This window comes from Lontra canadensis, unplaced genomic scaffold (assembly GCF_010015895.1).
Source record: "Lontra canadensis isolate GAN:19392208 unplaced genomic scaffold, GSC_riverotter_1.0 scaffold59, whole genome shotgun sequence".
In the NCBI taxonomy this organism is placed as follows: Eukaryota; Metazoa; Chordata; class Mammalia; order Carnivora; family Mustelidae; genus Lontra; species Lontra canadensis.
The window spans coordinates 4,718,285-4,783,719 of record NW_022631053.1 but is presented as its reverse complement, the minus strand read 5'-3'; the positions used below and the strand labels follow the sequence as shown (position 1 = coordinate 4,783,719).

At 48.5% G+C, this 65,435-nt stretch overlaps 2 protein-coding genes across 8 annotated transcripts; both read right to left on the bottom strand.

Moving 5' to 3' along the window:
* Positions 1 to 5,183: 5,183 nt before the first annotated feature.
* Positions 5,184 to 35,997, bottom strand: NCKAP5L (NCK associated protein 5 like). Of its 7 annotated transcripts, XM_032876843.1 has the most exons (14): positions 35,874 to 35,979; positions 21,361 to 21,438; positions 18,267 to 18,335; positions 17,038 to 17,195; positions 16,230 to 16,298; positions 16,067 to 16,105; positions 15,213 to 15,332; positions 12,280 to 12,393; positions 8,628 to 11,248; positions 7,589 to 7,751; positions 7,303 to 7,384; positions 6,634 to 6,942; positions 6,413 to 6,555; positions 5,184 to 6,086 (listed from the first exon to the last, which is right to left on the bottom strand). In XM_032876843.1, the coding sequence occupies exons 2-14, from the start codon at positions 21,392 to 21,394 to the stop codon at positions 5,874 to 5,876; spliced, it is 4,134 nt and encodes a 1,377-aa protein (XP_032732734.1). In that variant the 5' UTR covers positions 21,395 to 21,438; positions 35,874 to 35,979; the 3' UTR covers positions 5,184 to 5,873. The 7 variants fall into 7 exon arrangements, with proteins under 7 accessions (XP_032732734.1, XP_032732736.1, XP_032732735.1 ...); XM_032876845.1 differs by lacking the exon at positions 21,361 to 21,438 and having other exon boundaries at positions 35,874 to 35,997; XM_032876844.1 differs by lacking the exon at positions 21,361 to 21,438 and having other exon boundaries at positions 17,038 to 17,166; positions 35,874 to 35,997.
* A 14,691-nt stretch (positions 35,998 to 50,688) lies between these two features.
* Positions 50,689 to 56,353, bottom strand: BCDIN3D (BCDIN3 domain containing RNA methyltransferase). The gene is made up of 2 exons (XM_032876840.1): positions 56,069 to 56,353; positions 50,689 to 51,996 (listed from the first exon to the last, which is right to left on the bottom strand). Exons 1-2 carry the CDS (start codon positions 56,300 to 56,302, stop codon positions 51,352 to 51,354), a joined length of 879 nt encoding a protein of 292 aa, XP_032732731.1. The 5' UTR covers positions 56,303 to 56,353; the 3' UTR covers positions 50,689 to 51,351.
* Between the last annotated feature and the right edge of the window lie 9,082 nt (positions 56,354 to 65,435).

Here is a 65,435-nt window from a genome sequence, read left to right as displayed (position 1 = left end):
GCCTGCTTCCCTTTCTCTCTCTGCCTGCCTGTGATCTCTGTCAAATAAATAAATAAAATCTTAAAAAAAATAGTTTGAAAAGTAAGACTAAAAAAATTGTAAATATTGCATTTCTTGACCTCACTCTCCTCTCCCCCTCTCTCTCCACTGCTTCTTAGAGGAGTCGTCTATACTCCCTCCAATCCATCCTTGCACGTTTTCTTCTTGAACCACTCCAGACAGCTCTCATTTCCACCGGGGCTCTCACTAAGGTCACCAGTGACTTCTGTATTACTAAATTGAAGGAACAATTTTCAATCCTCATCTTGACAGATGCATCAGCAAAACTTACCGATTCATCTTTCTTGAAATGTTTTCTTTTTTTATATCCCAGGACCCCATATTCTCTTGGTACTGTTTTTTCAGTCTCCTCTGTGATCTCTCTTCATTTCCTCTGACCTCTGAAGAAATGAAGGATCCCAGGATTTAGGACTCAGACCTTTCCTCCTCTTACTCCTTTGTTGATCTCATCCAGCCCCTGGCTTTAAATAACATCCATATGTTGATGACTTACTAATTTATACCTCTAGCCCCGGCTTCTTTTCTAAACTCTGGACTTCTATAACCAAATGCTTACTCCACATTTTCCACTGGATGGTGTCCAATAGACATCTCAAATTTAACGTGGCCAACACTTAACTCCTGATCTTCCCTCCCCCAAGTCTGCTCTATTTACTCTCCCCCTTAACGGTTAATGGCAACTTCTTCCTACCAAATGGTCTAAAACCCTTGGAGTTACCCTTGGCTCTTCTCCTTTCTTCACATCAATTACATTAGCGAATTTTAGTGTCTACAGTGTCCCCACCCTGGAATAGGTTGCCACCATCTGTCATCAGAGTTACCCAAGGGGCCCCCTTCCTGGTCTGCTGCCATACTTGCCCTCTCTAGTTCATTCTTTATCCCTCTCTAACAGCTTCCATTTCACTCTGAGTATAAGTCAAAGTCGTTAACATTAGGTCACAAGACTCTACATGATAACTTACTCTGACCACATTAGTTGAGAATAAAAAGTTTAATAATACTGAATGATGTAGAAGGTAGTCTCACTTATACATTGTTAGGGAAATGCGATTTGTTAATATCTGCAAAAAGTTTAAGTTAAGCATATGCTATGACCTAGCAATTCCTTTTTTTTTTTTTTTTTAAGATTTTGTGTATTTATTTGACAGAGAGAGAGAGAGCATGAGCAGGGGAGGGGCAGAGGGAGAAGCAGACACCCCACCAAGCAGGGAGCCTGATGTAGGGCTGATCCTGGGACTCTAGGATCATGACCAGACCCAAAGGCAGACGCTTAACCGACTGAGCCACCCAGCCCCCCTGACCTCGCAATTCCATTGGTAAAAAAAATCTTGTGAAAATACACGAGTGGCCAAAGACACACATGCAATATTTATTCACTGCAGCACTGCTTGCCATGGCAGCACAAATGAACATGGCATAGCCATACAACAGAAGACCATGTACGGTTATGGAGATTCATGGACTTTGGAAAAATCCCCAAGATACATTATTAAATGCTAAAAGAAGCAGATCAGTAACTATAGAATAATTTCATTGTTTAATAAAAGGTCAACATAAACATGTTCTGTGTGTGTGTGTGTATGTACACTCGTGCATTTAAACATGATTTGAGGGGCGTCTGGGTGGCTTAGTCGTTAAGTGTCTGCCTTTGGCTCAGGTCATGATCCCAGGGTCCTGGGATTGAGCCCCGCATCGGGTTCCTTGCTCAACGGAGAACCTGCTTATGTTCCTTCTCTCGCTATGTCTCTGTCAAATAAATAAATAAAATCTTTTTAAAAACTAATTAATTAATTAAAAAAATAAAACATGATTTGAAAAGGTTACCCATCAACTTGGGTTATATCTGGGGAGCGAGATTGGGATTTGCGGTATGAAAGAGATGCTTCTTCCTTCTATAACATTCTATTCAATTTTAATTACTTTTTTAAAAAAGAAACAAATGCACTTTTTAAAAAAAGTTTTTAAAGATACGTGCACTTTTATAATGTGTATGTCTTTAATAATTACCAAAAAGATCTTTAAAAGTTCATCCTCGGGCTGCCTGGATGGCTCAGCAGTTTGAGGCCTCTGCCTTCAGCTCAGGTCATGATCCCAGGGTCCTGGGATCGAGCCCCGCATCGGGCTCTCTGCTCAGCAGGGAGCCTGCTTCCTCCTCTCTCTGACTGTTTCTCTGCCTACTTGTAATCTCTGTCTGTCAAATAAATAAATAAAATCTTAAAAAAAAAAAAGTTCATCCTCATCCCAAGATCATAGAAATGCTCACCTATATTTACTTGACATTCACAAGTTTTAAAAAAAAAAACAAAAAACATGTTTGAATTAACTCACACAGGATTAAAGAATGGGTGTGTATATCTAGAGTTTGCTGCCGAGCATGACTGTTTCTTTTTTAAAACCTTTTTTGATAAAGAAAACAAACCATACTGTTTGTAGAAAATTTAGCAATAAAAGCTCTTGGCAACCCAGAGGAAACCTGTTAACATTTTAGGACATTTCCTGTAAAAGGCAGGGTGCTCAGTGATGTGAAACCTGAAACCTTTTCAGTCTTTTGCTGATGCCTTGATGCCATTTGAAGGGGGAGGAGGGGCGCCTGGCAGTTTTGGCTTCCTCTGTTGGGAAAATTCGGCAGAAGGGGTCACACACAACGGTAAGACAAACATCACACCCATTGTTTGTGGAGAAAACAGGGAGGTCACCTGAATCCTGCCAGCAGATGTTGCCAACCGAGATAGACAGTATCATGTCATAGTGAAGACCAAGGAGTCTTTTAGTCAAACCATCCCTCAAAGTATAAGGAGAAACTGGTTTCCCAGGAGTGTCTTTAACTCACTTGTGTGACCCCCTCCACAGGACTGCTTCAGATGGAGGGCACACACAGTTCCGTGAGCTGGACAGGGAGGGATTTAGGAATGAGAGCGGCCCACACTGGAACCGTCAGTGGGGCAGGGCTGACTTTGGTTGGCCCACATTGTCACCTTGCGTTTGCAACCCTGCGGAACAGAGCCTGAGAGCAGATGGGCCAGACCCTGGGGTCAGAAATATAGATGGGCCATTTGGTCTCAGCTTGCCGGAGGCAGGCGGAGTCCGGAGTCAAACCCACCATGCCAAACTCTTTCCCGGAAAGGACAGAGAGTAAATATCCGGCAGGCAAACAATTCTGGGCTGACAAGGAAATGAGGTAATACATCAGGTTCAAACAGAGAAAGGCGCTTGAAGAACCCAGAAGTAAGAAGTTAGAAGGATGTAGCCTTTGTGTAGCCCTTGTGGTAAGAGGCAGATCAGCCTCTTGGCAATATCGGATGCAGGCCCAGGAAAGTGGAAGGGACATTGGGATAGGAGCTGCAGGTAGAGGACAGAAGTGAGAAAATGGGATTGGGACAGTTAGAGAAAAACGAAGACATCCAACCTGACTCTTCTCTAAGTCTTGTTAATTTTTTCCAGGACATCAACTGAGGGAAATGGGGGGGAGAGAGGCCAGCTTAAAGGAGGCATAGGAGGAACTACAGAGCTACAGACAAAGATGGTCTGGCCCAACCTCCTAATCTTCCTTCTATCGATGAGGAAAACCAAGGCCCAGAGAAAGGATTCCACTTTCCCCCACAAAACCAGACTTAATGGCTAAGACTCTTGTGTTCCCTGTCAGGTGCTGTCAAGCCCTGTCCATCAGGAGTGATCCACAGGCCAAAAAGGGAGGAGAAAATTAAAGTCCTGCTGGGAAAAAGGCAACCTACACACTCAGAAAGAAATCCCCCTCATTAGGCTCCATCACTTCTCAGCCTTAGAAAACCACTGGATGCTTCCGAGCCTTGATGCCTTCGTCTCTGAAATAATGCTCTGGTGGGTATTGGGGATCAGGAGGCTGGTAGCATGGCTGGTGTTTATTTTAATGGGAGTTTCTTCTACCACTCTCTGTAGCATTCTGTGGCTGGAGACGCTACTAGGAGTTAGTAGAAAGGGAGGCCCTGACACCCTCCCCATCCCAACCTGCCTTAGGCTGGCCAGGGCACAGAGCGGCAGTCAGTGGTATCACCAACGTGTGAATGGGCCCAGGCCTACTGGCCGCCAGGCACCCCGACCTCAGCTCTGTAAGCCTGTGCTGCCATCACAGACCATGTGGTCACCAGAGGGCCCCCACCCCTATGATGAACTGTCCAGAATCCCCACAAGGCCAGGGGTACCAAATGCATGCCACCCATGGGGCCTTCAGATCATGTCACAGGGAGAGGCTGAGTGTAGGCGTGGTCTAGTGGGCACTCCACAAGTCACCCCACACCCACACCCAGCAACCTGGGCAGGAAGGAGGCCCTGCTAAGCCCAACTTGGCTGGCCGATGCGTGACAGTTGGTTCACCTTCAGATAGTGCCTAGCTCCATGCCCAACAGGAAATCCAAGGACTAGGGAGCCACCCCCACCCCGTGGCCTTTTCATGCCATGTGGAGAGTATGAAATTACTCCTAGAAGCCTAGACCCTTCCACAAAGCCTCATTCTTGGCCTCCCCTTCCTGAAGTAAGAATTTCAGAGCCAGGGGAACTCCTGGTTGAAATCTGAGGTAGAGGGGTGCCTGGGCGGCTCAGATTAAGCGTTTGCCTTTGGCTCAGGTCATGATCCTGGTGTCCTCGGATGGAGCCCCACTGTCTCGGGGCTCTCTGCTCAGCAGGGAGTCTGCTTCTCCCTCTGCCTCTGTCGCTCCCCGGCTCATGCTGTCTCTCAAATAAATAAAAGAAAAAAAAAGGAGGTGGCAAGTTTGAGACCCAGCTGTGCTTTGCTTTCTGGCAACAGGAGGCTACAGACACTTAAGTCTGTCTACACAGCAGCTCCCAAAGCTCACTTTGCACATCCCATCCCCCCAGCACATACAGGAGTTGGTGTGCATGCCCACGGCCACCTTCCCCACAGACAGCCCAGCCTTCCGCCCTACCCCAGGAAGAACGAATCCCCCTGGCCCCAGGAACCAGCCCAGGCCTAAGCAGGCCCCACTTCCCCAATGCTTAGTGACCTTCTAAGGTGACAAGGGCACCTGAGGCAAAGTCTAGGTCCCTGGGGTCCCGCAGCCTGGTGCCCACGCAGCCTCCACCTCTCTGTCCGACCCGGAGTCCTCCCAGAGAAAAAGCGGAGTCCAGGGCAGGGAGGGACCTCCACATTTTATTAGGAAGAGGGCAGAAGCAGAGGCTGGAAGCAGAGCAGCCGAGTTCTTAACGACAGATAAATTAACCGCAGCGCAGGGATGGGGGCTGGGGACTGGGCCAGGCGCTTCAATATAAAAAAAACAACAAAAAGACAGACAAATGGACCCCAGAGACATGGGGCAGGGAGGGCAGCACCATCCAGACAGCAGGGAGGACCAGGGCAGACAGAGAGAGAAGGCAACTTGACCCTTTGCCCCTAGACTCCACCGGCCCGGGGCCTCTGGGCTAGTCCCACGTGGCTCCAGGGCAGGGAGCGGCCGGGTTGGGCAGAGATGGCACAGCTGGCGGGCGGGAAGCCCAGCACCACAGGATGGCTCAGCCTGAAAGGGGGAGCGGGGGCCAGGACACAGCGACCTTGAACCCCCAGTCCCTCGGAGGAAGAGCCTTACTCCAGGTGAGAGAAGGGACCAAGGGTGGGGTCTCTCCCTGAGCTGAGAGCGGTCATCTCCTCCACAGCAGCGGTGGACAGTGGGGTGTGTCAGGGACCCCCTTCACCTTCTGATCCATCTGCCTCCTTGGTCCCTGCAGGGAGGGGCCCCACCTGCCCCGAGGGATGGGGCACGAGGAGAGCTGGTCCAGTCAGTGGTTTCCAACTCCAGAGAGGGGCCGTCGTGCGGCGTGGCCCCTCAGCCCTGACTCCCACAGGAGGAGAGCGAATCGTAGAGGGAGTCGCTGAGAGACTCTGAGGTCTCCAAACCTGGGGGACCCCCACTGGCCACTCTCCCTTCCTCGCCCATGTCCGACGTGCTCGGCGTGCGGCTACCTCCGAATGCCGGGCCCTGGGGTGGAGGGGCTGGGCGGCTGGGCTCCAGGCTCCGCTTCCGGTCCACGGGCAGGGCCTGGGAAAGGAAGGGAAGCTCAGGAGGAGGCACTTTTCACCTCCCAGGCGGGCCTGAAAGGTGCTGGGCTCCTCCCACCTGATAGGGTGCTGCCCATGGGGCCCACCAAGGCGACCAGAGACACAACTGAGTGTGGTCCTGCCAACGTTCTGTGGGAAGAGAAACCCCTTCTCCAAGAGCAGTATGAGAAGGGGCAGGTGGTTGGCTGTCCAGAGGGGCATCCAAGGAAGCTCACCCTTCAGCCTCTTCTAAGACAGGAACTGGGCTCCCCATGTCATCCCCCCCGCCCTCTGGGCCTGTCCCCTTTCCCCTCTGGTCATGCTCACCATGGGGGTCCTGGGCAGCCCCTCCAATTGTCGGGATGGGCAAAGAAAAGGGTCAGTGGAGCTGTTGGTTGCCCTTGCGTTGGGGAAAGTCCAGTTCTTAGCCAGCTGGACGGGAGGGGGAGGACCTGGGTCTTCACAGGGATCTGCAAGGGGACAAGGGGAAGGTGGATGGTGGTGGGCAGAGCTCCAGGGATGATACACCCTTCCGCACAGACACTTACCGTCAGGACAAGGCTGATGGCCCCGGTGGCCTGGAGTGGCGGTGAGCAGCGCGGGGAAGGCCGGCATGCTAGGGTGCCGCCCGCTCACCAGCAGCTCCTCTATGCCCGGCACCTCACGCTCCAGCGTGTGGGCACGGCGGGGTACTTTGGTAAGGGGTGGGGGCCGAGCCGGGGGCACTCCGGGTGGGGGGTCCAGCCGTGGTGGCTTTGTCTTGGGAAGATTCTTGCTGGGGGTCCCATTGCTGCCATGGTCTGGGGGTGGAAAGGTCCCAATGCCACTGTCCAGGGTTCGAGTCAAGGAGCCACAGGCTGGGGAGGGGAGGGGAAGTTGGGGATGTGAGGCCGTGGTCTCAGCCCCTCCACCGCCTTCTTCTGGCTTCCTGCCTCAGCCTAGGCTCCCCACCTGGTCATGGCCCCTCCCGGCCCAACCAGCTATCAGCCCTGCCAGTCCTCCCCCTCCATGCCCCTAGACTTGCAGGGATATGTGTGGGGGGCTGGCCGGGGACCCGAGGGCAGGGAAGGATTTAATTCTGTGTAGCCCCAATGCCCACCTGGTGCTTGGCCCCAAGATGCTGCTCAGGGCCTTGCACCTGCTGCAGTGACAGGAAAGGAACAAATGGGGCAGGGGGTGAGGGACGGGTCCCATTCTTGGCCCCTGACCCTGCTGACCTGTGAAGTGTGAGGTGGCCACTGGCTCAGCCAGGTTGTCCTCTGAGGGCATCTCTTCCCGCCTTCCTGACTCGCTGTTCGGCTGTGTGGGGGTAAGGGAGACCTCAGGACCCCTTCCTTCCGCCCCCTCCTAGGCCCCTACCCAAGCTCCGTCATTAGGACCCCTGGAGCCCACCAGCCCCCAGAGACCAAGAGCACACCCACCAGCTTCCACGCCCCAGGGAAGTGGACCCTCCAAGGGGTGGGACATCGAGCCAGGCCCAATACCTAGCCGTCAAGAGCCTACCTTTCCAGGAGGTTTTCCACAGCCCTGAAGAGGCCCCACCAGGCCATTTCGAGGCCCACAGGCTGGCCAGGGGTTCTTGGGGTCAGAGGACACTGGCTGGAAATCGCCATACTCGGGTTTGGGCTCCCGCCAGTTCTTGGGCGGCAGCTCCTTGCCATCCACCCTACGGGCAGCAGTGTAGACGAAGGTGAAGGGAGGCCTGGGTGCATCCACTCCAACCTCACTCCCATTGGTGGGGGTGGGTCTTGTGAAATCCCCACTGCCCTCTGCCCCCGGGATAGGGGATGTAGCCCTGCTGGCTGCTGCCAGCAATCCCTCCTGATGCTGGGGACAGGCAGAGACTCTAGGGAAAGTCTCAGAGAAACAGCAGGGGCAGGGGAGATGGGACAAGTTCCCCAAAGCCATACAAGGTCAGGCCCAAAGATCTTGCGATACCATTTGCTAGTAGATGGCAGCCTGGTCACCTCCTGTCCATGCATGACACACCCCACCTGGTGCCCAACCCCCACGGACATTCTGCCTCATCTGGCCCGGATGAAGCAACCCCGAGACCAGACAGATGGGCCCTTCTCTGCGACCCTGCTCCCGCCACCGAATCTGAGTGGGCAAGATGGGAAGGGGAGCCCCCTTGTGCAATAGGGCAGAAAATCCCAGAGTGAGCTATCAGACCCCGGTTGGGAACCAGCAGTCCCCTAACTTCTTATGCAGGCAGCACTTCCGGTGCCTCGGCTGACGCCAGAGACGATTTAGGAAACCATGGACGATCAGCTCCCCTTAAATGAGAAGCCGGGTCTCAGCACGTGCAACCTCACACAGCCAGAGAGGAACGGAGCTGGGGCACAAACCCCAGGCTTTGGATCCAAGACCCAGTCTCTCCTCTAGGCCAGGCTGTTAACCCCCAGCTGCTCTGGTGGCATTGTACTTGACCCCCTACCCTTTCTGCTCTCAGGAAAAGCAGTCCCACCCCCAGGCAGGCACAGGGAGGGAAGAGCGGCCCCCAGCCACTCCCACCCGCAGCCTGGTCCCCGGCCACCCTCACCTGTTGAGGAGCTGCTGCATGAAGGTGTCTGCGCCCTGGTACATGCCAGCCAGCTGGCCCTGCACCTGCCCCAGCCCGGTACTCGGTCCCGGGGCTGGGCCTCCAGGCCGTGGCCGGGCCCTGCTGCTCAGGTAGGCCTTCTCCTCCTCCAGAGCCCGGCGCAGGTCTTCCGCCTTAGCCATCAGCTTGGAGATGTTGAGGCTCTCAGCTTCCAGCTTCCGGGCTTCCATCTTGCCCTCCTTCCGGAGCGGGGAGCCCCCGCCGGCCCCTTCCTTGCTCTTGGCAGTCTCGGTGCGGCGGTTCAGTGCCGGTAGCTTGCTCTTCTTCAGGCCGAACCAGCTGGCGATGCTGCTGGCGTTGCGGTGCTTGGCCTCGGTGCCTGGCGCCCGCTCCTGGCCCTGCAGCCGCAGTACGTTCTCCTCGATGCCCTTCATCACCTTCTCCTCGATGGCCGAGTGTGGGGCCCGGCCCTCTGAGACTTGGCTGGGGTCCGCGGGGCCGGGGGTGGGGGCCGTAGACTGGGCCGGAGCACCGCCACAGTCAGCCCAAGGCGGGCCCTTCCCCTTGTCAGGTTTCGGGGGCTCCTTGGTTGTCGGTGGGGCCACAGGGCGCGGTACCACCTTGGTGGGTGACTTGGAAGGCAGCTTCGTCGGGCTGCCATGGGGGCTCTTACTGGGCTTGCCAAGGCTGGGGGCTGAGGTTGGTGCTTTGGCAGGGGTGCGGGGTCCCTGGGGGCACAGGGCCCCTGCCAGCCGGCTCTTGGCCAGCTCCACTTTGGTGAGGCAGCTCCGCGGTGAGACGGGCTCCAGGTCCACCCGGGCCCCCATGGAGTGGGAGGAGTAGATGCGGGCCCCGGGGTCTCCCAGGAGCCCAGGTTCTTGCTGCTTCAGGCTGCTCGTGCCCAAGGCCACTGCCCCCCGCAGGGCCCCCTTGGCTTCTGGCCCCTCAGGAGGCCTGGGGGTGGGAGGCGCCACGTCTCCAGGGCTCTCCCCTGACCTCCCTGCTCCCCGGGCCTTCTCGGTGCCAGGCTTGGCTGGCACCCCGTTTTTCTCCAGCCCTTCGGGGCCAGTCTTCAGTTTCCCCAGGGCCGCCAGTCTGTCCCGCAGAGGGGTGTAGCCAGGATCCCCAGGTCGCCGCCCGGCCCCCTGGTTGGGTTTCTTGGATGAGCTGCTGGGGGTCCGGCGGCCAGGATGGGGAGACTCCGAGCCAGTTTTGTCCAGACTCTTCTCCTGGGCACTCCCATAGGAGCAGGGTTCTGGGAGGCAAGGGCTGGAGGGAGCTCCAGGACTTCTGAGGACCTCAGGGGCCCGTGGCACCTCCAGAGTTAATTGTGGGTAGGTGGGTACCTGCAGTGGGGATGGAGATGGCTCTGGGGAAGGCCCCCTAAAGGTGCTCCGGGAAAGGTCCAGAATGTTCTCATAGCAGGGAGAAACCACGGGTCCCGGGGACAGTGTGGTAGACAAGGCTGGCGGGGGTGGTCTGAGCTGTGCAGAGTCCAGAGCTGCGGAGCAGGGGGAAGGGCTGGTGGGCAGGCCCTGTGCTCCCTCCGGGGATAGCTCTCCTCCACCCAGACCCCTGCGGGCCAGTAGTGGGGAGGGGCTGCCGTCAGAGCCACTGTTTCGACAGGGAATTCGGGAGTTCCGGGGAAGCTGGGGGCTGAGCTGGGGGCCTCCTGGGCTGGGGACCTTCTCCGAAGCTGGAGGCAGCTTTAGAAACTTGAGACCTCTGGCTGGAGAGGGCAGAAGTGGCCCCTGGGCTTCCCCAGGAGAAGAGGGGCCAATTTGGAGCTTGCTTTTCACCTGAGATGAGGAGTAGGGGTGGCCAGGCCGTGAGCCCAGGGGGGCATCACCCGCACCCATGAACATGCTGAGGAAGGGGAGGGGCCCCTGGCCCTCTGAGGTAGCACCAAAGCCTGGCCTCTGGGCCTCTGGAGTAACCCCACCCCAAGCTGACTTGGGGAGGCCTTTGGACTTGGACAGCTGTGGGGGCCCCTGGTCTGGAGAAGATGGCTGCCCGGGACCTGGCGGGTCCCCACTGAGTGGGCCCGCAGCCCCAGCCAAGAAGGCCTGCAGGTAAGACTCTGTGTCCTCAAAGAGCTGGCCCAGGTTCAACTGTTTGCGGGCCAGGGCCCCAAGTAGGGTGTCCGGGCTGGGTGCCTCATTGGGGTCACCCGCCTCATCAGAGGAGGAGGAGGAGCTGCTGCCTGGGGCACAGGGGGGCCCAGAGCCAGTGCCTGGAGCCTGGGAGGGGCCCCTGCCAGGGCCCCAGATCCGCCCAGCACCCTCGTCCTCCCCTGGGCCCCCCAAGAGGCGCTCCCAGTGTAGCAGGCCTCCCAAGCTACCAGGGCCTAGGAGCAGGTAGGGGGCCCAGGAGGAGGGTTCGGGTTGGGGTGGGCCACACAGCTCGCCATTGATGGGCTCTGGGGAGCCAGGACCCTCGCTGGGAGGTCGCCACGGGGTGGTAGGCGAGCAAAGCAGCAAGGGGTCGGTCTCTTCCAGGGCTCTCAGCACCTCCAGGATCTGCGCTTTCTTTCGAAGGAACGGGGACAGGGCATCCAGGGCCAGCGGTGGGGCGGCCGGGGGTCCTGGGCCTCCTGGCCGTAGCTGCTGCTCCCAACATACCTTTGGGGAGAAAGGACGTGAGCAGGAGCCCATGTGCAGACCCAGGACCTGAGCTGGACCAGACTGACTGTGTCAGGAACATAGCGGGCCTGGTTTGGTCCTCACAAGGAAAGAACAGCTTCTCTGATAGGACAGCTCAGCTTCCTCAAGTCATTGGGCCCTGGTTACCCCACCTCTTCCTCCTGGTGTACCTGGGGCGGGGTGCAGACTTCCCCCACTGCTATTTGGGTTAGCAGGGCTGACACCACCTACAACCTGGATATCTATGTTTGCCCCAGGGGAGGGAGGCCTGTCTGTTTTCCAGGCTCCAGAAATAACACAGAGACTCAAGAAGGGGAGGCAATGGGGCCAAGCACTAAGTCAGTCCCTGCTGGAAAGCCCAGGCCTTCTCAGGTCAGACAGCTGTGCTGCAGACCTGCTCCCCCAGGAGGCAGGAACTGGGGAAACTCCATGGCAAGCCTCTCCCTGTTTCTGCCCAGCTCCTTCTTGGGCCCAGCTCATCTGGCAAAGTGGTTAACTACCTGCGCCCTTGAGCCTGACTATGCAGGTTCAAGTCCCAGGTCTACTGCTCAACTAGTTGTATAGACTCAGCAAGTTTTTTAACTTGAGCTTCATGGCATCGCCTATAAAATGGGGTGGTGATTATGCTTAACCTCATAAAATAAAGCAAATCAGAGAAGCAAAAGAATAAATGAATAATAGTTCTAGACTTGAATAGAGGCAATTGTAAATATAGACCAAAAATTACTAAAAAATATGTGAGACCCAGGTGTGCAGCACCGAGTGAGAGCTCAGGAAAGGTGATCCACACAAGTCTACCACTAATTAATTTGCTTGCAAGGCTAGCGATTGCCAGTGGGGTCCTGTTTCTCTCAGTCTAAGGCTGACCGCTGAGGGCTCACACCTAGACAGGCATCTGGGCTCCAGGAAGCGGGCGTTTCTCCTGGGACTCCTTAGGAAAAAGCAACGCAGTAGCGACTGAGAAGTCCGTTGCCAGCGAAACCACAGACCACTGTGCCCAGCTCTCCTACCTCTCTCTGCCCCGCACAGTGCCCCAGAGGCAGCGAGGTGGTCGGTCCCTCGGCAGAGCTCAGGGAGGGGGAGGCCGGGGGCTCTGATGGCGGCTGGAGTGGCGTTAGCGGGATCTGCAGGTAAGAGGCAGAGTCAGCCCAGGGGTGCTCTGTCCAGAGACCCTGCCCCCTCCTGAAGTTCAGCCTTCCCCTTGTGTTCTTCCAAGTCTGCTCCTTCAGGGGATGGATGTCTCTTGGCCTCCAGTGTGGCTTCTGCCACTGTCCCCACCACTTGGACAGAGGAGCCCTGGGAGACCGTGCACAGGTGGAATGAAGACATGTGGCCCCAGGTGACAGGGAGATGGGGTTGGTTTGGGGCTCTGGAGAAAGAACAACATCCCTGGGGCAGAGGGCAGTGGCCAGCCTAATTTGGTGCCCCCGGAGACTCCAAGGGCACTCTGCTTCTCTGCGGAGTCCCTTCCTGTTCTGACTGCCTGTGACCCGAGCCTCCCAGGGATGGCTGAGACTAAGGGAAAGGCATTTGTTACTGGGTTGGAGAACAGAGGTGGCAGGAATTATCATTTCTGTCCTCCCCCAACTGGTCCCTGAGGATGACGAAGTTACCACTAATCATCGGTCACTTCTCTCTCCGTCCCTGAGAATGTCGTTTTCATCTCCAAGGCATCTTGACTAGACAGGAGTTAGCTTTAAACTCCTGCCTCCGTGGCCTTTCTCCCTCTTCTGAGGGGGTTGGGGGTGGGGGCCGGCTACAGCTCAGATCCTCACTCTTCTGGTCTGGAAGCTGCTTGGCTATTTGTCTCCCTGACCTGGTTTGGTGGCTTTACCAACCCCTTATCCACAAAGCAGAAGTAATTTTTCCTTTTTCATCTAAAGCATCTTTGTGCTCCAAGTCTCCTACCCCTGTCCACTGCCTAAAGGAGATGGTCTGGACCCCTCAACCAGCTTTCTGGGCCCAGCCTGCTGGTCCTTCCCTCCACTTCTGGTTCTCACTCACTGCCCCTTCGCACAGCCTTCATTCCAGCCCAGCCGAACAGCTTGCTTCTGCCTCAGTTTCCCCGAGGTTCCTCCCACAGGGCCTCCCTTCTCCCCACCCCCAACTCTACTTTTCACATCACCTGTGCAGCAAGGCCCAGATCCAGTGTCACCTCCTTAAGGCCACTCTGCTGGCCTCTCACCCCTTTGGGCCCCCAGATGTTACAGCCCCATACGATGGCTATCTGTGGACCTGCTTTAACTTGGAGCAGTACAGCCCCGAGGGTTTCTGTGCTTGGCACAGACACAGCCCCGTCCAATTCCATGTCCGATTCCATATATGTGTTGGCAAAGGCACTGCTCACTGTAAGAGCTTTATTAGCATTTGCTCAATGGAGCTTTCATCATAACAAAGCACAGCCTGAGAGTAACATTAATAATGATAAGCAGCTGCTAGTTATTGACCACGACTAAGGGCCAAACACCATATAGTATTTCATTTCATCCTCACGACAACAGGCAACATAAGTATCTTAATCTTCACTTATGAGAAAAAAAACTGGGGTTCATAAGGTTAAATAATTTGCCCAGGGTCACACAGCTAAGAATTAGCTCAGTTAGGGACCCCATCCAAACATATCTGAGGCCAAGGTTCATGCTCTTTTTATTATGTCATGTTACTGCTGGGGAAGATAGAGCTATTATTGCCCCAAACCCTCAAAGGCCCCAGATTTCATTTTAGTGATTTAAGGATGCTCCACACCTCTGTTATCACTCGTCACCAAGGAAAGGCATGGACGGGGTAGGCTTGGCTAGTGGGCTTAGGCCTCTGGGGAGTCCAGGTGACCTTGGTAGCAGGGACAGATCCAGGACAGGAAGAGCTACATGGTCACTGTCACCAACTCAGACCCAGCTCCGCACAGGCTTGGGAACAGAGCCTCCAAAAAGGCCAGAGTGATGAGAAGCCTCAGCCAGGGGCTGGGGCTTCCCAGCGAGCTGTGGAACATCCTGCCTAAGGTCTGGGGGCCAAGAGTTGCCTGGCTTGCATTAGACAGGCATGCACATTCAGACAGATACGAAGGTGCTTCTCTTGTTGTCAAGGTTGGGGGTGGGGCCGGGATATGCTGACCTCAGAACCCGAGGTTCACCTCCACACCCTGGGGCTGGGCCCGGTCCTCCCACCCCCGATCTCACCCAGCCTTGGGGCTCCTGATAGAGAGACCGCAAGTGACATCTTTTTCTATTGTTGTTTTAAGTCCAGTATAGAGCATGAACTCACGACCTTGAGATCAAGACCTGAGCTGAGATCAAGAGTCAGCCGCTTAACCGACTGAGCCACCCAGGCTCCCCCAAGTGACATCTTGACTGAGTTCAGGATTCATTACTAGTAGCTTCTGCTTTTCCTGGGTAAGGCAGGTCTACGATCAGGGCTAGCGTTTGAGGACATGCCTGCGTGTCCCTGGGCGAGCGTAGGCAACTATGCGCACACACAGAGTGACCCAGGGGGAAGTGCCTTTCCTGACCTCTCTGTGACACCCAGCACTGGGCGCCTTACGCCCAGCCCCACCCCTGCCCCTGGCCAAGAAGAATCAACTCGGTGGCCAAAGGAGCCCCTTGGGAGCTTGAAATCATTGCATCTTCAGCCTCCGCCCATCGCCCCACACAGAGCCAGAGCCAAGCAAGAACCTTCTCTGTCAACAACAAGGGATGCCCTCCAGCGGGGCAAGGAGCACCTGGGAGGTGGGGGAGGGCCAAGCTCGAGGGGACTCAGGGAATCTTCCTCTGCCCATCTAAGGCTCACATCTATCAGGCTTCCCCATAGGGCCACAGCTCCCAGAACGGATGGGATGGCTGGTGGCCTGCTTCTTCAGGTGTCAGGAGAGAAGGAGGTGATGAAGCTGATGGGGCTGGGAGTGGCAGGAAGCTGAGGTAGGAGAAGGGAAGGTGAAGCTTGTGCCCACCTGAGGGAGGGAGCCTGTCGTCAGCTGGAGTTTCTGCTGAAACAGGGCGCTCAACATCTGGTTCTGCCGTTCCAGGTCAAACACCCTCTTCTTCAGCTTGATGCACTCCTCCCGCAGGTCCTGAGCCCGGGGAGGTGGAGGGAGACAAGGAGGGGATGGCAGGGAGGGGGTGAGGGGTAGGAGCCCAGTATCCTTCACCAGAGTGACGGGCACTCCCACTGTGCATGCCCTTCTCCTGCAGCCTCCTAGTCTAGGGGGAGCTAAGCCTGCCTGTGTTGATAGCTGTCACATTTTCTGGGGTGATAAATTCTCTAAAGTCTACCACCCCCAGTGGGAGGTAAATCCCACTCCCTTCAGCATCTTTCTCATCCCTTGAGCCAACTCCGGCCTCTTAGAAACCACACATCAAAGAAGGGCCCATATAAGGCAGAGGAAGACCTGGGGGTCAGAGTGGCTCAGAAGTCAAGAAGTTCCCACAGTACTTGAGTAAATATTTAGATGCCACCTTATGCTCACAATATTAACACTGCGATCAGGGCCATCACGATCTGGAGAAGCCTGCTGGGGCCAGGACTGGGGAAGTGTTCAAGCCCAAATCAAAGTTACTCAGAGACTTGGCCTTACCTAGCCCACCTGTGCCTCCCGGCAGAACAGTATGGACCTGTCCGAGGTGGGGAGAGGGAGCCTTGTTGGAGGGTCAATAGACCATTTCCACCAAGCTCCCTCCTCTAGCCCCTGCGTGAATAGGCTCAGGGGTCCTCAGGAAGGACTCCCCCTGCTATATTCAGGGTCTCTCCCCAGGGTGTCTGGGCTCAGGGGTGAGAAGGTCTCCCCATCTCCCCATGGCCGCTTACCTTCTGGTTTAGCAGTGCCTGCACCACATGGTTGGCAACCTGGGGACAGAGGGCCCAAGGCAGAGCTTCAGCCCACCGGCCTCTGCCTGGAGCACGGACAGCCTGTGCCCCTCCCCGCTTCCCCAGCTTCCCCTGCATCGGTCCCCCTGGAGACCTCACAGACCTCATCTAGACAGCGCTCATAGGTCTCCCGCTGGTTTTCATTGGCCTGGGCAAGTGCCGAGTTCTCTGCCTGCAGGAGGGAGAAAGAGGGCCAACAAGGAGGCTCTGGGATCATTCCTACACCAGAGCAAACTCCTTAGTGAGGAAAGGGAAGCATGGGGTCTACCAGCTACACCAGCTCTGGCTGGATTCCCCACAGCAAGGCCTACAGAGACGGATGGAAGGCATCAGAAAGGCAGAGCTGAGATAGCTGGTTTTCTATAAACCCCAACCTCAGTCAGGGAGGTTAGAGGGACTGCAGAGACATGGTGGCCAAGAGGACCTAAGCTGGGAGGTGCCAGAAATAATCATTGTTTCCCTGGAGGGAGGGCAGAGGAGGCTGAAGGGAAGAGGGCAGTGTCTTAAGAATATGGCGAAAAGCTTGGTGGAGGGATCCTTGTCACTCAACCCCTAAGTCCTGGGTCATCTAAACCCTTCTTCCTGGGGCCTCTGTGACCACACCTTTCCTAAACCGGCGAGGGCATGAAAATTGGGGGAGACAAAGGGTAAAAGGATAAAGAAGGGAGCCATCTGGGGGCTAGGACAGCCCTGCTCCTGTGCATGCTCTTGCCGCAAGCCGCACCCCCCCACCCCCCGTCCAGGTTGGAGAGCTCAGAGCAAAGAAAGGGCTTCTCAGAGGAGCTTTGCTAAAGAATGTTCGGCTCTGCTCCAGCCCAGCAAAACCGGTTGAGAGGAAGGTCCACCCACATGCATAAAGCCTACCCAAGCTCCTGAGGGCCCTGCCACCCCCACCCTGCCTGGTGCCCCACCTCTAGCTCCCGAAATCGGTGCAGCAGCTCCTGGCAGGTGCCCGGCTCCGTGCCGCTGTCACCACCCTCTCCTGGCCTCGGCTTTCCAGGACTCCCAGCGGGCTGGTCCATGGCCTCTGACATCGGGCCCTGGGAACACGTGAGAGACACCCGGCAGGCTACTCCAGGGCACAGGGCGGAGGAGAGTGGAGGAGGACGACGACAAAACCTCGTCAGCATTCTGGAAGTTTAGTGTGACTGATGGGCCACTGACACTGTAACAACTCAGGCTCTTCTGATCCCAGGACAGACATACTCTTCCCATTTTAAGAACGGAGACCATTGTTTTACAAACCTCAGTCCCTGCGCTCACCCTACCACAGGTCACACAGATGCTGGCCAATGGCCAAGAAAGCTGAATTCTCTGCTGCAATCTGCCTCAAACCGGCACACTCCATCTTCCAGGCACAGTGGGAGTGAGCCCACTGCCTCACCAGCTCCCTGCTCCCGGCCAGGCCCCAGTGGCCCAGTCTCGGGGTGCATGCCATTCCCTCTGCAGGGGTCCTCTGATACTTCCCGCTTTCCGTTCAGCAAGTCCTTCCTATGTATTCTTCAGGGTTCCTGCTCCAAGTCCAGGTCAGGCACCGCTCCCTCGCGGTTCTGGAACCACCTTCCCGGGAGGGTCGACCCGTGAAGGCAGGGACTCTGCATTCATTTCCCTGCCCAGACTCCCACTCCTTGGTAGGCTACCTGGCATGTCTGGGACAGACTGATGACAAAAGTGACTCGCTTGTCACTGCCTGCGAACGGCACAGCCAGGCTTCTGTCCTGTGTCGTGACATATAGGTCACTGGACTATGGCCGTAGTTCCTGGCTGTACCTGACAAGCCTTCAGCTGCTATTTGAGTTGCAATTTCTCTCCTAGAGGAAAGTCCTCATGACCTTCTTTTGCACAAAGAGTGCAGAAATTTCTAGGAGATGGGAAAACCCATCCTAATGTAAAAGGGGGGAGGCCCCCAGTCCACCACAGATTATGTGCCTCTCTGACCCACTGTAGCCCCCACAAAAGGAGCTTAGCACTTTCAGACCAAGGAAGAGAGGAGCCCTCTAGCAGCTCAGTGGGCAGGCATCTGAACCACCCCTCCTCTGTCCCTCGCAGTGGGGCACAGGGAATGCCTTCCCCACCCCCCACCCTTCTCCTCCAGTCCCCCTCTGTCCCCCACAGCAGGCACAGGCTCAAAGCCCCTCACCTGTCTCTGCCTCCTCACCCAGGCTGGCAGCCAGAATGGTCACACTAGCAGCCAGAATGGTCACCTCACCTATGGAGAAAGAGGGAGATGACATCAGTCATGCATTCCACAAGCATTTACTGGGCTTCTGTTGTGTTCCAGGCACCGGGTCTTGGGGATCAACAAGCCAGAGAAAGCCCTGCCTCTATGAAGCTTCCATTCTACTAGGGGCGGGGGCAGATAATGCACAGAGAAGCCAATGGACATACGTCAGGTCCCAATAAGGCACCGAGAGGTGACACCAAAACAGAGAGCTCGGGGACATCCAGATGAAATCCTGGAGCAGGAAGAGCACTGCAGGCTGAGAAAAGAGCCAGTGCAAAGGGCCAGCTGTCAGCCGGACATCATTCAGATACCAAAGAGGGATGAGCAGCAACACATGAGGCTTTATGGCCCTTTGGCAACACACACTGGCTTCTTTAATCCTCACAACCACAAAGGGGACACCATGCTCTCCGCAACACCTATATCAGAACTAAGGAAACCAAAGAGCAGGAAATTACGCTCCCAATGGAGTGTATCCTGTGTGCCAAGCAGCATGTTGGCACTTTCTCAGACACCACTGCCCCCAATCCTAACTTTATGAGGGGAGGCACCGGCCGGGGTGAGGGGGTGGTGCCTGCAGGTGAAGGAGGCTACCTGAGACACATGGCTGTTTCACGAAGCACCCCCAGCCCGCCTCCCTTTCCCCCTCCATAGCCGGCCTCTCTGTACACATGTAAGTTGCACTGTAAGCTCCTGATCTTTGATAAGCTCCTTGGAGTCTCCGGGCTCCTGGAGCTAAGCCAATGGGACAGATCTGGATGAGAATCCTGACTCTCCAAAATCTGTTTCTTCACCTAGAATAGGGGCCTAAGAATACTTAGCCCAAATGGATGTTGGAGAATGAACTGAGATCGTCTGCATAGAGGGTCTTTTTTTTTTTTTTTAAAGATTTTATTTATTTATTTATTTGACAGATAGAGACCAGAAGTGGGCAGAGAGGCAGGGAGGGAGAGAGAGGGGGAAGCAGGCTCCTGAGAGCAGAAAGCCTGATGCGGGGCTCGATCCCAAGACCCTGAGATCATGACCTGAGCCGAAGGCAGAGGCTTTAACCCACTGAGCCACCCAGGCGCCCCAAGTGTAGATGGTCTTATATGAACTCTATAAATGGGGACTTTTCACGAGCCTATCCTGACAGGGGTATGATGCGAAGTCCTGCCTCGTTCCCTGCCCCTGCTGGATGTTCATCTGTAAGGAACCCCGAGGCCCAGGCTCCTCCCTGTGAGGTCTGGGCAGTGGGGCCACCCTGCAGACCTGACTGTGATACCCATTAACCCCGCACTCAAGGGCTCCCTCCTCCTCAACCTGCTCCCCCAACCAGCTGCTCACCAAGCCTTCACCCCAGAGGGAGAAAGGGGTGATTGCAAAAGGACAGAACCTTCTTTCCCAGTGAGAGAGACCGTGTGCCCCTGTATGGAAGACAGCGGGCAGTGGCCTTCTGAAAACTGTAGGAAAAAACTTAGAATACTTATTTTTAAAACACTCTACAACAATCTCAAGTCCTTTGTTATTTTAACATCATGAAAAATGTATTGAGTATAACTTCATTTGCTCATGACATTATCGTGTTTGGTATTTTTAGAAATGGATGGGCTTGGAAAAAAATGAAAAAAATTCAGGAAATATCCTCCTTCCCACATACATAAATAGGGGTTAAAACCAAAAAAGGCCTCAGGTTACCTCCACCACTAGAGTTAAACCCCACCCCAGCACCCCAGCACACCCTTCTCCTCCTCTCGTTAGAGGCTCCCAGTGCCCCCAGTGTGCCCTATCTTTCCCCTCAATCCCCTCACCCTTTCTCCCTTGTGGACAGCTCCACGGGGTAGCGGGGGATGGGAGAGACAGATCCAGGAGGGTGAAGGATAGCAGCAGGGTGAACACGCAGTGTCCAGGGCCAGAAAGGGAGGAAGATAAAACTGGGGAAAAGCCCAGGTCTTTGAGTTCCCAACAGTGATAGCAAAAACCAAACCAAGGGCGAAGATGCTTTGGGAGAGTATCTTTTCCTTAAGAAACAAAAATAAAAACGCCTCCAGGAGGCCCAGATCGTGCGGATTCGCTGTGGATGATGTCTGTGGTTGAGGACGGTGGGAACCCGATATGCAACCCCTGGCCCCACCCCGGGCCCCAGAGCTGACTGCCACCTCTCTTTCTATCTAGTTTCTGTGGATCCCAGGGTGGGGAGGTGATAAGCCACCCCAAAGCAGAAGCTCTGTCACATGGAATGGTCTCTGCCTCCCCAGCTGGACTTCAGAGAGGCTCCGGAAATGAAGACAGGCTGTGACTCAACCTCACTTTAGGGAGAAGCTTTCTGCCCTCAGTTGAGGTGGTCTGGCCAACCCGGGACAGAGAGGCCTTCTCTCCGTCTGCAGGGTCACAAGCAGAGGGCTAGGAAGCCGGCAGCCCAGACTGCTTGAGTCACAGGGAAGAGGCCTGCATTTAAACTTGGTGCCCATGGGGCGCCTGGGTGGCTCAGTGGGTTAAAGCCTCTGCCTTCGGCTCAGGTCATGATCCCAGAGTCCTGGGATGGAGCTCCGCATTGGGCTCTCTGCTTGGCAGATGGCCTGCTTCCCCCTCTCTCTCTCTGCCTACTTGTGATCTCTGTCTGTCAAATAAATAAATAAATAAAATCTTAAAGAAATTTAAAAAATAATAAATAAATAAATAAACTTGGTGCCCAGAGCAGGGCAGGCTATGAGCAGGATCACAGTCAGAGTTCAAGATTTCTATGGCGGAAGGAACACTTCCTACAGCTTTTCTCTCTTCTAGGATATCTAAAAAGCTACTACCACCTCAGCTCCCAGTCTGAGGTCAGTCAAGAATCTGGTCCATCTCCATCTGGGTTTTTGGCCTAAATCTCATGGGGGAAAAAACCAACCCACCCAGCGGCTATCCCTGCGGGGCGTCAGTGAGGTCCCTCTCCCGGGGGCTGCACACCCCCCTCTCCCTCAGGCCCCACAGCTCCTACTCACAGCTTCTGGGCTCAGCCCCACCCCGGGCCTGGAAAACCCCCAACCTGGGTTCTTCAGGATGGCCCTGGCTTCACACATTCCTCCCGTGGTCCCACGACGCCCCTGGATGTTGGATGTTGGGTCTGGAACACATGATGTGGGCCACGTTGGGTAGAGATGGAGCTGCAGCTTGAACTGGAGGCTTCTCCCGCCAGAACTGCCAACGGGCAGCCCCGCCCCCCACAAAGGCCTGATTCAGAGGGAGGTGACCTCAGTGCCGAGGGGAGGGAGGGAGAGGAAGGGAGGAAGACCAGAGCCTCCTGGGCCCTCCTTCAGTGGGGGTGGGGGGCTGTTGGCAGCAACCAGGGACAGGGAAGGGGGAGCAGCTGCTCAGAGGGCTCTGGGTAACCTGGGGACAGGGCTGGCTCAGCCTGATCGCTGAATGAATCTGGTGACTGGGTTTCTTCAGCCCAGGCAGTCACAGGACCCCAAAGACAGCTGACTGTCCCGGCCTTTCCATCGGTCAGGGCAAAGGAGTAAGGTTTGCAGCGCCTACCCTCTGCCGAGCCAGGGAGCAGCCAAGACCCCTCACTGAACTCTGGGCCCAGGCCTAGGAGGAAGGGACTAGAGAGGTGGCAGCAAGCCTGTCTTCCTCGCTCCCTTGCTCCCTCACCCCAGCCCTTAGCCAAGGGCTCTGGGCCTTGATGAGCCCCTCACTCACCAGCTGTTCCCCCCAGAGTCCTCTAGGGACAGAAGCCAGGGACCAGGAGGTGGGGGAGGGTGGGCAGCTGTGGGAAGGCAGAGATGGAGAAGCTCGCTTTAATAGCAGAATCATCCGTAACAACAACCGTTTCCCCCCTGCTCCCCCCATCCCCCAGCTGCTTTCTGGAATCCCCGTCACACCCAAGAGTCCACTTGTAAACAGCGACTTCTGAACCCAGAGCAAACACTCTTTTCCAGACATATCAGCCCGGGGCTGCCGTGGGTGTGGGGAGGGAACAGAGGGACTGGTGCCCCAGGGTATTCCTGGCCCGAAAGTAGCCACCTTAATCCCGGCCCAGAGCATCCTTGAGCCCGAAGAATTCCAACTGGTCTCCCCCCCCACCCCCGCAGGGAAAGAGGACAGACAAGAATTTCCTTCCCTCCTCCTGACAACTGGCCCCAGGACACAATAGCCCCACTGAGAAGCATGTGTCCATGGGGAAGGGGCCCCTGCGGCCCCGTCCAGCTTCCTCTTCACAAGCACTGCAAGAACCTTCATCCCTTAGTGTAGGTTCTTTCTGACCCACAGTAGGATCAGTCCCCCAGCCCGCCCAGGCAGGCAAGAGGAAGGGCCCCGGTCCTGTTGAGCCCCAACACCCCTTACCTCCCCTCTCCCAGCCCACAGCATAACCCAACAACAAAAAAAAGCAGCTGCTGGATGTGGGGAGAGGGAAGGGGCTCAGAACACAGACACTGCGTGTTCTGAGCCAAGTCCCCACTGACCAAAGCCTAGCTGGACCCATTCTAGCCAGCAGGCAGCCGGCGAGTCTGGTCCCAACACTGCAATTTACTTCCTGTGTTGCTTTAGGCAAATCACTCAGTCTCTCAGGGACAAGTTCCTTTGGGCCAAATGGAAGCTGTTCTAGAACACTGGTTCTCAAAATATGGTCCAGGGACCCTGACGTTCTTCCAAGGAATTCACAGAGTTGAAACTATTTTCATACTACTACTAAGACATTATTTGCTTTTTTAACTCTGATTCTCTCATGAGTATACAGTGGCATTTTCCAGAGACTACATGATATGTGATATCACAACAGACTGAATATAGAAGCAGATGTGAGAATCCAGCTGCCTTTTATTAAGTCAGACATGACATATATGCAAGAACATATATGCCATTCTTTTCAGGGTTTTTTTTTTTGTGTTTTTTTTTTTTTTTTGGTCCTGGAAAATATATAGTTACTTTTCATAAAATATGTTAACATATAATGGGTTTATTACCTTAGTTAATTAAATGTTTAAAACTCTCAGTTCTAATTTATATGACAGTACATGTCAAAAGGTATAATGTATATAAACCAAAGCTCTTTGGGGTTCCTGTTTTTAAGAGGTTGGAGGGGTCCTCAGGCCAAAATAGTTTGAGAATCACTTTTCTAGAAGTGTTGTCCAGTAGAACTTTCTGTGATGATGCAACATTTATTCTGTGCCATCCAATACGGTAGCCACTAGCTACATGTGGCTGTTGAGCCCTTGAAATGAAGCTAGTTCAGGGCGCCTATGTGACTCAGTGGGTTCAAGTCTGCCTTCATCTCAGGTCATGATCCCAGGAACCTGGGATTGAGTTCCTGCTCAGCAGAGAGCCCACTTCTCCCTCCCCCTCTTTCCCACTCTCACACTCATGCTCCCACATGTTTTCTCTCTCAAATAAATAAATAAAATCTAAAAAAAAAAAAAAAAAAGAAGAAGAAGAAGAAGAAGAAGAAAAGAAATGTAGCTAGTTCAACTGAGGAAATGAATTTTAAGTTTAAACAACCACATGCAGTTTGTGGTTACTGTCCTGGATGGTACAATTCTAGAAGATCCCTGGGGTTCCCTGACTTGAGCCTTCTAGATCAATGCTTTTTTCCCCCACAGAGTCTAGAGGTTGAGGATAGGACAGGACGGGGCTTGACACCACTTCTGTCTTCAGGCTTTTGCTCACTGTTTCTTATTCTGTCCTCACCGAAGGAAAGCCACCCCAACCAGCTCATCAGCACGGCTGGCACTCCCACCGAGGTTAACTGTTAGAGTTGCACTCTTATCCTCTAAGGGCTGCTTCACACCCACTCCACTCTCCTCCATTGCCTGCCCTCCTTTCCCCAGGGGATTAAAGCCAGCAGAGGGAAAACCCCTAAAATCTGCCACTGTCCTCCCAGCCCCATCAGAACCCTTGTACCTCCCCTCTCCCCATTTCCTCCTGGTACAGCAGACCAGCTGCCGCCTTCCCAGGCAAGGCCAGTCTTTCCTGCCCTGGCCCATCCCCACTTAGGTCTTCAGTATTTACCTCCTCAAGGGACCTTTCCCATCCGCTGTTAAAGCTTCTCAAGTGTCTTTCATCTACAAAATAATTTCCCCCTGACATTTCCCCAGACAGTGCCCTCTTCTGCCCTTCCAATTCAAACTTCTAGAACCAAACAAAACAAAACACCCAGCCTCACTTCTCACTCCTTCCTCGACTCAGTCCAACGTCAGCAGTTAACTGCCTCAATGCTCAACCCAAACAAGATTTTTTCACCCCCTTCACCTTCTCAGGCACAAGTGCCCCTGGTGGCCACTTCCTCCTGGACTTTTTTTTAAAGCTTCTAGACATAGTTCACATCCCCTATGACTCACCCATTTAAAGTGTGCAATCCAGTGGCTCATGGTGCAGTCACAGATCTAGGCCATCGTGACAACTGTAGAATATTTTCATTACCCTTTAATTAGCACCCCCTTGCCCCTGAACTAATCTGTTTTCTGTCTATAGATTTCCCTCTTCTGGACACCTCAGATGAATGGACTCAAACAGGCGGTCTTCGTGACTGGCTTCTGTCACTTGCCTCATGTCTGCAAGGCTCAGCCATGCTGATGCGCAGATCAGCACTACGTTCTTTTTGTTGGCCCAATAATATTCTGACGAATAATTGATGTGCCATCAGGTGTTTATCTCTTCATCTATTGATGGACGTGTTTTCACGTTTTGGCTCTCAGGAGTAGCGCTGCTGTGAGCGTTCATGTGCAAGTTTTTGTGTGGATGCAATTTTCACTTCTCTTGGGTGTGTATACTCAGGAGGGGACTTGCTGGATCACGTGGTAAGTTTAGGTTTACCTTTTGGAGGAACTGCCACATTGTTTTTCAAAGGGAAGGCACCATGTATGAGGTTTCCATTTCTCCAACAGTGTATGAGGGTTTCCATTTCACCATGTCCTCAGCACTGGCTACTGTCTGATTCTCGAATTCTAGTCACCTGAGTGTGAAGTGATCCCTCATGAAGGAAATGGTTTATATTTCTCTAATTAAGGATGTTGAGCAGCTTTTCATGTGCTTAATGGCCATTTGTATATCTTCCCTGGAGGAATGTCTATTTAGATCTTTTGCCCATTTTTTATTTGTTTATTGTTTTTTTTAAAATCAACTTAAAAGGATTTTTTATATATTTTGAATACAAGTCTCTTATAATTATATGACTTGCAAATATTTTCCCCTATTCCATAGCTTGTCTTTTCACTTTCTTGATGGTGACCACCTTCTCCTAGATGACTTTTGCCTGGTCTATGATGCTCCCCGCACCCCCCCGCCCCAGCCATCTTGCATCTCTACTTCTATGTTTCTATGTATATGTGTGTGTATTTTAAAACTTTGGTTTTGTATGGTTGTGTATACACATACACAACTTTAAAAAACACAGACACAGCAATGTTCTCACTGTTCTACAACTTTCTTCAGAAGAACAACTAAAAAAAAAGACAAAAAAAAACCCCGGAACCACAGACTTTATTTGGATCTTCCCAGTTTTTCCACTGATGTCCTTTCCACTGATGTTCTATTACAACATCTAATCCAGGATCCCACATTGTACTTAATCACCAAATCTCCTTATTCTCCTATGATTCATGATAGTTCCTCATTAGTCTTTCATGACCTTGACATTTTGGAAGGGAACTGATCAGGTCAGTATTTTGGACAGTGTTCCCTTACTGGGATTTGTTTGTTGTTTTCTCCAGTGAGACTGAAGTTATTAATTTTTGAGAAAGAATACCACAGAGGTGATATGCCCTTCTCAGTGCATTGTATCAGGGGGTATAAAGTTGAGATGTCTTAGGACTGATGAGATTAACCTTGAGCAGCTAGTTAGGTGGTATCTAGTGGGTTTATCTGTTGTAAAGTTACTATTTTTCCTTTTGTAATTAGTAACCAGTTTGGGGGGCAATACTTGGTGACCATGCAAATACCCTGTTTCTGCTTCAATTTTCACCCACTAATTTTAGGATTCACTAGTAGATCTTGCTTACAGCAATTACTGCAGTGTTCTAATGATAATTTTTGATTTCCCTTATTCCTTATACATTTATTAACTAGAAATTTTCTGTAAGGAAAAGCTGTCCCTAGGGTGGCTGGGTAGCTCAGTTGGCTGGGCACCTGCCTTCAGCTTGGGTCATGATGGATAGAGCCCCATGTCAGGCTCCTGCTCAGCCAGAAGCCTGCTTCTCTAAATCTCCCTACTTGTGTGCTCTCTCTCTGTCAAATAAATAAATAAAATCTTAAAAAAAAAAAAAAAAAGAAAAAGAAAAGGAAGTCCCTTCTCTGCCACTGATTTACTTTATTACACATTTATATTAGATGAACTCATAGATATTTTATTCATTGGATTAGAATCCAATATTATCATCACTTATTTCATTGCTTAAATTCCAGCTTTGATCATTAAGAACTCTTTCTGGTCGGTTCCTCCTCTTTCCACATGCCTCCATTTAAAAAAAGTTAATTACCAGGCACCTGGGTGGCTCAGTTGGTTGGGCGTTCCCCTTTGGCTCAGGTCCTGATCCCACATCTGGCTCCCTCTCTCTCTGCCTCTCCCCTTCCCGCCCCCCACGTGCTCTTTCTGTCTGAAATAAATAAATAATATCTTAAAAAACTGTATTTACTTTTGAACATCTGCTTGCTTCCTGGCATCATAAGATATTCCAGACTAATCTTATATTTTCCCTGCCATAATCACTTTTCTAAGGAGCTCCACCAGAGCAATCCTCTTTCTAAAACTGTACCTCTGATTGTGTCCCTACTGCCTCAAACCTTCCCATGACCTCTGATTGCTTTGGGGACAGACCAAAGTCCTCGACACAGTGTGGAAGCCCAGCCCCGGCCCCAGAGCAATTCCCTTGCAAAGCTGTCCTGAATGGACTCGGTCCACACTGACTGCAGCTTCTTGAGGCGCCTTCCGCAGGAGCGGTGTCTCCAACCATCATGCATCCTGTTCTCTAGTCCTCCCCCATGAGGAAGAGGGGACTTCCCATGCTGTTAGAAGGGAAGTTCCCTTAGGAGGATCCCTGCCTGCATTTCTGTGCTCCCCCACACTTTCTGCCAGTGAAGCCCCAACCCTGGTCACCTCCTTTTCTTCCAGACGGAGTAAGACCAGAAAGAAGGGATGATGGGCTTCTCAGCTTCTCTTAAAGACCCCCAACTGTCCCCGCTCAAATGGCTCTGAGGACCCAGAGGACAAACCATGCGGAGAGGTGAGCAAGGGACATTTTCAGCTTTGTCCCTAACATTGAAAAGAACTTCTCCGAGCCCTCAACCCACTCCCAGGCCTCAGCAACTCCCTCTGGCAAATGGGACTAATCTGTTCCTTCTGCAGATACTTCCAAACAGATCACTCAGAAGGAGGCATGAGGCTGGGGACTTGGGGGCAATTCAGAGCTGGGTCAGCATTTCTGACTTCTTGGGGCGTTCAGTCTATTAGGGGACATAATACATGCGGGTCATAGCTGTACAGCAGAGGACGAGGGCCGAGAGAAGTCATCTGGTGAACTTTAAAAATCAGGAGAGAAAACATAATGCTGTAGCTACAACCATTTTTCAGAACGTAAGGCATCAAGTGCACGGAGACTTTATAAACTGGTAGGGTTTAGGTACAAGGGAATGGCAAAGAGGGTCATTCTAGGCAAAAGGAAGGCAGAAACAGAAGGAGGCAGAAATCTCTGGGTCTGGACGGAAATGCAGTGACTCAGTGCAGCTGGACTCAAGGGCATCTGAAGGTGAGTGTTTCCCGGTCCCCTGGCCCATGCCAGTTACTAACTCCTCTCCTATCTCCCGACCCAACAGCAGAGTCAGCATATTTTCAACACCCGGGGTGTAACCAGAGACACGTGCTGGATCCCACAGGAAGAGCTGAGGCAGAGAGGCTCCTGGAGGCAGTCATGGAGGCAACTGCTGAGTTGACTACTGGAACGTCAGCTCTCTGCTCTCAGATCCAAGAGGAAGAGGGCCTGGGAGGCCACACGGCCGGCGGGCTCTCGGGCTGCACCTGCTGGCTATGCCGTCCCAGCCCCCAAGCTTGGCCCCTTGTACTCACTCCCCCAGATTCCTATCCTGGCCTCTTTCTTCAAAGAGAATAGGCTCTGGCCGGCCAAGTGCCTTCCACGTCCAGGCAGCTTCGGTGTTGACTCAGTGGGTGCCATGTGGCCAGAGCGTGGAGATGACCTCGATTGCCAGCTCTGGCAGGAAGCAACAGCCTTCTCTGGGAACAGAGAGTGGCTCTGGCTCACCCACAAAGCTCTAACTGGACTCTGCTCTTACTGGTGCCCAGAAGTGGGAGTGAGGCTTCCTGGATTCTGGTTTTGGCTTGGCCTCTGAGTGACTAGTGACTAGAACTAGTGACTAATGATTAGAACCCATCTGGGACTCAGTTTTCCTATCTGTAAAGTGGGGTGAACTCGCTCTAACTTTTTTGCAGGGCAAAACCTTCTTGCAGGGCACAGAAGGATGAGATCATGTCTGGAAAGGGACTGCAGCTGTGAAGACAGATCCCCTCATGTGAGGTAGGGGGTTGAAGAAGCTCAGCAGGGCTTTTAGGGAGAGGTCTTTGTTTTTGTTTGTTTGCTTGCTTTTAAGATTTTATTTATTTGAGAGAGAGACAGAACAAGAGTGGGGAGGAGCCGAGGGACAAGCAAACTCCCTGCTGAGCAGAGAGCCTGATATTGGACTCGATCCCAGGACCCTAAGATCATGACCTGAGCCGAAGGCAGACACTTAACCAACTGAGCTACCCAGGTGCCCCAAGAAGCCCTTGGTTTTGATTCTGTCTTCCTCCTATAGGACCCATGGGCTTCCCAGGAAAGCAGGGGGTGGGGGTGGGGAGTAGGCAGAGGAAGGGTCAGCAAACTCATAAGCTTTTAGCCTTTTTCTGGGCCCAGGGACAGGAAGTGAGGTGCCGTCTAGAGAGGAAGTTAGAAGCAAACACCCCCCAACTTCCCTTCGGCCGATAGGGGAAAGGAAGGCTCTGGCTTCGGGAGCCTGCAGGCCCTGAGCTGGGGAGAGAAGGCAGTGGGGTGGGGGTAGGCAGGAGGCATCAGCAGCACCATCTGGCAGAGGAGGGGGTTTCTTGTTTTGGACGTAATAAAACTCAAAGGGCCTAGGACATCCTACAGACTGGGAGCGGGGGAGAAGAGAAGCCACAGAAGTCAAGTTGAAAAACCCAGCTTTCCAGGTCACATGGCACTATACTTACAGGCCTGGCCGCAGCCTCCTGCCTTATCCGCCCCCTCCCTGGCTTCCTGCTGTGCCATGCCACATGCCTCCGCACAGTACCTGCACACTCCCGCACACCCCAAGGTGGCCCAGGGCCTCGGATTACTTGCTCTTACAGCATGTGCCCTTTCTTTGTAGGCTGCATCATAGCTGTGGCTCTGTAACTGCTGAAATATTTGATTATGGTAGCCTTTTGGGATCACCACTGTACCCCCAGAGTCTAGCACAACACCTTGCACACAGTGACTGCTGAGAATGCCTCAGAGGCTGATTTTGGCCTAAACCTTGGCACCTGAATGAAGTTTAGAGTATGAAGGTGAACAATCCTTGCTCATGGCCTGGGGTCACTGGGTGACCCTGGGCTGGGCAGTAAAGATCAGACACCTGAGAACTGAGAGGTGGTGGGAGAAATCCATGCCCACCCAGATACTGCCAACAGATAAGAGAAAAAGGACAGTGTATGCTATCTGCTATCTTTTGGATAAGGGAGACGAATAGGAGTAGGTATTTATATTTGTTTTGTGTAAAGACATTCTTGAGGGATAGTGAGAAACTGGTAAGTGACTGACTATCTGCGGAGGGTAAAGGGGGTGGAAGTGGTAGCACAATTTCTCAACACAGACTTTTCTGTATCAGTTTGATTTTTGGACTATATTTCTTTTTTTTTTTTAAGATTTTATTTATTTATTTGACAGAGAGAGATCACAAGTAGGCAGAGAGGCAGGCAGAGAGAGGAGGAAGCAAGTTTCCCGCTGAGCAGAGAGCCCCATGCGGGGCTCCATCCCAGGACTCTGAGATCATGACCTGAACCGAAGGCAGAGGCTTTAACCCACTGAGCCACCCAGGCGCCCCTGGACTATATTTCTTAAAAAGTCTAGTGAAAAAATAAAATATAGAACTTTAAAAAAAATGTTGGAAGGAACCACCACCTACCTGCCTAGGGGATTTCTAAAGCCCCGCCCAGCTGGGGTGATCTACTCTCCTCCCCTAGTAGGAAGTAGGGAACAGGCCCTTGGGACAAGGGAGAAGTGAGGAGGTCTGGCTAGATGAGCATGGGGACTCTGGCCAGAGGACACGGGTCTTCACTCCCTCTCCCCCTGGGCTAGGAGAGAGGTCCTGCCACCCCCAGCCTATGGTGAGGCAAGGGAGCACCAAGACTGTGTGGAAGCTGGTCAGGGCCCCTTCCTCCTGGGTAAGAGCTGAGTTCATTCTAGATCCCAAAGGGCAGGGGCAGAGGTGGGTGGTTGGGCAAGGGGAGACTTTGGGGCAGGTGGGAGAAAGTTGGGGTAAAGGACACCAGGAGGTTGCTGCAGCTGCTGCGGGCAGGTTCTGGGGGTGTCTCAACAGATCCTCATACAAAAGGACCAATTATAGCCCTGACATCAAGCCAGCCGGGGGTGAAATGAATCAGCCCATAGGAACAATGACTGCTGAGAACCCTAGGGCCACACCCCAGGAGTTCTGGGGCCCCTCACAGTCCCATCGAGGAAAAACCTCATCATTCTTCTACCCAGAGGGTCAGTGGGGAGGGACCATTTCAAGCCCTGAGTGAGAGTGAGAACCATGGACCAGCACCCCGGCAGCACCCACCACGGCTCCAGCCTTGTGGGCATCAGTGTGAGAAGCAGAATGGGGTCATCACTCCTTTTAAAATATCTCTCTAGATAGAGACAGAGATATTTTAAAAAGCCTAGTGAGTACTGGAGATCTTCCAGAGCTGAAGGACCGCCATAAGGGTCCAGGGAGCTGTGCCTGCCTGGGCTCTCCTCAGTGGCTGCTCGACTTTTAGAAATCAGTAATAACAGCAGTGATAATTCACCTTAATAACAGCCTGGCCTCCTCGGGCCTCTTTCATCCGTGTAGCTCCCAGAGCTGGGAAAACCGAGCAAGTGCCACACCCCAGTGATGAGGTGTCATTAATCCATCTGCACAGACTGGGAAACTGAGGTGCAGGGAAGACTTCCCCTCACACGCAACTAAGGCTATAGGAGCTGAGGGCCGCTGGGCAGTGAGGAACTGGAGGAGCTGGCTTCCTATTTGCTGTGTTTTGGGAAGATGGGGTGGGGGAGGCTCTCCCTCCAGAGTCAGCAGGGTCTGGGTTTAGGATGAAGGTGAGGAAGGTGAGGAAGACCCCCAGATGTGTCCCAAGCCCCCTCCCTAGGCTGCAGCAGGGCTTGGGTGGTGGCCTTGACTTGGGAGTTGGGGCCTCTGATCTTGAGCCCACATGCTCACCCTGCCAAAGTATGGCAAGGGAGGCCAACAGCTGCTTTGGGCATCTCCACCGTCGCTGCCATGCTTGCGGGCACCGTGGGGTAAGTGAGGGCTCAGCCCTCCAAATGGGCCCATGCTGCAGGCACCGCCGTCTGTGAAGCACGAACAGGGGGCGTCTTGCAGCTGGCGGCGGGTGGGGGTGTCTGTGGATCCGATCAAAGACATGTCAAGATGTGGGGAGACTACTTCCTAGGGACCCGAGTCCATCTCTGCAGCCCCCTTCCAACTTTGACACCAATCTCAGAATAATGAGATCCTTCTTATAGCAAGAGCAGGGGAGGGGAGGCAAAAAGTCACAGGAGCCTAAGATCTATTCCCACCATAATCATGGAGGGAAGCAGCAGAGACTCACACTCAGATGGGAGGGGAAAGCCAGAGACGTGTGCCTGTGCGGAGCCATCCCAGCCTACTGTGTCCCTGGTACTGTGATAGATGCTGGAACAGACCCAGTCTCAGCTCTGGGAAAACCACAAGGGCCAAGGCAGGCACCAACCAATGACCTTGTCCTCCCACCTTCCAGGGCAGGGCCTGGGGAAAAACAAGGGTGTTGTTCGAAGGGATCTGAAGTTATTTTTCCTCAGCCTGGCAGATCTGACCAGAGCCCCTGTGGAGGGGGGGCTGAGGCCTGAGATGACACCTGACCCTCCAAGGGTCCAGCTCTCCACAATCTCAGGTTCCAGAACTGCCCTTTCTGCTTTAATTCATCCAGGCACTTCACGCCTGAGAAATTAAGGCTGAGTGGGATCATGCAACACACTAGCCCAGGGTCAGGAGCCCCGCCACTGACACTCATCATTGTATGAATCACTTCCCCCTCTGGACTCTAGTTTCCCCATTTTTAACACGAGGGCGTTGGACTAGATGTCTCTAGGATTCCTTCCAGCCTATGACTCCAATGTTGTTTTGATGTGGTGGCAGATCCCAGATTGATTTACATAAATTTGCATGTTCAATCAGAAATCCCAAACTCCAAGTATAGAAAAATCCAATCAGTCCATTAGTGCAGCCAGACTGGGGCTGCAGGAGCCTGCCAGGTTCGGCTGATGATTTTCAAAAGCAGGCTGTGGTGCTGGTGGTGAACCGGGGGAGGAGCTGGGAGAAGCAGGGTGAGAAGTAGTGTTTGTTCTGAGAGATGCAGTTCTGGTGACCCAGAGCCGATGGGGCCAGGGTCCCCTCTTCAGCTACGGGGCAAGGGTCCTTTCTCCTCCTGCTTCTAACGGGGCCTCTGGCTGGCCAGCCTTGGAGCCACACCCCAAGAGGAAACAGCAGCCTCTGCCTAGCAACAGCCGCATCCTTCACTCTGACAGGGACTCCACCATTAACCACTTTCTGGGAAACTGACCTCCCTGGGAGCTTCCATTTTCCATTCCAGGGGCTCCTTGCAGTGAGGAAGGTTTCCTTGGGGTCTAACCTAAACACCTTCTGTGGCAGCTTCAGTCCATGGACAGCAGGGCCCAGGGAAGAGGGGTCCCCAGGCCCGGGAGAGCTAGCAAAGGGAAAAGCAATGCAGACAGTGTGTCCCACATCCAACCAATCCCACAGCCTCTCTAACCACCAGCTCCTGGAACATCATCCCTCCTGGCACCTGGGAGATCAAGGATGAAAACAAACAAGGAAAACGTGAAGGCCTTTGGCTCCTGGGCTAGAGAGCAAGTCCCAACCTGGAGAGCCTGACTCCCGAGAAACCATAGCCCCAGGAGGGAAGGAGGCTGGGAAAGGTGGGGCTGGGGCAGTTTCTCCCTGCTGTCAGGCTGCCGAAGAAAGGCCCCGAAAGCTGGCTGGGCTGGGTGAGGCTAGCAGGGAAAACTCCTTAAGCCCACTGCCTGGGCACTGGAGGGTGGGAGTGCACAAGTGAGGTGAGTAGGGCCAGGGAGGGAGATGGCCAACGACAATGGGGCTCTCATCCTCTTCTCATAAGAGGGTGGATGAGTGTACAGTGTTCCCTGGCTCAGATCCTAAAACAAGTCCCAACAGCTGAGATGCAAACTGTCTCCTGGGAATCTGCTTACCTGGCTGGCCCTTGGCTGCCTACCCTTCTCTCAACTCCTCCCCAAAGGCCCAACTCAAAGACTGGCCTGCCAGGATATCTCAGCAGAGACCTTGATGGGTGGGCCAAACCCCAGGCAGCAAGAGTTCATACCCCAAGCCACCAGCGGTGAGCAAGACAATGGCTATTCTTAGGCAGAATAAAGGAGTCTGCAACCTTCCACCCAAGGTTCTAGTGCTAAGTTACTGTGATTTCAAACTGCATCAGCCAACACCTACCTCCTCAAACTAAGTCACCCAGCCAGGGGACCTTTCTCCCTTTCAGATTCACTTATCAGTGGAACCACACAATGTCAAAAAGTGAAAGGGAATGTTAGAGCTTTCCAGTACAACGGCTGAATTTTACAGATGAGGGAAAAGAGCCCCAGAGAGGTGGACTGTCTGGGCCAAAGTCACAGCAAGCTGGGAAGAGCAGGGACCAGGGCTTCTGACTCCCAGTCCACAGGGACAGGAGCCTGGTCCTCACGCACATTGGTTTCTGTGTATTGTGGAACAACCTTCTTCCCTGCAACCCAGGCCATCTGCCTCTCCAGGTTCCCGCTCTGTTCCAGAGACCGAAGCTGAAGAAAGATGCTGGAGGGCCTGAGCCACCTCATGCACAGACCACAGACTTTGAAAACAAAGTTGAACTATGTGCAACTATCTCCCCAGACAGGAATACACATGTTTCTCTGAAGCAAGAAACCCACTAAACTAGGCTGTTCCTAGAAAGACAGGGAACCTATATGAGTAGTGAATTTTGTGTCTCCCTTCCTGAAAGACAAGGGGTCTTGCAAGACAGGGTCTGCAACAAGGTAGCTGGGCTGGGTTCATTTTCCCCATTAAGTACAGACCATAGAATGGTTAGACATTGACTTCCTCTCTACTATCTCCCAGTATCATCCCTGTCCTAGGCATCTGCCTCCAGCCACTATCTCTGGCAGACAATTGTGCTTAGGCAGGAGGACCCGAGGGGAGGGAGAGAGCGGTTGGGAGGGAATAAGAGGGATTTGCCTTTACAGCCAGGAACCCATCAGTCTAAGACCTCTGGTTCCTCAGAAAGACGAGCATTTAAATAGCAGCTGGCAGGCTGGGTGGATAGCGCTGAGAATCTGGAAAACCAAGCCTGCGGGAGGTGAGGGACCTCTGCGCCGCTGGGGCAGTGCCAGGGCTGGAGACCTAGGATCTTGAGTCCAGAATAAGGAAAAGGGGGCTGGGGTTTGGTGAGCCGATTTTCTAGTCGGCCTAGGCCAGGGGAGTGTCGGGCACAGATAAATTCTCTGCATTCTTCTGGCACCGCAGCCAGGACCCAGAGAGGCTTTTTTGCAGGCGCTGCCCTGGCCCCACACCCTGCCCAACCATTCTCCCTCCCTCAGCCTCTCTTCAGTGTTCAGTCTGCCGGTCCCCCGCCTCCTTCCTTCTCACAGCCCCTCAAAGCCACCGAAGGATTGTTCCTAGAGACCCTGATCTCTCCGCCTCTCCCCATCTTCCCCACGCCCTACCGCCCCAGGCCACGGGGACTGCAAGGAGGGCGAAGAGGAGCCCAGGGCTCGTCTCCGCGCCTGCGCTTTGGGGAGAGTCTCCCTCCCTGCACCCCCCCCAGATCCCCCCCACCGCGCAACAACCCAGCACCGCTAAGCGGCACCCGGACAGTGGGATGCGGGTGGGGTGGGGTGCGCAGCTGGGGCAAGGTCAGTGCTTTCAAAGAGGGAGGGAGACCGGCCCCCGGAACATCCCCCTGTCCCGAAAGTTTCCCTTCCGGGGCCATGGAGTGTGCGCGAGGAGAGCGCGGGGGGCGGGAGGGGGTGGGGTGGGGGTGGACAGAGTCGCAGCCGGACCCCCCCCACCCCCGCCGGGGACAGCGAGGCGGGAGGGAAGGACAGGCAGCAAGGTCCGGGCAGGAAGGCGCGCTGCCCCCTCCGACCCAAGCCTGCCACAAGAGCTTTACCCTTCAAACCGCCCACCCCCAGCCCACAGCTTACAGCCCCTCCACTCTCCGCCCTTTAAATCCCAAGTAGGCCTGGAACTCACCGAAATCAGGTGTTGAGCTGGGCCGGGGCAGGCCGGATCTGCCGGGTCCATGGCCGCGGCTCGGGGGCGGGGGGCAGAAGAAGGGGGGTGCTGGGGCCGCCTCTTGATGTCAAGGCTTTAAAGGGGCCAGTGAGCCCCGCCCCTCGCCCGGACCCCGCCTCCCTCCTTCCGTGCAGCCAATCCACGTTCGCCTTGGATGCGCGCCCCTCCCTGCCCCCCGCCAGATGTTCCCAGGACGAGAGCTAAGTCCGCAGGTCGGGAGAGCGCCGCTTCCTCCCCAGTGGGAAGGACCTCCCCTCCCCCTATACTGAAACGCTCTCCTCGGGCCGGGTCGGGTCCGGGTTGGTAAACCTCCTGGGTGCGGGGGTTGGAGAAGCAGCGCTGGGCCGAGCAGGGGTGGAATGGGGGGCATCTATAGCAGAGAAAACTAAGTAGGTGCTCGCGGAGCCACGGGCATGCGCGTCTGCTTCCGTGGGGCTGGGCGTGCACGTGTATATGTGGTTGTGAGCGTTGGTGTTTGTAATTTGCCTTCCTGCTTACGTGTTGGGTGTAAATCTATGGGAAGACGCTTGAATGCCTCCTTGGCCCTCAGTGCTCCCTCCTCACTTTTCCTCCTCCGGATTGGGATTAGGTCCTCCCAATAATACGGGAAACTGGGCGCTGGGAACAGGCTCCGTTGCTTTCAGAGTAGGGCTGGTCGTTTCCTCACAGGAGGAGGTAAGGCTGAGCAGAAGAAAGATAAAACCTTGTTCTCAGCGACTTGCTGCTATCTTGGTGGGGACGGGTACCTGCCCTGTTGAACTAACCGCGTGCTTAAAAGAAAAAAAAGTAAACAGCCCACTGAGACCCCGGCAGGGCCTCAGAGCTCCTTTCAGTACCATTCTCATTGGTCCTTGATTAAATATCTATTTGTCCTTGTCTCGATACCGTATGGTCTTCACAATTTTCATGGTGGTGACCAGCCCGTTAATGCAGGTTCTGATGGGGTTATTAGAGAAATACAAAGGGAGCCCTAGCCACCGTCTCTGCCCATTTTTATTAAAATAGCTTCTGTTGTGGGTGTACACAGAATGTATTAACGCATCATATTAGTCCAATAAAGGAACATAAAAGCTGAAGGATCTTGGGGTGCTCAAATTGGCTAGGATTAGCCAAGAGTTCTCTCTGAAGGAGGCTCCCTAATTTAGAATGGGATTTGAAGGGCAGAGAGAACTTGAATAGATTCAGGCACAGTAAGGACACAAGGAGACTCAGGTAGGAAAGAGCAAATTAGCTGCCTGGGACAGTGAGCAGATCACCTTGGCTGGGTGAGAAGTGGAAGTTAGTGGAGGAGATTTTCTAGGGAGATCAGAATGAGGGTACGGATTTGACAGGATAAGTGATAAAAAGTTATTTTGTGTTCTTGAGCAAAGAAGTGAGTGTCTGAGGTCAGTTATTACTGGAGCCTAAAAGATGTCATGATGGTTATTCCCACCAGCTCTCTCACCTTTGGTTTAAAACAAATTTATTGATTTATCCTTAACATACAATAAAGTGCACAGATCTCAGGTGTTCTAATTGGTGAATTTCAACAATAATATACAGCTATGTAACACTGAAAACAAGATAATGAGTCGTTACTCCAGAAAATTCCCTCTGCCCCTTTATATGTATTGTTAACTACCCTGCACCTACCACCACCCACCCCCTGCAACATCCTGAATTCTGTCACCATAGTTTTGGCTGTTCTTGGATTTCACATAAGTGTAATCAAATAGTATGTGCTTTTTTTGTGTCTATATTCTTTAGCTTAGTAATGTTTTTCACTAATGTGAAACCAATCCTTTTTTTTTAATCACTGAGTAATATTTCATTGTCTGAATATATCACAATTTGTTTATCCATTCTCCAGTTGATGTATATTTGGGTGTTTCCCAGTTTTGGGGTTATTAGAATAGGGCTGTTCTTGTGCAGATCTCTTCGTGAACATGTTTTCATTTCTGAGAAAGCTCACCTTATCTTTTAAATTGAAGTATTATGACTGAAATATATTATCATATTGGTTTCAGGTATACAACATAGTGACTCATTTATATATACTGCAAAATGATCACCAGTCTAGTTATCATGTGTCACCAAAGTTAATACAATGTTGACCATAATCCTCATGTTATAAAATATGTCCCCATTACTTATTTATTTTATAATTGGGAGTTTAAACCTCTTGATTCCCTTCATACATGTTGCCCACCCTCTTACCCTCCTCTTTTCTGGCAACCACCAGTCTGTTCTCTGTATCTATATGTCCCATTTTGTTTGTTTTGTTTTTCAGACTCCATATGTAAGTTAAATCATAGGGTATTTGTCTTTTTTTTTTACTTACTGGACTTAGCATAATACCCTCAAGTTCCATCCTTATTGCTGCAAGCGGCAAGATTTCATTCTGTTTTATGGCTGAGTAATATTCTATTGTATGTATATATGTATTATACACACACACACACACACACACACACACCCTCCACATCTTATTTATTCACTAATTTATCGATGGATACTTAGGTTGTTCCACATCTTGGCTTGTAAATAATGCTACAGTGAACATGGGGGTGTTTGGTTTTCTTGGAATAAAAACCCAGAGTGGAATTGCTGGATTATAGGGTAGTTCTTTTCAACTTTTTAAGTAACTTCCATACTGTTCTCCATGGTGGCTGCACCAATTTACATTCTCACCAACAGGGCACAAGTGATTGCTTTTCTCCACATCCTTGTCATCACTTGTTATTTCTTTTTCTTTTTTTTTTTTTTATAAAGATTTTATTTATCTGAGAGAGAAAGAGCACAATCAGGGGAAAGGGCAGAGGCAGAGGGACAAGTAGACTTCCCACTGAGCAGAGAGCCCTATGCAGGGCTCCATCGCAGGACCCTGAGATCATGACCTGAGCCAAAGTCAGACGCTTAACCCACTGAGCCACCCAGGTGCCCCAACACTTATTATTTCTTGTTTTTTGTTTTTTTTTTTAAACTAGCCATTCTGTGAAGTGATACCTTATTATGGCTTTGATGTGCATTTCTGTGATGGTTAGGTGAGACTGAGCATCTTTTATGTGTTTCTTGGCCATTACTATGTCTTTGGAAAAACGTCCACTCAGACCATCTGTCCATTTTATTTTTTACTTTTTTTGCCCTGCCCCCCACCAATTTTAAATCAGATTTTTTTTTCTATTTTTTTAAAAAAGATTTTATTTACTTGAGAGAGAGCACAAGTAGGGGGAGCAGCAGAGGAAGCTGCAGAAAGAGAGAGAAACAGATTTCCCGCTGACCAGGGAGCCCCACGGGGGACTCAATCCCAGGACCCTGAGACCGCAACCTGAGTGGAAGGCAGTTGCTCAACCAACCAAGCCACCCAGGTGCCCCTGCTATTCTTTATATATTTTAGAAATTAGCCCCTTATCACATATATGACTTGCAAATATTTTCTTCCATTCAGTAAGTTGCCTTTTTGTTTTCTTGAGAACTTGCTCTGCTGTGCAAAAAGGTTTTTAGTTTGATATAGTCCCATTTGTTTATTTTTTTGCTTTTGTTGCCCTTGCCTGCGGAGTCAGATCCCCAAAAATATTGGTAAGACTGATGTCAGGGAACTAATCGCTCATGTTTTCTTCGAGGACTTTTATGGCTTCAGGCCTTACATTCAAGTCTTTAATCCATTTTGAGTTGATTTTTTTGTACGATGTTAAGATAGGGATTCAGTTTCATTCTTTTGCATATTATTGTACAATTTCCCAACACCGTTTATTGAAGAGATGATCTTTCCCCTATTGTATATTGCCTCCTCTGTTGTAGTTTAATAATCATATTCTGTGTGGATTGATTTCTCGGTTCTCAGTTCTGTTCCATTGGCCTTTGTGTCTGTTTTGTGACAGTACCATTCAGCTTTGTAGTATAGTTTGAAATCAGGGAGCAGGGAGTGTGATGTTTCCACCTTTGTTCTTTCTCAAGATTGCTTTGGCTATTTGGGGGTTTCTGTGGTTCCATACAAATTTTAGGATTATTTGTTCTATTTCTGTGAAAAATGTCATTGGATTGCATTGAATCTGTAGATTGCTTTGGCTAATATGAACATTTTAACAATATTAATTCTTCCAATCCATGAGCAGGGTGTATCCTTCCATTTATTTGTGTCTTCTTCAATTTCATCAAAGTGTTATAGTTTTCGGAGTACAAGTCTTATTACTTCCTTGGTTAAATTTATTTCTAGGTATTTTATTCTTTTGATGTAATTGTGAATGGGATTGTTTTCTAAATTTCTGATAGTTCGTTATTAGTGTTATAAAAACACAATAGCTTTCTGTATATTAAGTGTATATCCTGAAACTTTATGGAATTTATTAGTCACTTATCTTTTTAAAAAGGATTTTATTTATTTATTTGAAAGACAGACAGAGCATGAGTAGAGGAGGGGCAGAGACAGAAGGACAAACAGACTCCCCACTGGGTGCAGAGCCAGACACGGGGCTTGATCCCAAGACTCTGAATCCATTACCAGAGCCAAAGTCAGACGCTTAACAGACTAAGCCATCCAGGTGCCCCTATTAGTCATTTATTCTAATAGTTTTTTGTTTGCTTGTTTTTGTTTAAAGATTTTATTTATTTGACAGAGAGAGAGCATAAGCAGGCAGAGCAGCAGGCAGAGTGACAGGGAGAAGCAGTCTCCCTGCTAAGCGAGGAGCCCAATGCAAGGGCTCCATCCCAGGAGCCTGGGATCATGACCTGAACTGAAGGCAGACGCATAATTGACTGAGCCATCATATTCTAATAGTGTTTTGGTGGTCTTTAGGGAGCTTGATGATAGATAGTGGCATTTTTGGAAACTTGCAGCATTAATTCTTATTCAATCATCCAATATTTATTGAATAGGGATCAGAGGGCTAGTCCTGGGTTTACACCAAAATTTAGACATGAACTTTTCCTCACAGGGCTTAAAAAGCCTGTAAGACTCCATGTATCTACCGCATTCCAAAAGCACAGTGTAGAAAAACCTTAACAGTATGCCAAGCATTTCTAACTATTTTGGGATCTTTCCAAATAACTAAATTTTGGGAAATAAACAGACCATCTGGATTTTTTAACTTTTCATTTAGATGTTTACCCTTAAAAAAAAAAAACAACAAAAAACCCACAGCCAGAACATCTGCACTTGTCAGAGCAAGTATCTGCCCTCCTTATCCAAAGGCTCTTGTACATTTGGAAGTTTAGGCGTTCAGATTTTGGCAGATTCGCCATACTTGATAAACCTTCATTTTCACTGACAGGAAGTTAATGAGGTATAACTATTATTACCCCATGATCACTTTCTGTCTTTGATGGGGCTTAAGACACTTTAATTCCTCAGTGGTATTATTCACTTAAATTATTAAAAATTATACAGAAGTCCCATGGTTGGTTTTCCAAAAAGATTTATTTATTTTAGAGAGGGAAAGAGAGCGGCGGTGGGGGGGGGTGGTGGGCAGAGGGAGGGAGAGGGACAGAATCTGAAGCAGACTACCTGCTGAACTCGGAATCCCATGTGGGGCTCAACTTCCCGACCCTGAGATCATGACCTCAGCTGAAACCAAGAGTTGGATGCTCAACTGACTGAGCCACTCAGGCACCTCATCACACATTGTTTTTTACTTGCGTTGTCTGTTATAAAACAGGCTGGGTCTCTTAGGCCTCTTGTTTCTAGAAGCTGCTAGTAGTAAAACAGTTTGGTAGCATAGCCTAATGGTGCATGTGGTGCTGATGAGTGACTGGTAGATCACTGCTCCCATCAGTCCTTCGAATGGTTTTAAGCCGAGGGTTGACAGAATCAGAATTGCATTTTAGAAAGATTACTGTGGTTGCAATGTGGAGAACGGTTTAGAGAAAGCAAGATTGAAGTTGGAGAACAGACAGAAAGTTTTTATAGTAATTGAGGGGAAAAATGAGAAATGATGTACTTTGGACTAGGAAAGTGATAGTGGTGATGGAGAGGAGATCACCTCAAGAAATAAAGAGTAGCAGAGTCAGCAGGTCTTGGGCTTGGAAGGGGAGGGAAGCAGAGAGCTAAGCCAAGACTTACAGACTGGGTAACTTGCAGATGGGAGGGTCACTCACTGAAATGGGAAACAGTGGAGGAAGAGCAGTTTTGGGAGATGATATGCTCACTTCCAAATATGTCAACACTGAAATGCCTGGGGTATGTCCCAGTGGAAATGTCTGTCCAAGAGGTAAGAGCTTCCCAACTGCTGTGCCTCAGGAAGAGGTTACAGATGTGCTACATATTTTCTTAGCCCTCACGGCAGCATGAACTTCCTCGGAAAAGACATCGGTCTTGGTAAAGTGTGTTGCCATGAAAATAGCATCATTCTTTATGTGTGCCATGATATGGAAAATGTTGGAAAGTATTAATGTATAAAGCTGTTGGATAAGAAATTCTGAAGCTCAGGAGAGAGATCTGGACTAGAGATAAAAGATTTGTAAGGCACGAGAACGTCAGAACATAGGTGGTAACTGGAGCCATGGAGTGGAGATCATGTGTGGAAAGAGAGACTGGAGCAGAACCCTAAAGAACAGCAACATTAGAGAGGGGCCTCTAGAGAACGAGGAAGACAACTGGTTGAGTGCTGTCACCAGAGCCCAAGGGGTTTAAGAAAAAAAAAAAAAAAAAAGAAGTTCCTGATATTACTAAGCTCAGGTTGGATCAGGACTGAGACATACTTGCTGACTTTAACCACACCATTGGTGACTTTGGCAAAACCAAATTTTGAAGGGTTGAGAAAGATGTACAAAGTAGGCAGTATTTAAAACTTTTTCAAGAATTTTGACTATGCTGTAAGGGACAAGTCAGGCAGGTGCGCGGAGCAACAGGGGATGAGAATTCTTTTAGAAAGCTATTTTTAGAAAGATACTGCTTAATTTAATTTTAAAACATTTAAAATTCATTTTTTAAAAGATTTTATTTATGTATTTGATAGAGAGATCACAAGTCGCCAGAGAGGCAGGGAGAGAGAGAGGGAGGGCGAAGCATGCTCCCCGCTGAGCAGAGAGCCCAATGCGGGGCTCGATCCCAGGACCCTGGGATCAGGACCTGAGCTGAAGGCAGAGGCTTAACCCATTGAGCCACCCAGGCGCCCCTAAAATTCATTATTTTAATAAAGCATCATGTGTGTATGGTTAACAAATCAAATAACATAAGAGCAATTACGCGCTGCATTTCCCACCTCAAGTAATGAGCCATTTTAACTTTCCGGTTGATTCTTCAGTATGACTAAATATGCTCGTAACTGCTATTCTTTGATCTTTCACTTTTAGATGTTTTATTACCTCCTATGTATATATTCTTTTTAAAAGGTACAAAAGTGGAATCTTACCATTCATTCTGTTCTGCACCTTACATCTTGCACTTAAAATACCTTGGAGACCTTTCTATTTTTAACATGGATAGATCTATCTTGTTCTTTTTAACAACTGCATAGTAATCCATTTATGGCTGTACCATATTATTTGTTTCCTACTGATGGGCATTTAGATTGTTGCCAGCTTCTCACTTTCATCAGACAACTGTAATGGATAACGTTGTACATACATCCTTGCATATTTCTGTGAGCATATCCACAGAACAAATTCCTAGCAGTGGAATTCCTGGGTATGTGCAGTGTACGTTTTGATAAATATTGACACGTTGCCTTCCACACGGTCATGCTAATTTACCATTCCCACTAACAGGGTTTAAGAATACCCACCTCCCCACATTCTCACCATCACTGTTTAAAAAATTTGTGAATATTGTTGTAAGTGCTGAAATATTCTTGCATTGTTTTTATTTGCATATAATTGGTAACATTAAACAAGTTTTCAGGTGTTCATCTGCCATTATTGTTTTTTGTGAATGTCTTTTCTAACAGATGTGTAAGCGTTGTTTTTTTTTTTTTAAGATTTTATTTATTTATTTATTTGACAGACAGAGATCAGAAGTAAACAGAGAGACAGGCAGAGAGAGAGGGGGAAGCAGGATCCCTGCTGAGCAGAGAGCCTAATGCAGGGCTCCATCCCTGGACCCTGGGATCCTGACCTGAGCCGAAGGCAGAGTCTTAACCCACTGAGCCACCCAGGCACCCGTGTAAACGTTGTTTTAACGAAATTTACCCTTTGTTGCATGTACCGCAAACTGTTTTCCTAGCTGGTAGTGTGTCTTCTGACTTCATTATATATTTTTTTTCCTTTGCCATATTTATTGGTCTTTTCCCTGATGGCTTTTAGGCTTTTTATGTTTAGAAAGTACCTTTTTTTTTGAACTTTTTTTTCTAGTATGTTTATGGGTTTTCTTTTTAAATATTTCATCCAAAATCGACTTAAATGGCAAAGACCACTGTCATTTCTCACTACTGCTCAGAATGACATCTCCGTTATAGAACAGTTGGTCTGTTCTCAATGTACACAGTACCCACTCCTTTGTACCTTTGCTGAAAGGTTCCTTTCTCCAGGCTCACAGGGCATGTGCCGTTCCCTCTTGTCCATCACTGCAAAAGCTATATTCCTTTCAGGAATAGCTCAAATCCCGTATCAGCTAGAAAGTCTTCCATGCCCACTGTAGCCCACAAAGATTTTTCCTTTGCTGAAGCTCACACGATCACGTGCTGCCTTGTTTGAGACTCTCCTTTTCTCAACTTTAACGTATTTGCTGAATGAATCAAATATAACCTTTGGAAGTCCAGGGTTCTTTCATCTACTTTTATCTACCCCCAAAACAGCTAAAAGCACACTGGGTAAATGGAAGGAATTTGATAAAATACTTCTTGATTTGCCACAAAAATATATGCATTGGCCGCATATAGGATGGAATAAAAAAATAATGTAACATATCTCATTAATAATTTGTATACTGACCGCATGTTGAAATGATCATTTCTAGAAATATTGGATTACATATATATACATGTTAGAGATGTGTGTGCGCACACACACATATATATACATACATAAATATATATATATTTTCTTAAGTTAAAGAATATTCAGGGCCATTGTCGATTCTTGTCCCTCAAGAAGGCTCATTATGCTTAGTGTTGGCTCCTACATTATGCTTGTTTGAGCATAAATAAGATGATCTCTTGGAGCCAAAGACAGTCTCACTGTCTCCAAAGGTTCTCATGGGGCAGTCTACAATCCGTACCTTCATGGATTATGAACACTATACATCTTTGAAAGTAACTTCTACAGACTTGAAATACAATGGTTCCTTTCAATAGGTCAGGTAACTGCTCAGCCAATAGAAGAGGTCAGGTTCAGAAGCAGAAGCATCTCCCAAAGGTTTTAGTGATTGAGGAGTCCTCAGTTAACCATGTAGATGGAGCCCCGGCCTATCGCTTTGGTCACTGGGGCCATTTTCTGCCATTAAGAAGTTATTTGGGACAGGTGCCACTTGGCTTGCAGTCTAGTCTCACTGTCGTCAGAGCCCCTGTATTAGTTTCCTGTTTCTGTTGTTAACAAATCATTACAAACTTACTGGTTTAAAACAACACAAATTTATTTTCTTATAGTGCTGGAGATCAGAAGTCTAAAATTAAGGTGTTGGCAGGACTGCATTCCTTACCAAGGAAATGGAGAATCCATTTTCTTGCCTTTTCTACCTGCATTTCTTGGCCCACAAACCCTTCCTCACATCACTCCAACCTCCTGCTTCTATCATTCTCTCTCCTGCTGTGGTCAAATCTCCTTTTGCCTCCCTCTTATAAGGACACATGTGATTACATTAAGGACCCATCTGGATAATCCAGATTAATCTTTCAATTGGAAAATCTGTAATCCTTAATCTATATATCCACACATCTGTATGCATCTACAAAGTCCCTTTTGCTATCTAAGGTAGCATTCACAAGTTCCAGGGATTGGGATGTGAACATCTTAGGGGACCATTATTCAACCTGCCACAGCCTTATATACATTTCTTTGCACTGCCCTGGTGAAGGGAGAGCGCACCAGCTGCAGAGTCACAAGGTTTCCAAAGTATCCTTAAAATTTACAGAGAAGTAGGTAAATTGACATCTGTAACCACCGTGACCACTCTGAGACCATCATAAATTGGCTTCATTTCCATCAGCAACCACCATTCCCTCCCAGTATTGCTTCCTTTAAAATGTTCTGTAGTGCTAAAGCTGAACTCATTACTTCCTTGTCCTAAAAAACAAATTATTAGAGACAGTAAGATGCATTCTACAGAGATGAGATGTTTTTCTCATAAGCTTTTAGTCCAACAAACATAGTCGTAGTCTGTGGCATGCTTATAGAGTGTCACAGCACCTTGTTTCCTTTTAATACTTTATATTCTGTAAAATGCCTGTACAAGCTCTAGTTCATTTGGGCACAGGAAAAGGAAGGTCTTGTGATTTTGGTTGTACCAATGAGTAAACTGAGGTTCAGAGAGGTTAAGTGACTTGAACAGGGTGGTTATGGAATGAGTTACAGACAGATCTCGATGCCAAGCCAGATTTTTCTTTCCACTGCACTGTTCCTGGATCAAACTTGATCTCGTGGGGCTGAGAAGGATTAGACTGATCTCAGGATCTTAATACATCCTGAAGTTGGCCTTGGAATCCCCACCTCCTAAGCATGAGATAGACTGAAACCCACTTTTTGGAGGTCCTACTCAAGGATCAAAGTTAGGGGCAGATTGGGAATTTCAGGAATTCAGGGGAAGATCAGGGTAGCTGGTGAGTCAAAGGTACAGTGAGAACGTAATTATAACTAATTAGAACAGTGTCTGTGTGTGCTCTGTGTAGCTGCTGACTGCTTTTCCAAAACGCTCAGGCGGGCCAAGTCTATTTAAAAGGTAGCCAGCAGCAGGGGTGCTACTCAGGTACTCAACCTAGAGTACTGCTCAACCTAGAATTAGCCCTGACTTCTCCGAGGGCATTTCAAAGACTACCTGGAATAGCCGAGTTACCTGGCTGGGTTTCCTCTTCTCAGGTTTGAACACTTAAACTTGAGGAAGCACAGTAACTCCAAAGCTCATGCTCTTTTACACTGGCTTTCTGGAGTCTCTTCCCAGTCTTGGATTTCTGTGACATCTCGAGCCATGGTAGCCAGGGCCCAGACTCTGCCACTGCACTGCCTAGGTTCAAAGCCCAGCTCTGCTTTGGCTTTGTGATGCTGTTTGGTACACGGTGATATATTATTATCTCTTTTTTTCTTTTCTCCTGTTTCTAACCAGACCTCTTTTGGTTCTTCCTTCCCTTTCCCCCACCCCCAAACTCAATAACTACTGGCGGCCCTCAGACCTAGGATATGGTCCTCTCATCATATCCATGTATTTTTGGAATTTACTACTCTTTAAACCTCAATCACTGTATATGACTGACTTCCAAATTTTTCTATCTAGTTTTACTGTCTAGATGCCCAAATCAGGTCTTGGAATGAACATTTATTTATTTTTATTTTTTAAAGATTTAGTTGAGAGACAGAACATGAGCGGGGGGTGGGGGAGGGCAGAGGGAGAGGGAGAAGCCAACTCCTCACTGCACAGAGAGCCCAACACGGGGGCTCAATCCCAGGACCCTGGGATCATGACCTGAGCCAGTCAGATGATTAACGGACTGAGCCACCAGGGACCCCAAATGGACATTTTATTGCAAAGATATGTTTGAGAAAACATACCTCAAACTTCCATGCCAAAGGCTAAACTTATCTCTTTCTCTCTCAATTTTCTAATTTCTCCCCATTTCAGTTTCCTGGGCAGTTTTCTGCCCAATAACAGATCTCCCTTTTCTTCTCAGTACTTGAATCCAGGTCCATTTCTCTTTTGTTCATTCATATATTAATTCAACAAGTACTTCTCAGCTACCTGCCATGTGTCAGCCATTGTGTTAGGCCTCAACATATAAAGATAAGTCAGGCTTGAGGAGATCAGTCTTATGTGGGGGGCAGAGCCATATAAATAATTATAATATAATGAGGTAAATACTATAATAGAGGCTTCCACACAAAGTCCCCACTAGAATGTAGTAACAAATGCAAAGTGTACAGGAGTTGGGGGGGAAGATTTCTGACAAAACATAACATTTGAGCCATCTTTTAGTACAAACGGTTCAACCAGGTTGCAAGGTGGCAGAGCTAGGGGAGAAAGAAGGGAGACAGAGGGAGTTTATGCTATGTCTCATAGGTATGAAAGGACATGGCAAGTCTGATAGGGTGGTAGGAGAGTTCAGTGTGACTGGTGTGAGGAGGAAAAGCATTAAGACCAGTGCTGCTCCATATACCTTTTTGCAGTGATGGAAATGGTCTAAATCTGTACTAACGAGGTGGCCACTAGTCACATTGCCTATTGAACACCTGCAATGTGGCTAGTATCACTGAAGAGCTAAACTTTAAATTTTACTTCATTTAAATTTTAAATAGCAAGTGGCTACTATTAAACAACAATGGTTTAGGCACTGGATAAAGGACAGGACTCTAGGCACTAGGAAACCACTGAAGGTTTTTAAGCATAATACTGGCAAAACTAGGGGTACCTGGGTGGCTCAGTGGGTTAAGCCTCTGCCTTCGGCTCAGGTCATGATCCCAGGGTCCTGGGATCGAGCCCTGCATTGGGCTCTCTGCTCCGCAGGGAGCCGGCTTCCCCCCGCCCCCCCCGCCCCCCACCTGCCTCTCTGGCTACTTGTGATCTATCAAATAAATAAAATCTTAAAAAAAATTACTGTCATAACTAGGTATAACTGTCATAACTAGGAAGGGAAAACTGGCAGTAGGGGTTAGAGGGTAGATGACTTAACACAGAAATGCCTGGTAGGCACTAGCCACCTGGGATGGAATAAATGGGATTTACATGTTATTGGTAGAATTTACTGGACTTTGTGACTTTGTCAGTGGAGAGGGGGTATAGTGAGGAGACAACTGAAGTTTGCAGCTTGAGCAATGGGTGGAGGCCACAGATAGGATTAGGTTTGGAATGAGGGTAATGAGTTTGGGATATGTTGACTCTGAGGCGACTAACAACTATCTAGGATGATAGGACTACAAAACAGGAAAAATATTAACCTACAACTGTGGAGGTAGGGCCACCAATATATTTGGGAGTGATCAGCACATAGGTGGTTGCTAAAGGTAGGGGAGTGGAGGAACTCACCCGAGTAGAAGTGGACTGGATGGACCCTAAGGAACCCTAAACAATCAAAGTGTGGTCTATTTTGGTTTGCAACAGAGTCACCTGGGGTTTTTTAACAAAAAGCTGACTCCTCATTGTGAGTTTATTTAATGCTATGGAATTACACACTTAAAAGCAGTTAAAATGGTAAATTTTATGTTATATGCATTTTAGCACAGTTTTTTTAAAAATGCAAAAAAAATCCAAATCTAATCAAGCCAAACCGATTTCCAGACCCCATTCCTAACCTGAATCACTGTTTCTGGAGATGAATCCAGGACTCTCCAGGTAACTTAAGTTCAACTAAAACTTGAACTCCTTCAACAGTAGAGAAAAACTAAGAGATAGGAAGAGAAAAATGGTTTAGGGCATGGTGAAGAAACCAAGGAAGAGCAGTTCAAAGAAGAAGGGGTCAGTAGTGAAGAGTGCCTTGACCCAGGGAAGACGGAACAAGGCCTCAGGATTTGGCATTAAGGGGGTCACTGATGAATGGGAAATCAGAGAGCAGCGGCTCTGGGGTCTGTTCCTTCAAGGACTTTGCTCATGTTTGGTGGTAAAGAGATAGAGGGAGAGAGACTGAATAAACTTGAAGGGAGACTGGACAGAGGAAAAGTTGGTTCTTAAGATGAGAGAGAACTGAGCATGCTGGCAGGTGGACAGGAAAGAGTCAATGAAGCCAAGGAGACACCAAGGGGATCCTCAAAAAAACACAGTTTGGGAGAGGCAGTAGAGGTTGGGATCAGGAATTCGGGCAGAGATTATCTGGGTAAAAGCTCACTGGGTAAGTTCAGAAGTGAAAAGGAGGGAAGATGAAGGGGTTTAAGACAGAGGGCAAGAAAAGACTTTCTGACACAGCAAACAAGAATGGCGCTGGTTGGTGGCTAGGTCATCTGCTTAGATGAATGGAGCTGGGATATAGTCAAGAACCTGCAGAAGGATAAAAGTCTAGAAGAGTCACTAGGATGAAAGTGATCAGGAACTGGAATATAAAAAGATTGAAAAGTAGTACTGGAGTCTGAGACTGGAAATGGCACCAACCACGTAATTATCCTGCACAAAATAGAAAATCTGGTTTTCCTAAATGAAGGTTTTGGTTCCGTTCTGCTGTTTAGGGACTGCACTAGTTTTTGCTCTGTCATGTATAAAGCTCAAATTCTCTAGCAGGAACTTTTCTAGCTTCTCCATCAAGAGATCCAATGTCGAACTGGTGGTTCAGACTCTCTTATTCCCTACTCCTCCTTCTATAACTTCAGAAAACAATAGGACCTTAAGGATTTTGAAGCTCATCAATCTAGTCTCCCTTCTTAGCTATATTTTGTTTTCTCATCTTCTCTCCACCAAACAAATCTTTCTCCATCTTCCACTTTCCCTTGGACTCAACTCACAGGTGTCAAAAACCTGACAGACATCAGTGACACCTATCCCATAGCATTTATGCTAAAGTCATCCAACTGTAGACTGCATTTTATGCCTGCTTCCCTGCACATATTCCCACCCCCGTACTGGTATGCTTTGGCAGAGGATACTAACCAAAAAAGTCCTGAATTAACTTACTCTCTGGCGTGTTTTCCATTCTGAGTTTGGGTGAGGTTCTTTTTCTTAGCTGAAACCTTCCCTAGATGGGAGTGGTTAAAAGCAGAAGTTTCCTACCAATGCCAGAATCACAAGACATTCTCATTCATACTCAAGTCACTTTTATTATACATAATTATACAATCCCAGTTCATTAATTTCTTTTGGACCAGCTGGATATTGGGTTCATAATTTAAATCTTTTAAACATTTTATAAATGCTAGTCAGTTCATTTTGGCCGGTATCTGTTACCTGCTGTGCTGAGCCAGAGCATGTTGGACACTTGACCTGCTCTGAAAAGATAAGATGTTTTTCTTACCAACCCTCTCCTTTAGCCAGGCCAGTGACTCTTCTTTCCAGATTGTATTGTGAGGTTCTGCCTAAAGGCAGGGTGAATAAGTCGAGAAACAGCCTGAAGAAGCCAGATTAGATTCAAGTTGCCCATGGACGTGACGCATTCTAAGGCTAGCCTGGTCTATGTCTCTAACCATTAAAAGCAGCCCCTTCCATATCTTAGAACCAGGATCACTTTCTCTAGGCCATCCCAATCTGGACAGCCCAGCTCATTGCTCCACAGATATATTCCCTTCCAGGATGAACTCAAACAGTAGGGAATAGATACTGATTCTTTCAATTGCATGTCCTGCACATTTTGCCAAAAGCTTCTGCCACGTTTTGAGGCTGCTTTACAATCATGAATTAAGTTAACTTAGTTCTTAGTAAAACACCCTTTCAATACCTCTTTCCTGGTCTTCCCACCGTCCCATCTCACTGTCTCCAGTAGCCTAATCTATTCCTTTCTTTCCCTTCCTCTGTCAGTAATTCAGGAATTGGATGAGTCTCTGTGGTTTCTTTTGCCCTGAAGAGCAGAAGGCTTCGGTCCCAGCTGGTGTTGCCAAAGCAGCAAACTAATTCCATGCCATGGTCCTGGGTTAAGATCTGCACAATCTGACTGGCCATATCACCTCGGATGGTAAGGGAACGGAAGTGGTCAAAATCATGAAGACCCAGCTTCCGGAGACGCCGTGCAGCTGCCCGGTAACACTTCCAGGGCTGTGGCTCCACAAGGAGGTAGCGGCAAAGGGAGGAAAGGTGGGCCAGGAACTCCCACAGGCCATGGTCCCCATGGTTCAGATGAATCCACATGGTTACTGACATGCAGAAGCCAATGTCAAAAACTGAACGTCCAAATTGGCTTAAGAAAGAGCTCAAGAGAACTTTCCGGGTCCTTTGATTCATAAAGTCCAGGGTGATAAAGGTCAGGGCATCAGGAAAAGGGCATTCTTTTTCAGCTCGTTCCACCAGGACTGGATCTATGTCGCAGCAGAGTAGATGGAGTTCTCTTGAGGCATCTGAGCAGGTCTCCCCATCACGTAGGGAAAGGAAGTGTTTGTATAGAGCCACACTCAGATCCTAGAGAAATCCAGAAGAGCTTTGTCATTGCAGCTCTCAACCAGTGAATGGAAGAAAAACCTCTATCTCTCATCATCCCATCGGACTGTTACATACTCTTGGCTTTATAGGATATGAAGCTCCTAGACTAAGGAGGTTGCCAAAAAAGTTCTCCACAGAGCAGATTCTCAGCACCCTCCAGGGATCTCGGGCTATAATGTGTCCTCTCTATACTTTCCTGACATTGATGGTACATTGGGTTGTATGGTTTAAAGTTACACCCAAATGAGTGCGGCAAAGGAGCTGAGAGCAGTCTTTTCCAGCTTAAGTGATATGCTGGTAAACTCACTTTTTTCTCCTTCCTTTTTTTGGTATCTCAGATCCCAGGGAGGAGCAAAGAGTTCCAAGGTCATAACCAGTTTTCCTTATCAGGAAGGTGAAGAACACAGCAAGCACCATATTACAAAATCTGCTTTTCAGACTTGTGGTTGGGTAAGTCTGGATTCCAAAGATTCCTTATTTAGCCTTCACTCTACAACCTCAATATTATTACCTGGCTTATGCTTCACCACCCCGTTCTGGGATTTCCTCTGCTTCTGCATCCATTACTCCCAAAAGTCCCTGCTCATCTTCCTTCTAGCCAAGTCTAATGATTTGTGATTTTCACCAACTCAGCACCTTTCTGACTTGTAAACAAGTCACCATCTGCCTTCTCTAACGATGACTTCTATAACCATTATAACCAATTCAAATCTGTGTTGTTCTAATCCACTTTTTCAAGGCATTTTTATGTATCACCTCATTTGCTCTGTGCAACAATCCTGTAAAGAAAATACTCATGCCCTTTGTGCAGGTGAAGAAAGTGTGGCGGGAAATCACCTAATGTCCAATAATAGTAGCATGGATAAATAAATGTGGTATATTCATCAGGGTGCTCTAAATAGCAGTTACAAATGAAGGAATTTAGCTCAGTGTATCAATATAGAGGACTCTCACAAATATACAATGCTGAGTGGAAAAGCAAGACACAAAACAAAATACATGGCAACCTTCCATTTATATGAAGTTCAAAAATGGGCAAGATTAAACTACATTGCTTAGGGATACAAAAATAGTGAGCTATAAAGAAAAGCAAGTGGGGCACCTGGGTGGGTGGCTCCGTGGGTTAAAGCCTCTGCCTTTAGTTCAGGTCATGATCCTGAGGTCCTGGGATTGAGCCCTGCATCAGGCTCTCTGCTCAGCAGGGAGCCTGCTTCCTCCTCTCTCTCTCTGCCTGCCTCTCTGCCTACTTGTGATTTCTGTCAAATGAATAAATAAAATCTTAAAAAAAAAAAAGAAAAGAAAAGAAAAGCAAGTAAATAGTAATAAAAGTCAGGCTAGTTTTTACCTCTGGATGGAGAGGGGGTTTATGAACAGGGGTAGTGATATAAGGGATTCCTATGACAATGTTTTATTCTTGATCTGGACAACTGTCATAAAGGTGTCAACATTATAATAATTCATAAAGTATAAATTTATGTTTTATGCACTTTTCTGCATATGTGGCATAGTTCACAAAAAATTCTACATTTTAAAAATTATGATTCAGGGGCGCCTGGGTGGCTCAGTGGGTTAAAGCCTCTGCCTTCGGCTCAGGTCATGATCCCAGGGTCCTGGGATCGAGCCCCACATCGGGCTCTCTGCTCAGCAGGAAGCCTGCTTCCTCCTCTCTCTCTGCCTGCTTCTCTGCCTACTTGTGATCTCTCTCTGTCAAATAAATACATTAAAAAAAAAAATTATGATTCAGAGGCTAATGACTTGTCCAATGTCACATAGTTAGTATATGGAATGATTTAGACTACATTAGGTTCTTTTCTCTATACCAGGCTACTCACATTTTAATATGTGTATTAATAATTAATGACATGCATATCACCTACGGATCTTATAAAGATGCTGATTTAGTAGACTGTGGAGGAGGGGAACTGAGGTTCTGTATTTCTAGTTTTTTTTTTTTGTTTTTAAGATTTTATTTATTTATTTGACAGAGATCACAAGTAGGCAGAGAGGCAGGCAGAGAGAGAGGGGAAGCAGGCTCCATGCTGAGCATAGAGCCCAATGTGGGACTCGATCCCAGGACCCTGAGATCATGACCTGAGCCGAAGGCAGAGGCTTAACCCACTGAGCCACCCAGGCGCCCCTGTATTTCTAGGGTTTTTTTTTTTTTGTCTTTTTTGATTTTGTTTTTTAAGTAGGCTCTATACCTAGCATGCAGCCCAATGTGGGGCTTGAATTCAAGACCTGAGCTGAGATCAAGAGTCGGACTCTTAGCTGTCAGAGTCACCCAGGCACCCTGAGAGTCTGCATTTCTAGTAAGTATCCAAGTCATACTGATGCTACAGATCAAGGACCACATTTTGAGTAGGAAGGTCCTATACTATGCTGCTTAATTTTCTCCCCATTTGTATGCTTATATCTTTGCTAACTCTCTCTTCCTATATGAGCTTGGGTATGCCAATTTGACTAGTCATTTTGTCACATCAGTCCCTTCTCCACATCTCTTCACCCTCTCCATCCTCAATTCCCCAATCTCAGAACACCCAAGAAGCTTAAAAAAGAAAATACAGGGGGTGCCTGGGTGGCTCAGTCAGTTAAGCATCTGCCTTAGGCTCAGATCAAGATCCCAGGGTCCTGGGATGGAGCCTCACATCAGGCTCTCTGTCCTTAGGGGAGCCTGCTTCTCCCTCTCCCTGTTGCTCCCCCCAGCTTGTGCGCTCTCTCTCTCTCTCTGTCAAATAAATAAATAAATAAAATCTTTAAAAAAAAAAAAAAAAAAAGACTCAAGGGCTCAATCACTCCAGATCCTCAATCAGTCCAGAGTGGGACCTGGGAGTTTTAGAAATGTGAATAAAGCACCCTATAAATTATGGTACATCCATACAATTTTGAAGCTGCTAAAAAAATGTAGTGACATAGGTGACCTCCAAATTATTAAGTGAGAAGCAAGGTGAAAAATAGTGTGTTACTATGTATAAAGCTAAAAGAGGTGGGATATTTATACATACATAAATGCTTGTGTACACATAGGATGCATACCCAAGAAATTATAAACAGTGGGTGCCACTGTGTAGGGGGAAAGAAGAATTTAGGGTCAGGAATAGAGGCTTACTTTTTATTACATGCCTGTGATTTGCAATCATAGGGTTAGACTGTCTGTTCCTCTAGGATATGCTAGTAGTTACAGATAGGTGTCAGAGAGACATTTCGATATTCTGGATGTGATTTCACTATAATCACTCTACGCCTAAGAATACTTTGTGGTAAGAAGACGTGGCAATGCCTTCCTCCGCCAGGAAGCTGTACTCTCCCTCTCATCCTCTCCACTGTACTCGGTCAACACACTGCTTTTTAAATAAATAGCCACTTGGCTTCAGCGTCTATCCTACACTATATGGTACCCGAATCTAAATTCCAGACATGAGGGGCGCCTGGGTGGCTTAGTGGGTTAAAGCCTCTGCCTTCCACTCAGGTCACGATCTCAGGGTCCTGGGATCAAGCGGGGCTCTCTGCTCAGCGGGGAGCCTGCTCCCCCACCCCCGCCCCGACTTCCTCTCTGCCTACTTGTGATCTCAAATAAATAAATGCAATCTTAAAAAAGTAAAAATAAAAATAAATTCCAGACATGATTCTGTCACCCCGGCTCACCTCTCCCCGGAAACCAATCCCAACCCTGTGATCCCAAAGGTGGGTCTCCGGAAGCCCCCTCTCTGAAGCCAGGTCGCCAGCCACGCAGGACAGAAGGCAAATGCCAGAAGCCCAAATACGGTGGCCCTACCTACATGAGGTTTGGCCGTGAGGGGACGAACTCAAGAGAGGGACGCAGGAATTTGGAACGGAGTTAAAAATTGTTCCTCCCCACGATTCCTAAGAGAGATGGTGGTGGGACCCTGGAGGTCCGGTAACTGCAGCAAGGGGTTGGCCCAGGTGACGCCTTTAAACTCATTCTGGAAAAGTCGTGATGGGTGTAATGCCCCACCCAAACCAAAGACCCAGCGAAAGCGGAGGAAGCCAACCGCCCAGCTCCCCGACCTCCGACCCCGCCCCCGTCACTCACCCCAGAGTTACACCCCACGTCTAGACCCAGGATCGGCGTCGTTTCGGAACTCTGAGGAAAGAGCCGGCGAAGCAGCTCCGGGGGCAGGAGGCGGAGCCGTTCTTCTGGAGGATGGAAGCGGGAATAATGAGGGAAGTTTCCAAACGGGGCTGCCCCGGGTTCCAGAATTCGCGGTTCCTCTTCCGTCGCGGCCTCTTCAACGCCCCCGGTGGCCTTTTTCGTGGACGCCGCCATTAGTCGGTCTGGCCTCCGGGTCCCGGCGGAACCGGAAGTCGGGAACCGGCAAGCGAGCGGCAGGGACGCCAGCGCGCATGCGTTGAATGGCGGAGGCGGGTGGGTCTGAACCTGAGGTCCTCTTGGAAAGCGCTGCCAACCGGGTTTGCGTTGCCATGTTGAACTATCACCGCAGTCTAGGGGGTGGTTAGTAATATTATCCCATTTTACAGGTGAGGAAACTAAGGCAGGGAGGTTAAGTGACTTCCCAAGCTGACATAGTTTCAACTTGAGGTACCCAGATCAAGGAGTTTGTTGGGATGTTGGAAATCAATTTTGTCCCAGCTACCTTCCTTTACAAGTGCATTAAGTGAGACCCAGAGGGTAGATATTACTTACCCAGAGTCACGCAAGGAATCTGTGATACAGGAACTTGTACCCCGTTCATCTCATGGTTCCAGGAAAAGGTAGCTGGGAGCTATGGGTCATTTGAAGTGTCAAAGAGTAAGATGGCCCTGACTGCCAAGTAGGTCAGGTGGATAGGGGCGAATGTAAGTTGTGAGCTCCTTGAGAGACAAGGACAATGCCTTCAGAGCCAGCACTTGAGAGTGCTTATCGGGTGCCAGACACCCGTCTAGGACCTCTACATATATTCTTTCAATAATCACATCAATCCTGTGAGGAAAAGACCGTAGTTATCCCCCCCTTTTTATATGTATATGAGGACATTGGGGTACCACTAATTTGTAACCTGCTCAAGGTCATGCAGTTAGAAATGATGGTACCAGGATCTGAACCTAGGCAGTCTGGTTCCAGAGGATGTGCTTGCAACCATTATGCCATTCTCCGCCTTGAATCCCCTGTACGTACCATAATGCCTGGCCCAAAGATGCTCAATAAATACCTGCTGAATGAAAACTCAGTATCAAGAAATGGTGGTGGGAAAACTGGATATTCATATGCAAAATAGGGAATGAAGAATTTAAATGTAAGACCTGAAACTGTTTGATAGGTAGAAAAAAAATGAAACACTGATCTTGGCAATGATTTAATGGCTGTGACACGAAAAGCAGAGACAACAATAGACAAGTGAGACTACATCAAACTAAGAAACTTACTCACAGCAATGAAATCCATTGATAGAGTAAAAAGGCAACTTACAGAATGGGAGAAAATGTTTGCAAACCATAGATTTGATAAGGAATTAATTTCCAAAGTGTATAACGAACTCTCATAACAGCAGAAGAACTAATAACATAACTTAAAAAATGGGCAAAGGATTTATTTTAAAAAATATTTTATTTATTTATTTGACAGAGAAACAGTGAGAAAGGGAACACAAGCAGGGGGAGTGGGAGAGAGAGAAACAAGCTTTCTGCTAAGCAGGGAGCCCCATGCAGGGCTCCATCCCAGGACTCTGGGATCATGACCTTAGCCAAAGGCAGCCGCTTAACAACTGAGTCACCCCGGGGGGCCCCTGGGCAAGGGATTTTTTTTAAAAAAGATTTTATTTATTTATTTGACAGAGTTCACAAGTAGGCAGAGAGGCAGGCAGAGAAGGGGGTGGGGGGAGAGAAGCAGGCTCCCTGCTGAGCAGAGAGCCTGATGTGGGGCTCGATCCCAGGACTCTGGGATCATGACCTGAGCCAAAGGCAGAGGCTTTAACCCACTGAGCCACCCAGGTGCCCCTGGGCAAGGGATTTAAATAGACATTTTCCCAAAGGAAACCATATAAATGACCAACAGGTATATGAAAAGACACTCAAATGTTACTAATCATCAAGGGAATGCAAATCAAAACCACAGTCAGACATCTCCTCACATATGTTAGGATAGCTATTATGGAAGAACAAAAACAAGGCAAATGTTTTGGCAAACATGCAGAGAAAGTGGAACCCTTGTACACCGTTGGTGGGAAGGTTAAATGGTGCAGCCTCTATGGAAATCCTTCTAAAAATTAAAAACAGAACGTACCATATGACCCAGCAATCCCATGTCTGGGTATTTATCCAAAAACATTTATATAAAGTTCTCCAAGAGGTAATAGCACTCCCGTGTTCATTGTGACACTATTCACAAGAGTCAAGATGTGGAAACAACTTAAACGTCCACTGAACAGATCAATAGATAAAAGAAATTGGCATTATATATAATGGAATATTATTCATCCTAAGAAAGAAAGAAATCCTGCCATATGTGATAACATGGATGAAACTTGAGGACATTTCGCTAAGTGAAATAAGACAGTCATGGAAAGTCAAATACTGTATGATTGCCCTTATGTAAGTTATCTAAAATAGTCAAATTCATAGAAACAAGGACTATAATGGTAGCTGCTAGGGACTGAGGGGAGAAGGATAGGGAGAATTGCTAATCAATGACTGCAAAGTTTCAGTTATCCAAGATGAATAAGGCCTGGAGATCTGTTGTACAATATTGTGCCTATAGATAGCAATATTGTGCTGTACACTTAAAAATCTGTTAAGAGGGTAGATCCCATATTAAATGTACTTACCACATGAAGTAAAATCTAGGAAAACAAAAACAAACTCAATAAAAGCTGCAAGTACGTGCCTAAAGCCAGGTTTGTTTTGGGAAAATTAGAATGGAAGGAAGAAGGGAGCTGAACTGAAACGAAGTGGAATGGAGTTAGGCCAAACCTGGACTGAACCAGAGGCAGGAAGAAAAAAAAAAAAAAAAAACAGAGCTGGTAAGGAGAGAAACTGAGGGTTTAGCCCAGGAAGCAGTTTCCAGGTAAAGTCAGGATGGCCCAGAATATGCAACAGGTTCAGCCAGGGGTCAGCAGAGTTGTGTTGACCTCTCCCCACCTGGCCTGCCATCTTAAAGGGCCTCCTGCTACATGAAGCCAGTGGCTTGCTGAACTTCTAAGGGACTGAAGTGTGACCCCTACAGATAGCGTATCAGAGGTTAAAATGGGCCCTGTCTCTTGCCCTCCCAGTTTGTACTTCATACTTCCATCTCTGCCTGATCTATTTAGGGTCATAAGTTAAAGACCAAAAGGCATAGTGGAATCGAGTAAACCACAGTACTCTGAACAGCTTCCAGAAAAGCGTGGGACAGCACCACTGGTATCATTTCTCTCCCCAGTGTTTTGACAGATTTTGGTGAGCCAAACTTACCTCTTTTTGTCACTAGATGGTGCTAGCACAAACCCTTGACCACCCTTAATTTTCAAGGAGACGGAATCACCTTGCTTTTTTAAACACCCTTTTGTTGTTGTTGTTTAAACACAGTATATATTATTGTCAGTGAAATGTTTGATTTCATTAAGGACATGGGCATATTTCTGAGTGTTTAAAACACTGTTCACGGGGTTGGGCGGGCGGGAGTCTCTAGGCCTAGATAGGGAATGTCAGGCTCCTTTTAATCCAGGGATCCTTGAGAAGCAAAGATAGAGGTGGGTCTGGTAATGTTACTGGGGACCTAAAATACCTCAGAGATGAGCCCATAAAGAGGCATTTTAATTTGACCACTCTGGTAACTTTTTGAACCTGGACCTAAAATACCTCAGAGATGAGCCCATAAAGAGGCATTTTAATTTGATCCACTCTGGCGACTTTTTGAACCTGGGTTCATTTTTAAATTTTTGATTGGCCCAGATTGACCTGACAAGTCAGCTCCTGGTCTTGGGGCCTGAGTCACCAGGCCCAACACCTCAAGTTGCTGTAGCAGTACCTGAGAAAATGTTCTACACTGCAGTTGGCTAGGTTTTGTGGAGCCTGATGCTTATACAGTTGTGGGAGTGGGTGTGCTTGGTGGGTGGGTGGTGGGCTGGGTGGGGGTTGGGGATGAAGGAGGGCATGTGTGATGAGCCCTGTGTGTTGGATATAAGTGATGAGTCACTGAATTCTACTCCAGAATCCACTGTTGCATGGTATGTTATTAACTAGAATTTAAATAAAAACTTTTAAGATTACTAATATAGAGACATGTGGAAGTGAATATTTATTTACAGTGAGAAAATAAATCACAACAAATTACACATTTTTAAAAGCTCTGGGATTTAGCTCATAGATCAAAGAAACCTGATCAAGTTTTTCCCCAGTTTGCTAACAGACGGAATTTACATGACATTGTCAATAACAAATTGTGAACCTGAAAGAGACTATTCCAAACGATCAAATAGTAAAAGGCAAATTTGGGGGTGCCTGGATAGTGAAGCTGGTTAAGCATCCGACTCTTAGTTTCAGCTCGGGTCATGATCTCAGGGTTGTGGGTTTCAGCCCTGCGTTGGGCTCCATGCTCAGTGCAGAGTCGGCTTTCATTTCTCTCTCCCTTTCCCTCTGCCCCTATTCCCCAAATAAACAATTTAAAAAATAAATAAATAAATGGCAAATTTAATCTGCCATGCTAAGAAAAGACTGAATTATCTTTTTTGTCCTCTCTAAAAATTGCCGTATGAAGAAGCCAACAAAGAATATGTAGCCAAACATGTAAGAAAAAGGTAATATTCAAGTGTGACCTTCTTTTATTTATTTATTTATTTAAAGATTTTATTTATCTATTTGACAGACAGAGATCACAAATAGGCAGAGAGTCAGGCAGAGAGATTGAGGAAGGGAAGCAGGCTCCCTGAAGAGCAGAAAGCTCAACGTGGGGCTCAATCCCAGGACACTGGAATCATGACCGGAGCTGAAGGCAGAGGCTTTAACCCACTGAGCCACCCAGGCGCCCCGTGACTTTCATTTAATTCATCAAATTATTATAGGCGTTTTTTGTGATAATTTGTTAGCTTTTAAAATTTTTCCCATGCAAAGACTAATCTTAGATATACTCTTCAAATTGACTACATTCACTACCCAATTTGCCTTTGAGAACCTCATTATGATTGGTGTATTATGGATTTTTTATTAACTGTTTTGATATTGGTAATTTGTGTCATGAAAAAAATATAAAGATAGGAATTCTGACAAATTGTATTTTGAACAGTTCCCATAAAAAGGGAAAAGAATGTATGGTACATTTATAATGCTATACTGTGTTATTGAGTATATTACCACCAGGGCAAAACTCATTTTGACTAGATGTCAATATGGACAGAATCCTCTGCTCATATTTTTGCACAGCTGACAATTGGAAAAATTTTCTTCGGACTAGCTTCTGCTTTGTACATCTTCTAAACTTTATTTTCCTCCACTCCTGCACACTTCTGGTACCAGGTGCTAAATGTAGGACACGTTTAGGTCTTGATTTGAACTCTGGCTTTGCATCTCTAGGCTATAACATGAGGTAAGTCAGCACATGGGTGGATAAGAGACTTCTAGAGTTATTCCTTCAGCAGGTGAAAGTTCAGCTATACATGGAAGTAATTTTAGACTTCCATGGAGTGTATCTCCAACTAAGCTTCCCCTTAGCTGATTCCAAAAATGCCTGTAACCATTCCAGTGCCATTTAACACAAGGGCAAATGTGAAGGAAGGGACATCAAAGTGGAAATAGAAATTTTAACAACCTGCAGTTAACATATCTTATTTTTTCAAATTGTACAAAAACAAATGACCTTGCAGACACCTTTCTTAGGGCCTTAGAAGTGTTCTATATGTGAATGAGGATGCTGAAGCTTCAGCTTCATTAGCTCCATGGAAAATTCATCTCTGTCCTGCACAGAACATATACACAAGAATAGTTAAAGTGCAGAGGTGTGTATATAGAAAATTGGAAATATCCAAGTCAGGAATGATTGACATGTATAATGGTTTCCATGGCTTCCTAAGGAACCTTGTGCAGCTGATGTCCTGGCCCATGGTCTGGTCCATTTCTTTTTAATTAACATATAATGTATTATTTGCCCCAGGGGTACAGGTCTGTGAATCGCCAGGTTTACACACTTCACAGCACTCACCATAGCACATAACCTCCCCAATGTCCATAACCCAACCACCCTCTCCCTACTCCTCTCTCCCCAGCAACCCTCATTTTGTTTTGTGAGATTAAGAGTCTCTATGGTTTGTCTCCCTCCCAATCCCATCTTGTTTCATTTTTTCCTTCCCTACGCCCCAAACCCCCCATGTTGCCTCTCAAATTCCTCATATCAGGGAGATCATATGATAATTTTCTTTCTCTGATTGACTTATTTTGCTCAGCATAATACCCTCTAGTTCCATCCACATCATTGCAAATGGCAAGGTTTTATTTCTTTTGATGGCTGCATAGTATTCCATTGTGTGTGTGTGTGTGTGTGTGTGTGTGTGTGTCTAATGTATATTACTGTATATATAATGGTATATATATATGGTGTATATATATGATATATATATTTATATATAAATATATATATATGGCATATATATATATTTAGCCATTCATCTGATGATGGACATCTAGGTTCTTTCCATGGTTTGGCTATTGTAGACATTGCTGCTATAAACATTTGGGTGCACGTGCCCCTTCGCATCACTACATTTGTATCTTTAGGGTAAATACCCAGTAGTGGGATTGCTGGGTCGTAGGGCAGCTCCATTTTCAACATTTTGAGGAACCTCCATGCTGTTTTCCAGAGTGGCTGTACCAGCTTGCATTCCCACCAACAGTGTAGGAGGGTTCCCCTTTCTCCACATCCTCACCAGCATCTGTCATTTCCTGACCTGTTCATTTTAGCCATTCTGACTGGTGTGAAGTGGTATCTCATTGTGGTTTTGATTTGTATTTTCCTGGTGGTCTGGTCCATCTTAACCTCCCTTCTTTCCCTTTCAAATGCCCTAGAGCCTCTGCTCAGTCCCTGCTCTTCCATGTCACTCATTGCCTCCACCTGGGGATCAGAGGGCCTTAGAACTGAGGGTTAAGCAGAAGTCGGTGTATATTTTAAAATATTGAATCTATTTTCTCACAGAAACAATGTTCCAACAAGGGAGTCCTACCTGGACTTTTGGAACCCAACCCATCTGTAAACAGAGAACTTACTCCTTATTAGAATTTAGAAATTCTATAATTAGTCCTTGCAAAGTTTGAAACCACTTGGAAACAATACACAAGACTTTATAAATGGAGTGTTATTGTTGAAACCCAACTAAGAGAGTCCCTATTTTGAACCCCTCATTTTCTGATGAGGAAACTGAGATCCAGGAGTTAAAGGCAGTTTCTCCAAAGATGGAGCCAAATTAGTCAGGGCAGGCTAAATGTTGTAGCAAATAACCCCCAAATCTCAGTGCCTTACCGTAATAAAGGTTGATTTCTTCCTCTTTGTCACAGTCCGTTGTGGGTCAGTGGGGAGGACGGGAAGGACTCTAAATATACTAAAAATATTACATCGTACAATTTAAATGGGTGAACTCTATGTTATGTAAATTGTATCTTAATAAATCTGTTTAAAAAAGAAAAAAAAAAAAACGAACAAACGCCATATGACCCAAGCCATCACACTCCTGGGCATTTATACTAGAGAAATGAACATTTATATCCACACAAAACCTTTGCATGAATGTTCATAGAGTTTATTTGTAGTTTTTTAAAAAATATTTTATTTATTTATTTGAGAAAGAACAACAGAGAGAGAGAGAGAGAATGAGCAGGGGGAAGGGGCAGAGGGAGAGGGAGAAGCAGACTCCCCGAAGAGCAGGGAACCCCATGCAGGGGCTTGATCCTAGGACCCTGAGATCGTGACCTGAACTGAAGGCAGATACCCAACGGACTATGCCACCAGGCGCCCTAGGGCTTTATTTGTAATAGCCAACAATTGGAAACAACCAAAATGTCCTTCAGTAGGTGAATGGTTAAGTGAACTGTGGCACAGCCATAGCACGGACTCTTACTCAGCAGTAAAAAGCACACACTACTGACACATGCAGCAGCTCAAATGGGTGTTAAAGGCCTTAGGCTGTGTGAAAAAAAATCCCCCCCCAAGTTAAGAACAGTATAATTCCATTATATAACATTTGCAAAATGTAAAAAAATTATAGCAGATAGAAAACAGATTAGTTAGGGATGGTAAGGGTGGATGTGACCCCAAAGGGATAGCTCAGGGAAAATGTTTGTGATGATGGAATGGTTCTGTGTCTTGACTGCAGTGGTAGTTACATGAATCTACATGTGTGATGACATGTCACAGAACTGTGTACACACATACCAATGTTAATGTCCCAGTTTGGGTAGTATGCTCTCAACGCAGAAGATGGAATCATTGAGGGAAACTGGTGAAGGCTGAAGGCTGTATGGGACCTCGCTGCCCACATAATTATTTCAACATAAAACTTTTTTTTAGGATGTTATTTATTTATTTAGGAGACAGAGAAATTCTGAAGGAAAATTCTTTCCAGCCTTTCATTTGACACACAGCCAAATGATGAATGGCGAACACAAAATGAAGACGCTTCTAGACATGCAAGAAGCCAACACTATTATTTACCATTAACTCTTTCTCAGGAAGTTGTTGGGGATGGTTTTCTACCAAAATGAGTAGAAACCCAAGAAAGGGAAGTTCATGGAATCTAGAGTGCAGGTTTCCAACAGAGGAGCGTGGTGAAGGGGGTTCCCAAGGATGGAGATGAGGGGAGATGCCTGCAGACCCCCTGCATGACAACCAGGGCAGGCTAGAGAAGTCAGAAGATTTGGAAAGACTATATGGTGTCAACAAGATGAAACTGATAGAACACCCAATATATTTGAACATATTGGGATGATATTTACCCACTTAAGGTGGCGAAGAAAAAATAATAAGGACATAGGAAAGTAAATGTACAAACAACTAACAACGATAACTGATTAATCTCCAGAAAAGCAAAATGTGCAAGAAAGGGAAAGTAATCACCATATACTACATAGTCCCTGGTCAACAGGGTTTATAGTCTTAATATGTAAATATTTGATAATTCATAATTATCAAATTAAATGAAGGGCCCAGGGAGTGGGTGGAAAAGGAAGAATGTGTGTGTGAGGTCTGTGTGTGTGTGTGTGTGTTTTCATGCCTGGATTTCCACCTCTCTCTCCCAGTTTGTTTTGAATACTTTCTGTTTTTCCCTCTGACTGCCCTTTTATTTTCTTCTTTAAACTAATGTATTTCCCATGCTTTCAATAATGGACACATATTAGTTTTTATAGTCAGGGGGAAAAAAACACAGCTTGTTACAAAAAAAGGTCAGGAATGATGTCTCCAAGCATCCTCAGCTCCTCTTCTTAATTCAGTATGGACTTTAGCATCT

Bases quoted from the DNA above. Each gene is read 5' to 3' on its own strand.
- NCKAP5L (XM_032876841.1), bottom strand. From the start codon at position 21,394: ATGTGTGAAGCCAGGGCCATCCTGAAGAACCCAG. The intron at 18,336-21,360 runs GTTGGGGGTTTT...CTTTCTCCATAG, and splicing joins GGCCATCCTGAAGAACCCAG to GTGAGGTGACCATTCTGGCT. The intron at 11,249-12,279 runs GTAGGAGAGCTG...TTCTCCCCAAAG, and splicing joins ACTGTGCGGGGCAGAGAGAG to GTATGTTGGGAGCAGCAGCT.
- BCDIN3D (XM_032876840.1), bottom strand. From the start codon at position 56,302: ATGGCGGCGTCCACGAAAAAGGCCACCGGGGGCGTTGAAGAGGCCGCG. The intron at 51,997-56,068 runs GTGAGTGACGGG...GGATTTCTCTAG, and splicing joins ACGTGGGGTGTAACTCTGGG to GATCTGAGTGTGGCTCTATA.